The sequence below is a fragment of the Trichosurus vulpecula genome, chromosome 2, assembly GCF_011100635.1.
Source record: "Trichosurus vulpecula isolate mTriVul1 chromosome 2, mTriVul1.pri, whole genome shotgun sequence".
Lineage (NCBI taxonomy): Eukaryota > Metazoa > Chordata > Mammalia > Diprotodontia > Phalangeridae > Trichosurus > Trichosurus vulpecula.
Window position 1 is genome coordinate 60,477,388 of NC_050574.1, and position 71,430 is coordinate 60,548,817.

General features: G+C 44.5%; 2 protein-coding genes across 3 annotated transcripts in view; one reads left to right on the forward strand and one right to left on the reverse strand.

Annotated features, from left to right (window-relative positions):
- The window catches only part of TRIM63 (tripartite motif containing 63), a 15,770-nt gene extending 2,396 nt beyond the window's left edge, over positions 1-13,374 (reverse strand). The window contains exons 1-8 of the mRNA XM_036742510.1: positions 13,072-13,374; positions 11,594-11,760; positions 8,654-8,822; positions 7,467-7,562; positions 5,191-5,424; positions 4,389-4,411; positions 3,185-3,309; positions 391-472 (exon numbers count right to left, since the gene is read on the reverse strand). Of these exons, the coding sequence (XP_036598405.1) occupies positions 391-472; positions 3,185-3,309; positions 4,389-4,411; positions 5,191-5,424; positions 7,467-7,562; positions 8,654-8,822; positions 11,594-11,760; positions 13,072-13,230 (1,055 nt within the window). The 5' untranslated portion in view covers positions 13,231-13,374. The remainder of the gene's footprint in view (positions 1-390; positions 473-3,184; positions 3,310-4,388; positions 4,412-5,190; positions 5,425-7,466; positions 7,563-8,653; positions 8,823-11,593; positions 11,761-13,071) is intronic.
- Positions 13,375-49,168: 35,794 nt separating this feature from the next.
- PDIK1L (PDLIM1 interacting kinase 1 like) lies at positions 49,169-59,975 on the forward strand. 2 transcript variants are annotated; one of them, XM_036747379.1, is made up of 3 exons: positions 49,169-49,328; positions 53,162-53,463; positions 58,069-59,975. In XM_036747379.1, the coding sequence occupies exons 2-3, from the start codon at positions 53,179-53,181 to the stop codon at positions 58,807-58,809; spliced, it is 1,026 nt and encodes a 341-aa protein (XP_036603274.1). In that variant the 5' UTR covers positions 49,169-49,328; positions 53,162-53,178; the 3' UTR covers positions 58,810-59,975. The 2 variants fall into 2 exon arrangements, with proteins under 2 accessions (XP_036603274.1, XP_036603275.1); XM_036747380.1 differs by lacking the exon at positions 49,169-49,328 and adding an exon at positions 50,075-50,141.
- The last annotated feature ends 11,455 nt before the right edge of the window (positions 59,976-71,430 follow it).

Consider the following 71,430-nt stretch of genomic DNA (forward strand, 5'->3'; position numbering starts at 1 on the left):
ATGAGAAATTGGCCAGGGTGGTTTTTAACTTTCCTTGAGCTGAAATCCTGTTTTTCTTTCAGAGCACTGGGTTGCTTTCAGGGTTCCTCCCAATCTGGGTTTCTGGGTTTTGCATGTCTTTCTTTCTTTCTTTCCTTCTTTCCTTCTTTCTCTCTTTCTTTTTTCCTTCCTTCCTTTTTTTTTCTTTCTTCCTTCCTTCCATCCTTTCTTTCTTGGATTAAGTGACTTGCCCAGGGTCACACAGCTAATAAGTATCTAAGGCCAGATTTGGACTCCAGTCCGTCTGACTCCAGGGCTGGTGCTGTATCCACTGTGCCACCAAGCTGTCCCTTATGCTTTGCATTTCAATGCAGTCTCCACGGATCTAAAAAATGGGATAGACTTCCTCACCTCCCACCTTCCCCTGCAGAGGGAGCGTCTTCCTCTTCCTCATCCTCATCCCCCTCTGCCTCGATGAACTCTTCTTCCTCATCTGTAGATGAAAAGCAAATAACAGCTTTAGAATGAGCTGGGGTTCCTTGCTCCATCCATCCATCCTCACCTCCTGATATACCAAGCCAGGGGCATTCCACCCTTGTTCATCCATCCAAGGCCTCCTTTCTGGAGGAGAGGCCAGAGGCCTGGAGAGGGTGAGAGACTTGCTGAGTAAGGCCCAAGGGGAACAGTAAGTGTTAGCACACCTGGAGAATGAATGAGTCTTCCCTTTTCCTCCTTCCGCCCTTCCCTTTTTTCTCTCCTTCCCCTAACCCCAACCTGAACTGACACAAAGACATTCCTTTGTTTCAGAGCCACCCACTGTCTATATCACCTGATCTTGCTGTGGGCTTGAGGAGGGACTTTGGGTAAGACACGGTTTGTCTGCATCTCTCTGAAACCACAGGAGAGATAACGGTGGTCTGGCAAGAACGGGGAGAATGCTCTCTGGGCTCAGAGGTCAAGGTCCTCCCTGGAAACTCCACTCTGTGTTTCTTCTCAGTCCTGGAAGCCAAGCCTTTGAGCCCTCTTCCTGCCTGGCACGCCTTGTCCTGCTCACCCTGTTCCTCCAACCTTCTGTACTCTATCTTCTCAGTAACTCCTTTGAAGCTGGGTGGGGGACTTTTGTACCAGCTTCTCAGCTCTCCCAGACTCAGAGCCTGGGTGGGTCAGCTTAGAAGTAACTAGGAAATCCCTTACCCTCTCTAGGCCTCCATTTTCTCGTCTGTGAAATGAGAAGGGTTTGAACTAGATGCCTGTTAAGGTCGGTTTCCACTCTGGTTTCCTATGATCTCATAATTTGTTCCATGTTTCTTTCCTTTGAAAGGGGTTTGTCTCCTGGGGATCTGAAGACAGGGAATAAATCCCCCAATCTCCATAATCATCTTCCTTCACTCTTAACTGGACCCTGTTTACTAACCAGATTGGAAAACTTTCCATCCTGGAGGGCCTGAATTCAGTTACACTGATTCAATGAAACAAACACTCAGAATCTACTGTAGGGGGATATTTTGCCCATGTAAAAAATATATATCAATAAAATTTTTAAAATATATTTTTTAAATGAAAGAATCTACTGAGTCATAGGATGTGGCTCAGTCTTGGCTCTCTTGCTTGTTACCTGTGTGAGCTTGGGCAATCCACTTAATATTTTAAGACCATCTTTTCCTCATTTGTGAAAGGATGAATGAAAAAACATTTAATAGGGGCTTACCATGTGCCAAGTCCAGTGCACCATAAAATGAAGAGCTTGGATTTGATAAGATAATGTCTGAGGTCCCTTCCAACACTAAATCTGAGTTACCCACGATCCTACTAAAAGGGACTTTGGGGAATACAAGGTGAATAAGGCGCAAGACCTCCCTGCAGGATTCTTTAATCCAGTAAGGAGAAGGTTAGTGCATTTCCAAATTACAGGATAAAGACTTTTCCCTAAGGGGCTCAACACAGGATTGGAAGGTGAATTATGGCAATTAAGGTCTTTGGAATGTCTTCAAGTTACAGATTACCTACCCTTGCTGATGGAAAGGAATCACAGAAAGAGCTAAAAGGAACCTTTGAAAATAGACTTGTTGGAGCTGGGAGGCACTTCAGAACGAAGAATACCAGAGCTGGGAGGGCCCTTAGGACACAGAATGTCAGAGCTGAGAAGGGCTTTAGAATACAAAATGTCAGAACTGGGAGGGCCCTTAGAACACAGGATGTCAGAACTGGGAAGAGTTTTAGAATACAGAATGTCAACTTGGAAGGGCTCTTAGAATACAGAATGTCAGAACATGGAAGGGCCTTAGAACTTAGAATGCCAGAGCTAGGAGTGGCTTCAGGACATAAAAGGTAAAACAGAATTTTAGAGCTGGAGAATATAGATACAGTATACCACCTAGCAGAGACCTTAGAATATAGAATGGACATAGAGAGAGTAGAGAAAGGCAGTGTGATCTAGTGAACAGAGCCCTAGATTCTGTGTCAGGTGATGCTAATTTCAATTTCAGCTCTAAGACTTGTACTCTGTAGCCACAGAAGGGTCATTTAACCTTGCTAAACATCAGACAAATTCGGATATTTCAAAATCCAAAACCTTCTTTCTTGTCCCAGCTAACAGAATCGCTTTGTTCTTCCTGTCAAAATCATCTTCCACTTCATCTAGATATAAATATTCATAATGCTTTTAAAAAGACACTTTCATAAACCTCAGTTTCCTCCTCTGTAAGATAGGGATAGTCCACGTCATAGGGTCATTGTGAGGAAATATATTTATTTACTTTAAAGCCCTTTAGAAATGTGAGTTATCATTAAGCTGGAATATTAAATCTGAAAGGGACCTTAGGAACCATCTAGTGTTACAGCAGAAGAAAGTGGGAGCCAGTGAGGGGGAGTGACTTGCCTGGGGTCACACAGCTAGTTAGTGGATGAACCTGGACTAGAACTGACGTCTTCTGTCTCCCAGCCCAGAGCTTTTTTTCTGGTCTGCCTTGGACAGGGTCAGGATGTCCATCGGTCAGCTAATCTGTATTGGGGTTGAACTAGATTGCTTCTGAAGCCCCTTCCATTTTGAAGGTTTCCTGATTTTCTAAATGTAGGCATGTCCCTGTAGTGAGAAGTCTCTCCCTCTTCTCCTATAGCCTCTCCTCTGCCATCAGCCTAGCTCTGCCTATTGGTACAGCGGATTTCCCATAGTAGGGTAGAGAAGTCCTTCCCAATGAAGTCTTACCTGACGCAAAGTCAATTGCCCTCAAGGCGTCAGCTATGGGTTCCAGGTCCAAGGTGAAATAATCCATGTTCTCAAAGCCTTGTTCTGTCTTGCCCAGATGGCAGCCCTTGGATGCTTCCACAATGCTGGAGAAGAGAAGACAGTATGGGTTGAGATCTCATCTCCTGCCATTCCAGAGCCCAAGGAAAGGTTCTCCATTTGAACCTCTCTTAAATTTGAGAGTAGCTTCTCCCCCAGCTCCTCACTGTTCCCTCTATATTTAGCATACTCCACCTCCAGATAAGGGTACTGTTCCATTCCCCAGGGGATCTGGCCTAGGGCCACATACAGCAGGAGAGTTAGGCAGTCATGAAAATAGCCAAGTGCCGAAAATCAGGATCCCTGGGTTCTGGTGTTGACTCTGCTATTTACTTGCTGTGTGACTTTAAGTGACATTACCTTTCTGGGCCCCAGTTTTCTTAACTGAGAAATGAAAGAGTTGGACTTAGTATTCTTGAGGGTCTCTTCAACTTTTGACATTCTAAATCCTAATATTGTAAGCTCTTTGAGCTAAATATATAGCACTTTAGTACTTAACATATTGTCTCACTTGTTCCACATGACAACCCTTGAGGTTGGAGCTATTATGATCCCCATTTTACAGCTAAAAAAACTGAGGTTGAAGGAAAACTAAAATCAGGATTGGGGAACTACCACATGTGGCCTTGAGGCCACAGGTTCCCTAGCCCTGGCTGTGAAATGCTTGCCCAGGGTTAAATGCTAGTAAGAATCTGAGGCAGAATTCCAAGCCCAGAGCTCTCTCCAGTGCCTGGCATATACGTACTAGGAGCTTAATAATGGCTTGTTGAATGATTGATCAATTCCCCTCTCTTCCTTAATATTCTAAGTTCTAAGGTGCACTGAATCTCTGATACTTTATTTTCTATAAGCTTTTTTTCTGCAAGTTTTCCTTCTAAGCTCTGGCATTCTATTACAGAAGATACCTTCCCTTCCATTGCACAGAGATTATAATGGAGACAAACCAGGGAGTTGGAGATTGGGGGAAAGGAAGCAAAATATTCCAGGGCCTTGGTGTTACAGAACCTCCCAGCAGACAGAATTCATCAGGAAAGGTCAGGCTGGAGGGAATGGGAATTCCCTTTAGGCTGGTTGGAGGATTGGAGCATCAAAATCTTGAATTCTACACCCTTCAGGGAAGACTTACGCTTTGATCAGTGGCTTGGCGTTCTGTGGGAAGAAAGAGAGAAGACAGAGGGTTAAGTCTGGGTAGAGGTTCAGACACTGAGATGTAGCACTCAGATGCTGTAAAGATGGGTACCCATGAACCAAAGACTTCCTAGCAAACTTGGTTTCCCTGAGCCAGCTGTGGCACCAGAGAAGAAGAATGTCTCCAATCTCTTGGTGTTTTCCCTTTGCCTGTGGTCAATAATCATTTCCCTGGCACCCTCCCCAAGCCCTGTTACAAAGTCCCAAACCTGGCCAAATCCTGGAGGAATGGGTTGGGAACTCCTGATGTTTGACCAGCCCCCACCTCCATGGTTCCTGGCAGACCCACTAGAGTCCCATCCCACAGGTGATCTATCCTTTCTGCTATCCACAATGCTTCATCTTCTCCCAAGGGCAAAAGGAAGCAGCTTGCAGCAGAGACCCCTAGAGAGAGACTCCAGAGACTGGGGTCTGCATACTGATTCTTATCCTTATCCTTATGCAAGTTATTTTATTTCTCTTACAATCTCTTCATCAGTAAAGGATGAATGGGACAAGATGATCTCTAAGGGTTGTCCTAATTCTAACATTCTCTGATCTAAGTCTCTTCCCACCCCTGTCATTCTAAGCTCCCTTCAATTTCTAACATTCTATGTTCTTAGGTACCTTCCAGCTCTGGAATTCTATGGTCTAACATCCCTTCTAGCTCTACCATTCTAGACGCTAAGATTCTGTACTGCTCTGACATCCTATCGATCATTTGATGGCTGACTGAGGATACTGAGAAGCCAGCTGCTCACCATCAAGAAGGTGGCTCCTCCTGGCTCATCCATGGACTGGATGGCTGTTTCCACCAGTTTGGTGGCCTTTTCAAGCTGCTCCCTATACTGCTGTATCAGGGCCTCAATGAAGTTGGTCTTTTCCTCTTGCTCCCGAGTGATTCGCTGTAGCAGCTCACTCTTCTTCTCATCCAAGATGGCATACAGGACATCAAATTTTTGGCTCAGTTCCTCCTTTACTTGGTGACTATTCTCCTGGAGAAACAGAGAGAGGGTCACCTCCTCTGGGAGATTAGTCCCTTATTCTGGAATTTCTTGCTGGATTCTTCTTTATGTTGCTTCTTAGCTCATATTTCTGTGGTCTTTTGACTCGATTTATAGCCATAAAGAACCTACCCTGCCCCAAGGGACTTTTTGAGGAAAGTGTTCTGGAAACTATAAAATGCATAGAAATATAAGCTGTAATTATATGGCTATTAATTATTATTAGCTGATTATCACCTAACTCAGGGCTCTTGCTATCCAGGGTGGACACTCTAGGTCAGAGTTTTACTAACTCCCTCTTGTTTCAACAATCCGGCTGTCAGCTGTTGTAGGGGTGAAAGACCAATACAAGCCCAACAACAAGAACGCTGCCAGCACAGGTTATTTTGATCTGCTTTAGTAAGGAAAGCAACGTTAAGGGGTTGACAAGCTTACTTTAATTCAGCATACAAATACCATTCACTTAGTTCAGGGGGAAAAGCCAGTACCCTGAACTTCAGAGCAAAATACAAACAAATTACAAACATCGACAGACAGACTAAATACAATTCATAGTTACCAACATCTAGGTTCAGCCAAGGAGCTCATAACAAGGGCTGGCCCAGAGTCACACCAGCCACCATGGCTGTGGGCAAGAGCTCCAAAGAAAAGAAAGCCAACCCCTGGTTTCATATCTTTTTCAGGGTCAAGGGTGAGTCACACATGTGACTCACCCACCTGACCTAGAATTGTCACAAAGAGGCGACTTGAACCCATGTGGTCTAAAAGCCTCTGATGTCCCAAACATGTCACTCAAACTCATGTGTAAACTAGGCCCTCCCCTGAGGCAAGGAGGCACCAAGGACACCCAAATCTAATCAAGGAAACAAAGGCCAAACTCTTCAAGGGCACTTGGTGGAACTGAGTGTTAAGAGCCCATTTTGTTTACCAACACACCTCTCTATTCTGGATTCCTACCCTGATGGGATTCAGAAAAACAAGTGCTTGGAGTGGTTTTGTTTTTAATACCATTTTGCTAACAGTTTTCCTAATTTTGTTTCTTTTTTTTTTTTTTTGGAGGGGGGAAGGCAGGGCAATTGGGGTTAAGTGACTTGCCCAAGGTCACACAGCTAGTAAGTGTGTCAAGTGTCTGAGGCTGGATTTGAACTCAGGCCCTCCTGACTCCAGGGCCAGTGCTCTACTCACTGCGCCACCTAGCTGCCCCAGTTTCCCCAATTTTGAACCATCCTTCTATCCATGGTATAAATCCAACCTGATTCCACAGGTCATCTATCCTTTCTACTATCCACAATACTTCCCTTTCTTGAATAATTTAAAAAATATATTGCTGTGGTCTTTTTGCTAAGATTCATTAAACTTTTTAAAAAAAATTAACATTCATCCACGATACTGCTCTATAGTTCTCATTCTTTGCTTTCTTCTTCCCTGGTTTAATATTAGTACTATCTTGAATCTCATAAAAGGAATTTGACAGTAGTTTTTAATTTTGAGAATAATTTGTGTAGTCGAGGTATTAGTTTTTCTTTAATCATTTGATAAATTCTTTCTGGGCCAATGTTTTATTTTGTTTTCCCTTTGGTAGTTTTTTTTTATAGCAGTCCAATTTCATTCAGAAAAACCAGTGCTGGAATTGATTGATTATATAAGCAGTAGACAGAAAGAAAGGAATCACAGAATCATAGAATATTAGACTGGAAAGAGCAATACATTTAGAGGCAAGAGGACCTGGGTTCCAATTCCAAATTTGTAAATTGCTACCTGTGTGATCTTGGACAAATCCCTCAACCCCTCTGGGTTACAGTTCTCACATCTGGAAGATGAGGACTCTTTTCCAACTGGAGGTCCCAAGTTTTCTTTCACTCCCACTCATGTCCACATCTATAACACCTGCCCAACCAGTCCTGGGCACTGGGCCTCTAACCATGACATCTGGAGGAGCCATTAGCAGCCTTTTGGAGTTGGAGAGGGGGAGGGTTGGGTTATGGTGGGTGGCTCCAATTTCCCCAGGCTGGGCCCTTTCTCCCATTCCTCACCTTGGTAACTCTACAAGAGTCTTCCAGCTGGGTGATGATTGTCTGTACTCTGTCGTTCCCAGCTACCAGCATGGAGATGCAGTTGCTCAGCTCTGTCTGGAGAAGGAGGGAGGAAGAGAGACCAAAATAGATTTAACCTGTACTCTGCCATGAGACAAAGGGAAGCAGAGACACCCTTGTTCCAGATCGCCAATCATTTCCAGCCTCTCTAATTCTAGGGACCAGTGGGAGGCTTTAGCCTGGAAAAGGAATCACAGAATCATTGAATATTCAAGTTGTTGCTGTTAAGCTCTTAGAGTATAAGATGTTTTTATTTTTGTATTTTGTTTTTACATCACTTTTATTCCCAGATATATCCCTCTCCCCTTGACAAGGAGTAACAAAGAATAAAAAAGAAAAAAATAGTAATATGGAATATTAAAGCAGAAATGAACCTTAGAACACAGAATCTTAGAGCTAGAAGGACCTCAATGACTAATCAGTTCACACTCTCCATTTTTACAGATGAGGAAACTGAGGCCCAGAGAGGTCTCCTCCAACTCTGAAATCCCATGAGTACTTCTTCATGGCTAGTTGGTAGCAGAGCCAGGGTTAGAATCAGGAAGGATAGAAAAGAAGAGAAAAAGAATGATAAGTAAAGATGTGAGAGGCCAAGAGAGGGTGTGTGAGAGGAAAAGGGAGATATGGCTGGTGGACAGTGGATAGAGGCTCCCTCCTCAACCTCTCTCCATGTGCCCAGCTTGCCCCAGAGATAAGAAAATGGAATTTTCTGAAGTCCTGGGGAGTGGAGGAGAAGTTTGGAGGGGAATCTGTAGTCATAGAGATGGGGATGGGTGGCTTAGAAGGGAAAACAGCCCCTCTATCCCTACTATAGGAATAGCCCTGTGACCTGAGATGGCCTATGGGGAGAGTGGTAAGGCAGGAGGCTCTATCCCTTGGGGTCTGGCTTTTCCCTAGGGCCACACCCTGTAACTCTCAAGTGACAGTAAATATAACAAGTGACCTCAGGCCTCCCTCCTCCAATTTGAGGGGGGTGGGGAGATTGCTTCTCCCAGTACCTTGTCCCTCCAAGGCTATTCCTGAAAGGTCCAGCTCAGCACATCCCCTGAGCCCCAATCAGCAACATGAAGCATAAGCTAGAAAGCCAGCCTCTCCTGGGGTCACGGCCAAGGCTCCTTCCTCCTTACCTTCTGGCCCTGGAAGACATTCTGCAGTGGGGCCACCTCGCAGGCCTTGTGGACCCCAAACACCTTGCACATGGAGCACGTGGGCACCTCACAGGTCAGGCAGTAAATGTTGATCTTCTCATCCTCGTGTTCCTTACACATGGGGTGATTGCCCTTCTGTAGGGGCCGGCTGAAGGGGAGAGCCCAGCCCAGGTCACCCGAGTACTCCCTCTGCCCTGCCCCTCCCCAAAAAGGCTCAAAGTCTCACCCATCCCACCCTGCTCTGGCCCTGGGGGCCTCAGGGCAGCTCATGGAGAGCCCAGAGGTCCCCCCTCCCCTCCCCCAGCTCTGTCCCAAGAACAAACAACTGCCTGGTTTCCATGTGGCTGGTAACAAGAACTCTGATCCCAAATAAGCCAGTGTCCACTCCTGTTCCCAGGGACAAGGGCAGCTTCCCCAGCTTAGGTTCTTCATTAGATATAGAGGGATCCAAATATTCATATTGTCCTAGATTCAGAGCTGGAAGAGGTCATCAAGACCAACCTCCTTATTTTATGGATGATGAGAATAAGACCCAGAGAGGTTAAGTGATTTATCCAGGGTCACACAGCTAAGGTTGAGAGCTAGCAAAGGAATGGTGTTCTGAATGAGCAGAGGAAGTGGAAAGGGTCCTCCCAGCAAAGACTTCTTTCCCAGGCCAGGCCTTCCCCTGCCCCACTTCTTAATCCTTAATTCCCTCCTGTTTTGTGTCCATTAATTCATACCTCTCCTCTTGTTCAAAACCTCCTCCTCCTCCAGGAGCCCTCTTTGACTGCTACAGCTGGCTTTCATAAGATGACTGCATGTAGAGCTGGTGAGAACCTTAGAGATCATCTATGGGAGTGACTAAATTGTATGTATGGATCCCTGCCAGCTGCGTGTTGACTTAGAAATCTATACCTGTTTAGCTATTTTTTAAAATTAATTAATTAATTTCATTAATCATTTCATGATTACATTTTAGTCTGGTTCAGGCCACATACTGGAGTGTTGTAGGCTGCATGCGGCCATCGGAACAGATGTTTGGCCCCTCCACCCCCTTCGGCTGATTTTTGATCATTGGAGTATGACATTATTATTACTAATAATTAACAAGAAGGGGTATGGAGTAGGAAGAGAGAGCCAGGAGACATGGCTTCTCATCCTGGTTAGGCCACTGGCTTGTGGTACAGCTTGGGATCAGTCTCTGGGTCTTAATTCCCAGTTCTGATTGTATGTGTGTGTATGTGTATGTGTGTATGTTCCAATGACAGTAACGGATATTTGCATGGCATTTTAAGGTTTGCAGAGCTCTTTACAAACATCATCTCATTTGAGCCTCACAACAGCTCTGTAAGGGAGAGACCAGAGGTTCTGTCCTCATTTTAGGGATGAGGAAACAGGCCTGGAGAGGTCACCCAGCTAGTAAAGGGCAGGTTTTGAAGCTAGGTCTTCCTGATTTCAAGTCCAACACTCTGTGGCCCCTTCTAGCTCTGACATTCTGGGTTCCAAAGGCACTCTCAGTTCTGACAGTCTCTGTTCTAAAGGTTCTCCCAGCTCTGACAGTCTCTGTTCTAAAGGTTCTCCCAGCTCTAACATTCTGGGTTCTAAGGTCCCTCCCAACTCTGACATTCTCTGTTCTGAGGCCCCATTTAGCTCTCATAATCTAAAAAATTTGGGTAGTTTTTTTCTTTCTCAAAGTGCTTTCCCATCCTCTATCTCCTTTTATCCTGACAAGAAGCCTCTTTATCTCTACTTTACAGACAGAAAACAGAGGCCCTGCTGGGAAGCGCCATGCCTCAGCACCTACAGGGTGGTGGAGCTGAACCAGAGTCCTTGTGCAGCCCTGGGGCTCTGGCACAGAGCACCTCCAAGCAGGCCCTTGGCAGGATGCTGGTGTCCGAAGGAGGACTCTGGAAAGCCAGCCACCACAGCTGCTTCCCTAAGAGCTGCTGGGCCCCAGCACTGGAGCCATCGTCACATAATTCTGCCTTAGGGTCAATGAGCTGCCGCTTAGTAGCTGTGTGACCTCCAGCAGAACATTTCCCTTCTCTGAATCTCAGTTTCTCCATCTACAAAATGGGCCTGATAATACTTATAGTGCTTCCCTCCCAGGGCTGTTCTGAAGATCAAAAAAAGCTAACATATTTAAAACACTAAATTAATGATAAAGCCATAAATTAATGCTGCTTATGATTCTTTCCCTAGCTCAACATTCTGGCTGTTCTCACTCTTTTCCATGGAGGAAGAAGGTTCCCAAAATTGATTCTATCATTTGGTAAAGTTCCAGCTTTTTAATTTCTTCCCCCTATGCAGTGGATGGCACACTAGACCTGGAGTCACTTAAGTCTGAGTTCAAATCCAGCCTCAGACACATACTAGCTGTGTGATCCTGACCAAGTCACTTAACCTCTGTCTGCCTCAGTTTCCCCATCTGTAAAGTGGAGACAATAATAGCACCTACTTCCCAGGGGTGTCACCAGGATAAAAACGAGATAATATTTGTAAAGTGTTTTGAAGTAAACTGTAAGTACTCTATAGAGACTAGTTATTATGATAGCCCCAGAAGGTGGCCAGATGGCCAGTCCAACTCTTGCCTCTGACGTCTAATGCCTAGGGCCTGGATATAGGGGAATCTGTCTCTGCTCCCTGGGCTTCTGGCAAGGGAGGTCTCATCTAGACCAGCCCCATCAGGACCTTGGAGCTGTGGGCAGTGGGCTCTGGGAAGCCGACTTAGCTGGATGCAGAATCTGGATGCGGGTTTGTGGGAGGGATGGGAGCTAGTATCCAAACCTTCTAACTAGGAACTTGGCCAAAGAGAATAGGGACCTTTCCTCTTCATCTCCAGGGACTCCTTTGAGACTAAGAAAAGGAAACTCCCCCCAAACTCCCCCCCCCACCATCCCCACTCAGCAGCCCAGAGGACATGAGGGAGGAACTGACCTTGAACACTCTTGTTTGTAGATGTCAATGATATTCTCCACCAGCAGGTTCCTCTGAAGCCCGTACACCCCATGCCTGTCCATGACCACCTCGTGACGGCAGGACGGGCATCGGAAACGGCCTCCTGAAATGGAGCCACCCCGGTTGGACCAGTAGGGGTTTGCAGCCTGTGGATGCCGAGGATAGAGGAGAAGTCTGGGGATTCACCATGTCAGAGAAGCACCCTTCACCTGCTACCCCCCACCCCACCCCCACCCCTCCCCAACCAAACATCACTCTACTTCTTAGCCTCCTCCTTCCATGGAATCAATCAATAGAAACTTACACTCCTACTTCTGACACTTAGTACCTATATGACTTTGGGCCTCAGTTTCCTCATTTGCAAATTTTTAAGGCCAGGTTTGAACTTAATGAGGTCCCTCCCATCTCTAGGTATAGAAATCTATGATCCTAAGAGTTCTAATGAGGAAGGACCCATTTCATAGATGGTGCAACTGTAGCTCAAAGCAATGAGAGTCAGGATGACCTGGGTTTGAATCCTACCCAAGAAACTTCCTAACTGTATGGCTCTAGGCAAGTGGATTCATCTTTCTCAGGCTTAGATTCCCCTCTCCTAATGTTTGGAAGCTCAAATAAGATAGCATATTTAAGTATTTGCATTTAATAATTGTCAGCTCGTTAATATTATTTTCTTCTAACTTGGAGACTTCTCTCCCAGACTAGATCATCCACCCCCAAGACCCTATCTCTCTCTTGAGAAATGTCCCCTCCCCACTTCAGGAACAGCTGTGAACCCTTAGCTGGGGAAGACACTGCCTTCCTGATCACCTGTCCCCTGTCCCGGCCCCTCCCTCTTCCCCCCTGCCACCCCAGGGCTCTGGGCCCACTGCCACCCTGGAGCTGGCTGCAGCTGGAAGGGTCTGGTTTCTCTCTCCTCTCTCCCCACCCCCCTCTTTTATTACTAAAATCAGTTGCCTCTTGGGACAAATTGGTCAACAATCTTGTCAAAAGAGGGGGGAGGATGAGAGGATTAGGGGGAACACTAGTGGAAAAAAAACTTGCGTCATGGAGAAGGACAGGGGCAGCCAACTGTCTCCCTACCCCCTCCCAGGCCCCACAGGAGGCTTTTGGGGAAGGGCCCACAGTGGGGAAGGTGGTAGGAGCAGTGGGAGATCATAGGATTTGGAGACAGAAGGAACCATAGAGATAATTTAGTCCAGTTCCCTTGGATTCCAGAAGGGGAAACTGAGGCCCAGAGAAGTTGTCCAGCACATACAAGCAGAGCTGAGATTCTAACCTTGGGTCCTTTGACTCCAATCTGGTGCCCCATGCTGCCTCCTAGAGAAGTACTGTGATGACCCAGAGCCTAGCACATGAGACTGGGCCAGTTTAGGCCCCAGAAGTCTCAGGAAGCTTTATATGAAGATGGGGGCAGGGTGTTCTTAGGGCCTCCAGGGCCGGCATCTCCAAGCACTGACCTGAAAGATATCGTTGGCACACTTTCGGCATAGGTTGTGCTGGCACGGCAGGATGACCACAGGCTTGGTGAACATCTCCAAACAGATGGGGCAAATCAACTGCTTCTCCAAGTTTTCCATAGGGTTCGCATCATGGATCAGACCTGACTTATAATCCATATTGCTGGAGTAGCAGCTTCTGGCTTCCCAAGCACACACTGAGCAGGCTCCCGAAGATGAAGATCCAAAGACCCTCGCCTTCCTTGCCTTGCCTAATGACGAGCTCCTTTCCTCTCAGCTCTTCTCAAACTCTGGGAGTCTGTCTTTGTTCACAGTTCCTTGGCTATTTATAGCCAGCCTTGGGTCACATGAGTTTGTAGGAGAGGGGACTGACCAGGCATGCCGATGCCCAAATTGGCCAAGGGGCTGGGGGGGCAGGGAGGAGGGTGGGGAGTGGATTTCGGGAGAGTTGAGTTTCCTCCCTGCAAAGCAACGGCCTTATCACATGCCAGAGTGAGCAATCGCTGTTCTCAGGGGATGGGGGCCGTAAACAAGGACAGGCTGTCCGGGTACCATTCAGCAGCAGGATTTCACTTGGAAGTCAGATGCCCTGCTCACCTGGACCACAAACAGGTTGTGTGACCCACCTCCTTGGCAGCTGGGCTTAGTGGGTTAATTCCACCCAAGCCTTCAAGAACATGAGTTTGTGGACTAGTCATGGCATTCTGGGTAAAGTGTTAAGAGTCAAGGAGAGCTGGATTCAGATTTTACCTCGAATACTTCCTATCCAGGTGACCCAGGGCAAATCACTTAACTGCTCTGTGTCACAGTTTCTTTATCTGTAAAATGAGAGGAAGATCAGAGGTTCTAAACCTTGTGTGTGTGTGTGTGTGTGTGTGTGTGTGTGTGTGTCCTGGACCCCTCCGGCAACTGGTAGAGCCTATGGTACCTGTCTTTTAAATGCATAAAATAAAATACATAAGATTACAAAGGAAACCAATTATAGTGAAATAAAGATGTACTTCTGAAAAAAAAAAAACCCATCCAAATTCATGAGTAGGAGCTGGCATTTATCTTTATTTCAGTCTTTGAGGGTCCAAGTTAAGAACCCTTGGCCCAGATGGACTCCGCAGTTGCTTCTGGTTCTGTGTTTGGATCGTATGACATCAATCAGCCCATATTCATGGAATACTATGAATTTCACAGTTGGGAGAGACCAGAGTGTCTCATCAAACATGTAGCTGAGCAGAAATCCCCTCTGTATCACACGCAACACTCATGTCATCTGGAACCCTGCCAGCACAGGTTAGGGAGATTAGGACCAACTGAGGCAGCCCCTTCCAGGGCATGTTGATTCATCCCTTAACTTCCTTACACCAAAGACCTAGGCAAGTAGAAGTACAGTATGGTGTAAGGAACCTGGGGCGAGAGACCTGGGGTGAGGCACCAACACACCTGGGACCTTAGGCATGTCATTTCCCTCTCTAAGCCTCAGTTTCCTTGTCTGTAAAATGAAGAATGAATCTGATATTAAGACTGGAAAAGACTAGAGCCTATTCAATGTCAGAACTCAAAGGGATCTTAGAATATAGCATGTCAGAACAGGAGGGGGCCTTAGAACATGGAATGTCAGAGGTGGGATGGCCCTTAGAACATGGAATGTCAGAGGTGGGACGGCCCTTAGAACACGGAATGTCAGAGATGGGAGGGCCTTTCTGATGATCCGATCTGTTCTCTTCATTTGATAGATAACCTGAAGCCTGAGAAATGACATAAGTTGACCAAGGCAAATCAATGGCAGAGCTGTGACTAGAACCCGAGGATCTGGTAACGTGGTGAAACAGAACAAGTGTTAGGCTTGGAGTCAGCAGATCTAGGTTCAAATCCTGACACTGACCAGCAGTGTGATATGGCTAAGCCACTTAGCCTGTCTCTGCCTCAGTTTCCTCATTTGCAAAATGGGAAGAATATTGCCAGTGTTACCACACAGGGTGGTTCTGAAGTTAGGAGCCTTACTTCACTCTAAAATTAGGTATTATCATGACCCTGACTCCTAATCCAGGACTCTTCCTCAAGGTTCCACACCTTGCACTTAGCAGAGTTGAGATCAAGCCCACACTATTGTGTCTTTTGGGCTCCACCAAACTGCAGTGTTTGTACCAGTTTGAATGTTTTCTCAGTCAAGACACATTTTGGGCCTTATTCATGTGTGTGTGTCTGGCTCATCTCCCTAAAGATCCCCTCTCCCACCTTACCCCACTGTACCCTCCCCACAAGAAGGAGGGTCACTGTCTCTCCCACACTTTGGGGGTATTAGTCACCTGTTTCTGTGTCATGCTCTTTGGAAAGTCCATCCTGATCAGAGGATCAAATGTATGGGTCACTGGATCCATTTTCTGGCATTCCTGTGGCCAGGGCAGCTGGTAGCAGGCAGGGACCATGTGGCCTGGACGTGACCCCCGTGTGCTGGGTCAGAAGCCCACTGGGGGATAGGAGCAGGCCTCCTGCCTGGTTCTCACTATGGCTGGTAGGGATCACTTCCCTAGGGATCATATAATTTGCATTTTTTTGGACTAGATGTGTGATTTTATTGTTTAAGGAGCTCCCGTGACAGAACTGCTTCTATTCCTACTGATTTACAACAGTCTTGAGAGTTTCCTGGGGAACAGAGACGTTAAGTGACTTACTCAGTCCAAGTCCATGGCCGAAGTAGGATTCACACCAAGGACTTCTGGACTGCAAGACCAGGTCTGGATCTACTATGCCATAAGAAAACAGCATAGGGGCTAGACCTGTGATTTTATTGGTATAGGAAACTCCCAGGGGAGGAAACTCCTTCTACCAATGCAAGTTGACATCTTCTCTACAACTTATAGCCCTAGAGAGTTGCCTAGAGCACAGAGAAGGTAAGAGACTTGTCCACAGTGGGTCAGAGGTGGAACTTGAATCCAGGTCTTCCAGGCTTCAAGGCCATCTCTCTCTCTATTTGCCCACATTGTCTCCCAAGGAATTTAATGTTCTATAGAGGACTACAAAATATGTACAGAGAAGTACATATATATGAAAGATGTGATATATGGCATGAATTATATATTGTGTATATATTTATTTTGTTTCTGTAGAATGTAAGCTCCTTGAGGACAGGTACTATTTTATTTTTGTTTTTGTGTCCCAAGTGCCTAGCACAGTGCCAGGACTCCATGGCTCCTGGAATGGTGATGGGATTCATAGCAATTCTTCTGTCCTTCCAGTCTTAGGATTTAAAAATTGAGAGCTCAGAAACACATCAGAGGTCATGGAATCTAGTGCCTACTTGGCAGCTGTGAGTGAAGAGGGTTTGGGGTGAGGGGTGCTCGACACCCCAAAGTACCGACACATCGGGTCCTGCCGAAAGAATTCGACTCAAGCTTTCTCTACCAAGGGAAAAGACAAAGTTTATTAAGAGTTAGCCAAATAGGCTTGCCCCAAGAGATCCCACCCCTTGTGATGCCTGTAAGGAAAGCGGGCCAGATCAATCTGAGCTAGATTGGATCTGACCACCTTCATGGAAGGAAGATGGAGATTATATACACAAAGATTGTGGGAGGGACTGAGGGGTGGTCTGGGGTGACCAGAGGAGGGGTCTAGGGAAGGACTTGAGGAGGAGTCTAAGAAGGAGCTTGAAGGGACTGGGATGAGGTCAGACTCCAGGGTGGGAAATAGCTGAAGGCTACAAGGAAATGACAGACAATAAGAGGCTAGGGTACAGATATTTTGATCAGGATTAAGGATGGGAAACAGGATTAAGGGTGGGAAACAGCTGGACTATAGAGGACTGGGCAAGGTAGGCATTTGGGCCTAATGGTTGTAGCCTCAGGCCAAGGCCAGATCAAGTGGGAAGATTCAAGGAGAGTTCAAGGGTTCAAGGGGTTCCCAGAGACTGTGCCCTCATCATGAGTATTCTGAAAAGTGAGGAATATCTGTCTACCCCTGAAGGATGAGAGAAACAGAGAGAGAGACACACACACACAAAGACACACAGAGAGAGACAGAGACAGATGGAGAGACAGACACACACAAAGCCACAGAGACAGATAGATAGAGCTGGGGTGATTGATGCAGAGTGATATAGTCAGTAAGCATCCGAGGCAAGATGGGAACCGGATGTCTTTCTGATTCCAGGTCCAGCACTCTGGCCACTGTACCACCTAGCTGCCTCCTAAGACTCCTTCCTAGCTCTTTCATTCTGGTCTAAGCCTCCTTCCAGCTCTGACCTTCCATGCTCTAAATTCCCCTTTAGCTCTGACCTTACATATCCTAAGTTCCCTTTTAGCTCTAAGATTCTATGGTCTAAGCCTCCTTCCAGCGCTGACTTTTCATGTTCTAAATTCCCCTTTAGCTCTGAGATTCCATATTTTAAGCCCCTTTCCAGGGCTGACATTCTGTGTGGTAAGCCACCTTCCATCCTTCATAGTCTCTGACATTCCATATTCTAAGCTCACTTTTTGCTCTCATACTCTAGATTCTAAGGGCCCCTTCCATCAATGACAGTATGTTATTTTATATTATTTTGCTCTTTCTATTGTACTAGTTTTTACTGAAAGTCTCCACTGTAGAAAGTATGTGGGACATAGGATTATGACAGGCTAACCTGGAGAGAGGCTGGAAGGAAGACGCCATGGGGAATACCACGGCCCAGGGGACAGGTTCTGACCCAGGTTTGCTTTCCTCTTCCTCCCCAGTGGGGCTCTGGAAGGCAGCCCAGCTGCTCTGTCTGGCTCCCTGCCCCTTTAGCCCGAGCTTGGGGGTTTGCCATCCCTCCCCATTGGGATGAAGGAGTGAAAACAAGGGGACGGAAAGAAAACAGACTATATTTAACCTGTCAGCCAGCAATAGAAGAGTGGAGGCCAAGGCAGCCTGAGATGCCTCGCTTGACCTGTACGCATCTCTGGCCTACACGTCCCTGGCTGCTGTGCCACAATGTACTGGCTCATGGGGCATTGGATGTTGCTTCTCCCTTTTGGAGTCTGGAGAGCCTCCAGCCTCCCTCTGACTAGGAAAGCTTATCTAGAGAAAGCAGCACGGAAAGTGTTCTAGCTTTGGACACAGCATCTGGGTTCAGATCTTGCCTCTGATGCTATTTGTATGGCCTCAGGCAGATCACTTCACCATCCTGGGTCTCAGTTTCCTCAGGTGTAAAGGAGAGTTGGACTAGATGCTATGTCCCTTCTAGCTCTAAGTCTGTAATCCTTGTTAGGTTGGAGAGGGAGGAGCCCAGGATATACCTGTGCCTAGTACCTGGCCAGTGCTAGGACCTCCAGCCATGAGCAGGAGAGGAAATTCAAGATTGTCCAATGATCACCTTCCAAGCCTTCCATATAGATCTGAGCTATTGCAGAGAAGGGTGGTACAGTGGATAGAGCGCCAGGTCTGGAGGCAGGAAGACTTCCTGATCTCACGTCTGGCCTCAGACGCTTACAAGCTGTGTGACCCTGGGCAAGTCACTTCACCCTGTTTGCCTCAGTTTCCTCATCTGTAAAATGAACTGGAGAAGGAAATGGCAAACACTCCAGTATCTTTGTTAGGCAAACGCCAAGTGGGGGTTTCATGACTGAATGACAACAATAACTGCAGAGAAAGAAGCAAGGCAGAGTTAAACAGAACAGGGACTGGAGGGGACAGGTTCAGAGACAGAGACAGAGTGGATTGGGGTGGAGGGAGGAGATGAACAGAGGGAGGAAGACAGGGCTGGAGAACAACTCTCCACAGTGAAATAGAAATAGAAAGAGTGCTAGATTTGGAGTCAGAAAGACCCGAGTTCAAATCCAAACTCCCAACACTTACTAGCTGTGTGACCCAGGGCAAGTCACTTGACCTGTTTACCTCTGTTTCCTCATCTGTAAGATGGAGATCATAATAGCACCTACTTCCCAGGGTTATTGGGAAGATTAAATATTATAAAGTGTTTTCCCAACCTTTCAAAAACACCAGAGGGGAGAAGAGTAGGCATCTGGGTATAGTTGTGGCAGTGTTGGTTTTGAAATTAGGAAGACTTAGGCTCAAACTCTGTGATTCTGGCAAATCAAATGAGTTGACATTTGTAAAGCGCTTAGCACACTGTCTGGAAACTAGTAGATGCTTAATGAACATTTGTTCTATTCCCCCTCCCCAATTCACCTAACCCCTCCACATCTCAGTTTGCTCATCTATAAAATGGGGGTAATCCTGGCTTGTAATACCTACCTCACTGGGTGAGTTGAGGAAAAAACATATGTAAAGCCCTTTGAAAAATTTAAGAAAAATATACATATATCAACGTCATTAGAGAGAGACCCAGAGTGAGAGAGATACAGTGAGAGAACATGGGCAGAGCTGTCTCCTACTTACTGAAGACAGCTGAACTTGAGCCCCCTTCCCTCTTGTGATGATCATTCCTGGAGGAGGTCTGGAACATTGGAAGGGTCAGGCACCAGCCTAGCAGATGGTGAGGACAGGGGAATGAGAGCTGCCTGGCTGACATATGATTCGAGAGCTGCTGGAAATACAGTAGGAGGGGGAGGGGGAAGGCAAGAATAGCACAGGAGCCGAATTTGTTCCCAAGGGACAAGTGAGAGGAGAGTCCCCTTGCACTCAGCGTCTAGTCCTAGATGCTCCTGGGAACCAAAGGGAAGGGAGAAGTCAGTGACTGGAGGAGCTCTGTATGGTATGGTGGAATGTGGGCTGGATTTGAGTTTGGACCTCAGTTCAAATCCCTGCTCTTCCACTTACTAGCTGTGTGATCTTGGGAAAGTTGGATACCTTCTCTTAGCCTCAGTTTCCTCATCTGTAAGGTGTGAGCATTGACCTCTAAGGCCCCTTCTAGCTCTGGGTCTATGATCTTAGACTGGGAGCCCCTCCTCTGGGGGCAGAGGAAGTTCTTCCCCTCAGGGAACCTCATCTGATGGGGCCAGACATAGCCCCAGCCTCCGGTGACATCATGTAGGGCTCCACAATACAGGCTCACAGCTGGCTGGCCCACAGTCAGATGTTGGGAAAATTCTACCTAAGTAGAGATAAATGCAGATCATTATGGTGTCTGCCAAGTCCCCAAAGCCTGAGGGACCCTGTGGTAGAGCAATCAGGGAAGACTTCCTGGAAGAGGGAAACTGAACTGAAGTGGATTTGACATCAAGGTGCCTTAAGGTAGAACAGAGAGGGGCCGACATAAGAACCTGGAAGGAGAGAGGCAGTTTGGCATAGTGGAAAGATCATGGGCTCCAGGAATAAAATCCAAATCTTGCCTCTGATGCTTAAGTACTACCAGGGTGACCTTGGGCAAGTCACTACTTCCCTGAGTCTCAGTTTCCTCATCTGTAAAAGGAGGTCTAAGCAGCCTCTGAGGTCCCTTCCGGCTGCAGATACATGATTCTATATCCTAAAGTTAGTCTCTGGAGCTCATGGCCAAACCAGGGGTGTTAATAAAAGCAGCTACTGCCCAGTAACTGAAGCTGCCTTGGGATCTGGACCCATAACAAGGAGAGCAGCTGCTTAGTCCTGCCTCAAGGGCCCAGCCCTCCTGTAAGCTCAACACCAAGAGGTGCCACCTCAGCCTGGGAATTGGGGGCTGGACATGTCCAAAATAGCATTGTAGAAAGTTAAGAGTTGGAAGAGGTCTTAGAACACAGAATACCAGAGTTAGAAGGAAGCTTAAAGGGATATGGAATGTTAGAGCTGAAAGGGGGCCTTAGAATACACACACACACACACACACACACACACACACACACACACACGTATGTATACATCAGCACCCCCAAGACCTCAGTTCACACAGATAGGGTCCAATTTTGGATGCTTATTCTGAAAGGTCAACAAATCCCTTACAAATATTCATGGTAACAAATGCATTCTGAGTAGAGGTTTCATTTCACTCCACAGAAAATAACAGAAGGCACAAATGATTTACAGGAGAGAAAAGCACTCATAGTAACCTATAAGCTACCAACACAATTCTCCCCTCTGAAGGGAGCTAAAACTTAGGGTTGCAAGCAGGGCAACACTCTGATATTCTGGTGAAATCCCTCTCTCCCACAGGGTCTCACACAGTCCCCTTCTGAGACTCATACTGCCACCATAGTTTGAACTCCCTCCCAGAAAGCAAACCAAATTGGATCTTCTGGACAGGTCATCCCTTTCTTATCAAACCTGTACTATTCAAATAACTGACAGTAGAGCAAAGTGTGGGCTGCTGAGTGGCACAGTGGACAGAGTGCCAGGCTTGGAGTCAGGAAGACTCATCTTCCTGAGTTCAAATCTGGCTTCAGACATTTACTAGCTGTGTGACCCTAGGCAAGTCACTTCATCCTGTTTGTCTCAGTTTCCTCATCTGTAAAATGAGCTGCAGAAGGAAATGGCAAAGCACTCGAGTATCTTTGCCAAGAAAATCCCATAAAGAATTGTGCATAACCGAAAGTGACTGAATAGAACAAAGAACAAAGGCTTTCCCTTCCCCATATCATAACTTTATTGTCCTGATCCTCCCAATTATTAGCAATTTCACCCTCTTGAAATTATTTTGTGTTTACTTATGCACATGTTGAAATCCCGTCCAGTAGAATGGAAGCTCCTCGAGGGCAGAGATAATTGTGTTTTTGCCTTTGAGTCCCCATTGCCTAGCACAATGCCCTGCACATAGTAATCACTTAATAAATTTTTGTTGAGTTAAAGATGTTAGAAATAGAGGGAGGCTTAAGAGCCATCTAGTACAACTCCCTTTATCTTATAATAGAGGAAACCAGGGCCCAGAGAAGGGAAGAGACTGTGTCCAAGGTCACAAAGCTACTAAGTCACAGATAGGTCTGGAACTCAGGCCTTTTGACTCCTAAGTCCAATGTTCCTTTATCCACACTGAATTTTCATGGAGAACAAGATCTCCCTCTCCTTAGTCCAGTCTGAAGTCTCTTTTCTTTTAATTAGGGAAGCACCATAGTACAGTGGAAAAATACAGGACCAGGGTTTGAGTCCCTGCGTTTCTGTCTCCACTTGGGATCAGTGACACCCAAGTGGGTTGGCCTCTGGGGTCTTCATAGCTAACAGTGGAGTGTGAAAAATATCAGGAGGCACACCTGAGTAATAGGCAGAATCTCAGGTTCTAGTCCTTGATCCAGATGTGGCACAGCTGGCCAGATCACTGCTCGTTGGAAAGTGGAAGGGAAGAGTGGAAAGTGGAGAATGGGAAGAGTAGCTCAGAAGTGGAAATTCCAGCCTCATTTGAGCCCAACACTGAAGCTGAGAATACAAAGGACACCAAAGGAACAGCTGGGATAGGTAGTGAAAGCTGCCTCAGTGTGGGGGGAGGGGAGAGAAGGGGTCACTGGGCAGCCCGCCAGCCTGCTGGAGTTCTCTGAAGATGTCCCAACAACTTGCTTATGTGCCTGGGAGCAGTTGCATGATAAACTGTTTGTCACTCCCTTGAGCCAGCAGCAAACCTGGTAAATACTGGCAGAGTGGGTGAGAGGAGAGGATGGTGGCCTATAAATAGCCCCCTGACTCAGGATCAGCATCCCGTTGAAAGATTCACACGTGTTTATGGGGCTGCTGCTTGAGGAGGGGGTGGGGGAAGGAGAGAGGAGGAGGGAAAGTGGTCCAACATGAGGCAGATTAGTGTGGCTCTGCCCCCTCTGGGCCCTGCATCCCCATCCCCACGCCCACTCACCCAATTCCTTAGCTGTGAGTAGTAGCATCCCAGGTCTGATCTTATATGTGACCCTGCTTTTTCTGCATCCCAGGACTTCCCAACATGCTCTGTCCACTCTACTGAGACAGTATTGTTCCTTCATGCCTTTGCAATGCTGTGCTCCCCCTACCCCCAGTAGAACACCCTACTTTCTTCTACCCTTCCAGAGCCTACCTGTCTTTCAAGCCATAGATCAGATCCTCTCCCTTCTTCCAGGAAGCCTTCCCCGATGACTACAGCAACAACAACTACTACTACTACCATTCAGATGCAAGAGAGCCGTGGAAAGGGGTCTACTGCACTAGGAATCAAGAAGACCTGGATTCGAATCCTGCCCCAGACCCAGAGTCTCAGGTCCCTCCTTCATGACATGGGAATGATAATATTCTCCCTGACACAAGTCAATTCAGTAAGCATTTATTAGTCACCTACTGTGGGGTAGGCACTGTGCTAAGCCCTGGGGTAACAAAAGCCAAAATAAAATGACCCCTGTCCTCAAGGCTCAAGTACTAGCAAGATTATGGGCTATCTCAGAAGGTGGTTGTGGGGCAGCTTGGTTGCAGAGGAGATAGGGACAGGCCCTGGACTCAGGAGGACCTGAGTTCAAATCCAGCCTCAGATGTTTGACACCAGCTGTGTGACCCTGGGCAAGTCACTTAACCCTGATGGGGGTGGGGGAAGGGGAAGGGAAAAACAAAGTGGTTGTAAGGAAAGTTCTTTTCAAATCTGTGAGCTGATTTGAGTACTGTTCTAGACCATGGGGGATCTCATGAAGAGTTGTGGGACTCCCCAGTTCTAGTCCCAGCTACATCAGATTGTAACTCCCATCCTTAAAGTGTTATTATTATTACTGGGTCCCACCTCCTCCAAGAAGTCTTCCCTGATAACCGAAGTTGATGCTGAGCTCTCCCCTTTCTGGCGGCTCACAGCCCCGAGTGTCTATATGCCAAAAGCCTCCCTAGAGTCTATTGTAATAAGAAGCTCCCAGGACTTTGAGCTGGAAGGAATGAATTCATTACTTTCTAATATACTGTCTTACAGTTATAATACCAATGACCTCAGGCCCCCAACACACCTCTGGGGCCCCCAATACTTCACAGGTTAGAGGTGCTTTTTTGACCCCTATATCTCGAGCCCTCATCCAATGTGTTCTCATGCAGACCAAACTATTTTGACCCATGAAATCATCAGTAAAAGCTATTTAATGAAAACGGAGTAGTGAGGTAAATCAAGGACATTGAATCAAACATTTCACTCACCATGTACCTCCTAGAGAGTGCTACCCTCAGCCCCCCCATTAACCACTCTGCCTCCACCACACAGTTGGTGCAATGTATAGTGAGTCATTCGTGGAAGGGTGCTGGCATGGGAACCAAGAGCATTATAGAGGGCATTGGTGCTTCCCCTTGCCATGGGACTGAGAAGTGTGGTAGAGAGTGTCATGGCTTCTCCATGGCCCAGGAACTGGACCAGAGTTCTGAACACAGAAATCACTTTTTCTCCTCTCCCTGGCTAACCATTCACCTTTTGTAATAGTATGTCATAACCTTTGTGAGGCTAACATTCTGGGGGAATGTAAGTAAATTTGTTCAGTGAAGTTTAGTTTCAGTCAGGGAGCTGCACTGAGGACCTAGAGGGCCACATGTGGCCTTGAGGCTGAAGGTTCCCGATCCCTTACCTAGTCCCTCTGTGAAGTAGGGATGGTTGATATCAATATATCTGTTTTTGCAAATCCCGTACTCTCTTGTAGAATTTACTTGTGTCCACATCCACATTTTACAGAGGGGAAACTGAGGCCAAGAGAGATGAAGTGATTTGCCCTAGATCTAGATGATTGTGATAGATCTCCTATTTCTATCTGTTGTGAGTAAACCTCCCAGTGTAATAGGAATGAGGACTGTAATCAATTATGTTGATGCTGGGGGGATCGATATGCACTTTCGGGACCAATGGTCACTTGTTTCATGATTTATAGGTAGTCTTTCTCCTTTTAATGAAGGTAGGCAGTGTGTCACTGTGGAGAGAGCCAGCCTTGGAGTTGGGGAGACTTGACTTCCCAGCCTGTCCCTGATACTCACTGGCTATGTGACCACGGGCAAGGCATTTAACTTGGGGCTTCCAGGCAACTCTCTTTTTGGGATCTTTTTGAGGAGGTGATCTATGGATTCTTTCAATTTCTATTTTACCCTCTGGATCTAGAATATCAGGGCAGTTCCTCTTGATGATTTCTTGAAAGATGATATCTAGGCTCTTTTTTTGATCATGGCTTTCAGGTAGTCCAATAATTTTTAAATTATCTCTCCTGGATCTATTTTCCAGGTCAGTGGTTTTTCCAAGGAGATATTTCACATTGTCTTCCACTTTTTCATTCCTTTGGTTCTGTTTTATAATATCTTGATTTCTCACAAAGTCACTAGCTTCCACTTGCTCCAGTCTAATTTTTAAGGTAGTATTTTCTTCAGTGGTCTTTTGGACCTCCTTTTCCATTTGGGTAATTCTGCCTTTCAAGACACTCTTCTCCTCATTGGCTTTTTGGAGCTCTTTTAAAGTGTTGTTTTCTTCAATATTTTTTTCAGTATTTTTTGGGGTCTCCTTTAGCAAGTCATTGACTTGTTTTTCATGGTTTTCTTGCATCATTCTCATTTCTCTTCTCAATTTTTCCTCTACTTCTCTAACTTGCTTTTCCAACTCCTTTTTGAGCTCTTCCATGGCCTGAGACCAGTTGATGTTTTTCTTGGAGGCTTTTGGTGTAGGCTCTTTGACTTTGTTGACTTCTTCAGGCTGTATGTTTTGGTCTTCTTTGTCACCAAAGAAAGATTCCAAAGTCTGAGACTGAATCTGGGTGCGCTTTTGCTGCCTGGCCACGTTCCCAGCCAACTTACTTGACCCTTGAGTTTTTCAGCAGGGTATGACTGCTTGTAGAGCAAAGAGTACTTTGTTCCAAGCTTGAGGGGATGCGCTGTTGATTTCAGAGCTATTTCTATACAGCCAGCTCTGCCACACCAGCACTCCTCCTTCCTCAAGAACCGCCAACCTGGACCTGACGTAAATCTTAAGCAGGCTCTGCACTCCTGCTCTGACTGGTCACCTAATTCCTCCCACTAGGTGGGCCTGGGGCCGGAAGTAACTGCAGCTGTAGTTCTGTAGCTGCACCACCCCTGCTGCCCCTGGGGTGGTGGCCAAACCGAGAACTCTGTCCCCCACAGCTTTTCCCACTAACCTTCTCTGTTGTCTTTGGTGTTTGTGGGTTGAGAAGTCTGGTAACTGCCACAGCTCACTGACTCAGGGCACTAGGGCCCGCTCAGCCCGGCTCTCGGTCTGGTTGGTCCTGCCGCTGCCCACACTGAGCTCCGCTCCCCTCCTCTCCGTGAGTGATAGACCTCATCCAGCGACCATCCAGGCTGTCCTGGGCTGGATCTCTGCTTCCCTCTGCTGTTTTGTGGGTTCTGCAGTTCTAGAATTTGTTCAGAGCCATTTTTTAGAGGTTTTTGGAGGGACCTGGCAGGGACCTCACGCAAGTCCCTGCTTTCCAGCTGCCATCTTGGCTCCACCCCCTCCAGGCAACTGTCAAAGACCCTAAGTCATATAGGAAATTCCACCTCATACCCACCAGATTGGCAAAGTTGAAGATAAAAGAAAATGACAAATGTTGGAGGGGCTGTGGGATAAAAGGCACACTGATGTACTGTTGGTAGAGCTATGAATTGGTCGAGCCATTCTGGACAGCAGCTTGGAATGATGCCCCCCAAATTACTAACCTAGGCATACCTTTTGACCTAGCTATACCAAAGAGATAAAAGAGGTGACAGGGAGGGGGAAGAAGAACCTGTATATTCAAAAATATTTCTAGCAGGGGGCAGAGCCAAGATGGCAGCTGGAAAGCAGGGACTTGCTTAAGCTCATCCCCAAATCACTCCAAAAAGCTGTAAAAAAATGGCTCTGAACAAATTCTAGGGCAGCAGAACCCACGAAATAGCAGAGGGAAGCAGGGCTCCAGCCTAGGAGGGCCTGGATAGTCACTGGGAAGGGTCTATTGCACCATGCTGGGAGCGGAACGCAGCCCAGTGTGGGCAGCACCAGGACCAACCAGAGCAGGCCTGAGGGCCATGAATCATTGAGCTGGGGTGAGATTCATGAAGACCTGTGTTCAAGACCTCCCTCTGACATACATTGGCTATGTGGGGGTGGGGCAAGTCACTTAACCTTTAAGTGGCCCAGGCAGCTCTCTGACTACAGAAAACAAAGTTAATCTCTCTTGGTAGGGAAAGTTCCTTCCAAGAGCTTCCCTACCCTGATGAAATCACAGGTAGGCTAAAAAAAAAAGTACCTTGACATGTTGTAGATTCAATAAATACTTTGTGAGTTGGATCAACTTAAACTTTATGATACAATGTTTCCATTGATCTGAGCTGGAAGTGAAGAGAACTAAATTTGGGTCCCAGGCCTGTTATGAACTCATTTTATGAGCCTGGGCCAATCACTTCTCCTTGGGACTCAATTTCCTCCCCCTATAGTTTGGATTAGATGGCCTTCGGGGTCCCCTGTCTCTAAAATTTTGTGAACTCATGAGCACACCCATGCTCTTGAGAAGGTCAAAGGGGACCAGGTATTAGATTCTTAATGGAGCTCAACCAAGGTGGGCAGCTGAGGTGCTCGAAGGCAGAGCTTGTTAAACTTTTTCCACTCACAGTCCCTTTTCAAATTTAGGTAGCATTTGTTGGCATTGCATGGCATGAGGGCTTTGCATTCAGAACCAAGGCTGCAGTAAAGTTGGGCGATGCAGCAAGGGCAAGCACCGCCAGAAGCACCTCGAATTCATTATGTGTTTGATTCTGAATTAATTTTTGGTCCTTGCGCATTCAGAAACCTTTTACTATTGTCAAATTTTTCAGTCGAGACCCACAGTTTAAGAATTGCTGCTAGGTGTCTAGGAGTGGAATTAACTAGACTGTGCCTTCTGGGAGGAATTTAACACAGTACCCAGGCCCAGGGCTTCAAGGACATCTGGCCTGGGGAAGGGGCCAAGGCTACAGACCTCCTGCGGCTGGGAAATGATACATATACCCTTCTTGGCTGGAGAGAGAGAGAGAGAGAGAGAGAGAGAGAGAGAGAGAGAAACTTGGGTCTTGAACCCACAGCCACTTCTTTCCCAGGATCCCTTGTGATTTTACACAGAGGATCTCACCCTGCATTGCTCTCCTTTCGGAAATGTTCAATCCAAGGCAAGGAGTCTGTCTACTCAGGAAAAATGCAGCCACTAGGTATTAATAACTACCCTCTGAGGCCACTGTTGATAAGAAAGGAATTCTATCCTAACAGCCAGGAGTCTTGGAAGTGTCATTATAGTCCCAAATCTCCAGTCCCCAATGGAAGGCCCCTAGCAGCACTGGAGGGGAAGAGGGCAGGGGCAAAGTCTTGAGGGAAAATTCCCAGTTGGGAACAAACAAAGGAACCCAGAAGCCCTGTACTGGCCGGCTAGATGAGTGATCTGCCCGAGTTTTTTTGAGCTTCCAAGAACAGTGTTAAGTCCAGTGGGTGGGGGTTTCCAGGAAGTGGTGAACCCAGTTGCTGTTCGAGTGAGGCTCTAGCTTGCTTGCTGGCTCACTGGGGCCTCGTGATGGCCCCTGGGGGTGCAGGGCCAGAGGCCAACATTGTTGGGGGGTTCTGTCTCTGTCTTTGGCTCTCCCATGGTTCCTAGGGCTGAGGGAATCAAGTGACAGTAACATCTGCTGCTGCCTGGGAAAAACACAGCTGCTGTTTAGAGAAGGACCTAGCTGCCACTGCTCCCTTCTCCAACTTCATGGTGCCCTGCCCCCATCTCCTCATAAAAGTGACATAAATTTAGAATTAGAAGGAATCTTAAAACATAGAATGTCAGAGCTAGAAAAGACTTTAGAACCCAGAAAGCAAGGCTGGCAGGGGCCTTAGAACTCAGAATGTTAGATCTGGAAGGGAACTTAAAGACCATTCACTCTAGATTTTCATTTCGAAGATAAGGAAACTAAATTAGATAAGGTGAGGGACTTGTCTAAGACCATAGCAACAGATCTGCTAGTGTAGTGTCCGAATATTGTACCCTATTATCTGGACCAGCTGACCTCCAAGGTCCATCTTTCAGTACTTTCAGGCTACATGTTCCCCACCTCTGGTCTAGGAATTTAGTGACTCCATATGAGTGAACAGTGTGCTACGGCATCTGGAAAAGCTAATTTGATTTTTGGCTGCATTGAGAGAGGCACAGTGTCCAGGGCAAAGGAAGCGATGGTCCCACTGTACTTTGCCCCAGTCAGAACACATCAGGAGTGCTATGTTCAGTTCTGGCCAAGTCTTTTAGGAAAAGACATTTATTCATAAGCTGGAGAACATCTCATTAGGATAGAAGCTCCTTGAGGGCAGGGACTATTTGTTTTGATTTTGTCTTTCAATGCCTATTGCCTAGCACTTAATTGATGTTTAATACATGTTTGTTGACTGGTTGAGCTTCCAGAAGAGAACAACCAGGATGGTCAAAGGCCTAAAGATCATGCCTCACGAGGATCACTTGTAGGAAACAGGAATGCTTAACTTAGAAAGGAGAAGACAGGGAAATGTGACTGGTTGTCTTCAAGTATTTGTAGGATTGGCATGTGAAAGGATTAGTCTTGCTCTGTTTAGCCCCAGAGGGTAGCCCTAGGAGCAATGGATGGGAGTTACAGGTTGGCAGATTTAAGCTTGGTATGAAAAAAAAACCAAGCCACCTTTCATAACAGTTAGAGCTGCCCCAGAATGCAACAGGATGCCTTAGGAGGGAGGGAATCACTGGTGATTGTCCCATGGAGGCTGTATGTTCACTGGGCTGGGATGTTATGGAAAGGATTCCTGTTCAGATGCAGGTTAGATCAAGTGGCTTCTGAGAACCCTACTAACCCTGAGATTCTGTGAATCTGGCTTCTGGCTCCTAGGTCAGGGCTCTTTCTACTGCACAACTCATTCTTTTAGAAGGAAATAACAGTGGTCTGAGTGTCTGGACACCCTGTCCCATGTCCTGGAACTAGGACAAAATAAAAGCAAGAAGATGGGCACCTTTCCCATTCTGCCTCTGCTTCTGCCTGGTCTTTTGCACAACAGCTTATTGCATTCCCTGGCTTTAGCTCTCATGAATACAGTAAACATCTTGCTGTGACCTCCATCAAAGCCCTATTCTTAGGGTCTTGCCTTGATCAATGGCATATTGTGGTAAGGATTTCTCATGCCACTCTTTTCTTGCTGTTCTAGTATTTGAAGCATAATACTGTGTGATTCTGGATTCCTCAGTATATTATCTGTCTCCTATTGGTGTGTGATCTCTTTTTTCTAGTGGGTGTTAAGTGTGCAGTGGATGGAGTCTTGGAGTCAAGAAGGCCTGAGTTCAAATCCTGCCTTATACCTCATGCCTTGATCCTAGGCAAGTCACTTAACTTCTGTTTGCCTCAGTTTCCTCATTTGTAAAATGGGGTTAATAATAACATTTCTTAAAGGGTTGTTGTGAGAATATAATGGTGACATGGGACTGAAGCTCAGGAGACAGATTAGTTGAATTCATAGATTTGGGGGTCATCTCCATAAAGATGAGATTGGACCTATGAGAGGTAATGAGATCATCAAGAGAGAGAAAAGAGGGCCCAGGAAAGCACTTTGGGGATACCCACATGAATGGAGCTTGTTGTTTGCCCTTCATTCTGGAAGAGCAGCAGGACATGAGTGATGATCCAGCAAAAAAAGATTGAGAAGAACAGGTCAGACAGGTGGGAGAACACCTAGAAGGAAAAGTGTCAGAGAAGCTAAGGGAGGAGGAAGTATGGGGGCTGGGGGAGGCCACAGTGTCAGAAGCTGCAGAGAAGTCAAGGCTGAGTACTGACAGAAGGCCAACAGACTTGACCATCAAGAGATTGCTTGGCAACCTCGAAGGGAGCCATTTCAGTCAAGTGGTGGGACTTAGAAGCCAAATTGCAAGGGATTCAGAAGTGAGTGGGAGGAGAGAAAGTGGAGGCAATGAATAGAGGTTGCTTTTTTCCTGGAGTCTGGCTGTGGCATAAATGAGAGCTATAGGTCAGTAGCTTGAGGTGAAGGCAGGGCCAACAGAAAGGTTTTTTTTTTTTAAGTTTGGGGGAGATTGGGCAGACTGTAGGCAGGGGAGCTAGTAGCTGTGGAGAGATTGGCTTATTGCTACAAAGGATCAGAGAGTTAGAACTGGGCTTAGAATAGTTCTAAAGACCATTTAGTCCAGTCTCCTTAATTTTTACATATGGGGAAACTGAGGCCCACAGTTTAAGTTATTGGTCCAAGGTCGCTTAATGGCAGGGGTGGGATTTGAACCCAGCTCCTCCAGTTCCAAAGCTAGTAAATTTCCTGTTCTACCAGGTTAAAGATGTGTGTATGAGAGAGACAGGGGCAGATAGGTGGTGCCATAGTGATTAGCGTGCTGAGCCTACAGTCAGAAAGACTCATCTTTCTAAGTTCAAGCTTGGTCTTAGACTCTTACTAGCTGTATGCCCCTGGGCAAGTCACTTAACCCACTTTACCTCTGTTTCCTCTTCTGTAAAATGAGCTGGAGAAGGACATGGCAAATCATTCCAATATCTTTTCCAAGGAGAACCCAAACGGGGTCATGAAGAGTTGGACAGAACTGAAAAAAATGACTGAGTGAGACAGAAAGGAGACAAAGACAAAGACAAAGAAACAGAGAGATAGAGAATGTGGGCGCGCTTCTCGAGGACATAGGAGAAAATAATGATCAAGGCTTTAAGGCATTTACTCTAGAGAGGCAGTAGGGTGTAATAAATAGATTTGGCATTGGTCTTGGAGTCAGGAGAAACCTGGGTCCAAATTCTGCCTCAGACATTTACTAGCTGTGTAACCCAGTGCAAATCATTTAACCTCTCTGGGCCTCAGTTTCCTCCCCTGTTAAATGAGAGGTAGGATTTGATAGCCCGTGACCAGTTCTAAACCTATAATCATGTAAGTATTCCTATTAATGGGCAATGTGTCCATCATCGAAGAACCGGCTGAGCTTAGTGTGTAGAGATTCCTCCATCACCAGAAGATTGTTCATTCACAGTCATTCATGAAGACCACTTGCTAAGGCTCCGAGGGGTGGAGATCAGCATCAGGAGTGCTCACAGTGAATGAAGAACAGATTCTGGGAGTATCTGAAGCAGAATGAGGTGGAAAGAGCCCTGGATTGTTGAGACCTGGGTTTGACTTCCAGCTGTGTGACCTTGGGCAAGTCTCTTGTCCTCTTTGGGTTTAAGAGTCAGCTTCCTCTCCTCTCCCATTGCCCACTCCCACTTTTCACTTCTTATTGGAAAAATCAAACCAAGATTGACTTCTGGAAAGGGGGTGACAGATGACTTCCTCATATCTCCCTCCATTTATAATCTCCATGGATATCAACAGGAGTTCTTAACCTGGAGTTTGTGAATACAGTTGGGTTTTTTCCCTAATATTTTGATGACTATTTCAGTATAATCTGTTTTATTTGTAATCCTATATATTTAATTTTATTCATTTAAAAAACATTCTGAGAAGATATCCACAGGCTTCATTAGACTGACTGAGAAAGGGGGTCCAGGACATAAGGTTAAGAACCCCTGACCTGGATCAAAGCTGCCTTCCTAAGCCACCACTGCCAAATATTCATTGTGTTCTCCTAGTAGAACGTAAGCTCCGTGAGGACAGAGGCTGTCTCACTCTTATGAGGGTCTAAACCCCAATACAATGCCTAGTGGAGAGTAGGTGCTCATTGAATGCTCACCTGTTGATTGACTGAAATGAAAGATATTCAAATATGAAACCTACGCTGCTCTCTGTTCAGAGCCTCACACCACATCCAGACTTTCTTCAGACCCCTCCCCTCAGATTCCCAGTTTCTTCCAGGATTGGAGGAGTTATGGGAGAGATTGCTTAGCCAGCCTGGAGGTGCAGCAGTTTAGATGGGAAAGGCCAGTGTGTTAAGCTAGACAAAGCTGGCTTCTCTGGCTGGGCAGCCTATCTGGTATCTGCCCGCCTGCATGGACATGGCTTGCCTCCTATGATTTCTGCCCTTGTGATACAGTGGGGCTTGTACCCTAAATAGCTTCCTGAGGGTTTGCCATTTTACATGACTCAACATGGAAAGGGGCATGAGGGCAGGAGGAAGGAGCCCAGCTTCAGTTTCCAGCATCCATAGAGGACCTTGCTGCTTGGTCTTGGGGGGGTGGGGCAGGGAAAAGGAGTGGGGTAGGCTCATTGGGGAAGTCCAAGAGCCCTCATTTGAGGGTACCCTGGGACAGTTTTGTCTCTTTGACCCAAAGCGGCTCCTGGAACAAAGGGTAGCGCCTCGTAGGGCCACACAAGGGTGTCCCCAAAGCAGCTGCTAAATCTATTCTCAGCCCTTGCTGGGGAGACACCTGAAAAGCCATCATCCCCAACATAATGACCAAGATTACCCCGGCACACAAGAACAGTTCCAGGCCATCAGCAGACTTGTTCCTCTCAAAATCATTAATAAATCAACCGTCAGTTGGTTGGGTCCTGAATAAACATCATTGTCCTCTTAGTAGACGGGGAAGGAAAAAGAAGGACCAAAGTCCAGGGCCCGAAATCTGAGGAGTTCTCTTCTCTAGGATTGGGTATTTTAGCTAGGCACCAGGGGTCAGTGGGGATGAAAATGCTTTGTAAACCTTAATATGGATCAATAACAATAAGAACTCAATAAACATTAAGTCCCTACTGTGTGCCAGGTACTGTCCTAAGGGCTGGGGGTACAAAAAGAGGCAAAAGACTTCCCCGCCCTCGAGGTGCTCACAAGCTAATGGGGGAGTCAAGAAGCAAACAAAAAATTTACAAACAGGCTAAAGAGGAAATAATTAACAGAGGGAAGGTACTAGAATTATGAAGGGGCTAGGGAAAGCTATCAGTTAAAGAAGGGATTTTAGTTGAGACTTAAAGGAAGCCAGGGAGATCAATGGAGCAGAAGAGGGAGAGCATTCCAGGCAGAGAGAAAGCCTGGAGTCAAGAGATGGAGTGTCTTGTCAGTCATTCAAATGATCAATCTACAATCATTTATAAAGTACCTACTATGTGCCAGGCACTCTCTTAATTTATACAGGGTGTCCCCAAGTCTTAATGCAGTTTTGTGCTTTAATTGCTCAGTTATTATATTTTAGCTTATATATATACTTATGTATAAGTATATATACATACATGTATATATATGCACAGATATATACATATATGTATATATATGTATATGTGTGTGTATATACACAGGTATATACATGCATACAGATACACACACATATTTAGCTTTACTAGCTCCAAACTGCACTAAAACTTTTGGGACAGTCTGTATTACATATCCATAATACATGCTGTAATATACAATGAACGTTTTATATCACAGTCTCTATCTGTACATCTCAATAGAGGCATGGTGGTACAGGGGAGAGAGTAGGTCTCAGAGCCAGAAGATCTGGGCTTAAGTCCTACTTCTGACATGCATTGGTTGTGGGACTCTGGGTGAGTCATTTAAACTCTTAGTGCTTTAGGCAACTTTCTCACCTGTGTGTTCCTTCTATCCATCCCTTTCCTATATACATCTATTTATATATGCACCTACACAAGACACACATGTACACACATACAAACATTCGCACACAAGCCACATGGTAGTTAAAGGACCATCCTTGGAGTCAGGAGGACCTAGGATCTAGTCCTGTCTCTACACATGCAACTAGACATGGCCACTGTGTGACACACTGCACTTAAGAGTCAGGAAGCCCTAAATTCAAATGCTGATTCAAAACCACTTCCGAGCTATGTTACCCTGGGCAAGTCACTTAACCTCTGTCTGTCTTAATTTCCTTATATATGAAGTGGGGCATCTAGGTGGCAGTGGGCCTGGAGTCAGGAAGATGAGTTCAAATCTGGCTTCAGACACATTAGCTGTGTGACCCTGGGCAAGTCACATAATCCTGTTAGCCTCTGTTTCCTCATCTGTAAAATGAGCTGGAGAAAGAAATGGCAAACCACTACAGTATCTCTGCCAAGAAAAGCCCAGTGGGGTCTTGAAGAGTTAGACACAACTGAACAACAACAATGATGAGACACTACTTGTGAAATATTTTGCAAACCTTAAAGCACTACATAAATGCTAGTTGTTGCTGTTATAATATGGGTTGCATGACCCTGGCCAAGTCACTTAACTCAGTACATCAGGTAACTCTCTAAGACTATATATTACAGCTAAATTTGCCAATCCAGATCAATGGAGAGAGTTTGCACACCCAGAGTTTCCCAAGCTGATGAAATCACAGGTCCAGACCCTCTACCCCAAATCTCTCTCTCATAATATAAAATATATTCAATAGTACATATACACACATGTATGTACATATATGTATGTATGCTTGTGCATATATGTATACATATGCATATATATATCTTACAGAATCTGTAGATTAACTACAAGTTTCACCCACATTTAAACAGGAGGAAGAGAGTATGCTAGATTGCCTTTGGGAAATTGAAAAGCTAATGGATTTGATGCTGGGTTGGAGTCAGGAAGACATGAATTCAAATCCAGATAATTATTAGCTATGTGACCCTAGGCAAATCACTTAACCTCTGTCAGCCTCAGTTTCCTCAACTGTAAAATAAGGTTAAGAGCAGTACCTATCTTGTCGGGAGGGTTATTTTGAGGATCAAATGAAATACAGTTTGTAAAAGAACACTTAGCACAATACCTAGGACATAGCATGAACTATAAAATGCTTAATCCCCTTCCCCTTTAGTGAGCCCAAACTTCTCCCTGAAACAAAGATCCCTCCTTTTTGTTTGTTTGTTTTGGAGGGGGGCTGGCAAGGCAGTTGGGGTTAAGTGACTTGCCCAAGGTCACACAGCTAGTATGTATGTCAAGTGTCTGAGGCTGGATTTGAACTCAGGTCCTCCTGACTCCAGGGCCAGTGCTCCACTCACTGCACCACCTAGCTGCCCCAAGATCCATCTTTTTAATGCCAACATTCTACCTGTGGACTTGTATGCCTTTGAGTCGTGGAACCCAACAGTGTCCAAAGCATTAAATGTAAGTATTGTTTTGAGAGCAATGGAAGGGTATGAGCAGGAGGCAACATAAAGATGGAAGAAGGAGGATGTCATTAAAGATATGTACAATTGAAAAAGAAAATGGGCTAGTCCTGGGTTGAGTGTGGGATAATCAAAAGAGGAGCTGTGTGCCTCACTGGTCTCCACATGTCAAGATGAATTGGTCAAGATTCAGCACTCTGGTTAGATCCACTGTGGTGGACCTCTAGGATGACACAGACAAGAGTCTCACAGGATGGAGAGCTGTAGATGGGTTGTGACTGGCACCATTGGAGGAAACATCCACATTGATGAGATCACAGGTTCATTAGAGTATTTTCAGTATTCATAATGTAACCTGTGGTCGTGAGTCCCTCAAGACCCTGGGCTCACATGGACCAAGTTTGATCCTGGAGGGTGACCCTAAGGGGTCAGTTTTTCTTTGTTTGGATTGTCCTTATCTGGAGTAGTCCAAGAAAATCTCTAAATATCCATATGATTTTGTTTATGTTTTCCCAAATAACAGGGGCCCCTCAATGTATACTATGGGTGTCTGTAACAACAATTTGTCTAGCAGCAACTGTTGAGGTGTAAGACCCAATAAGTCCAGCAACAAGAGCTTCCAGCACAAGTTCTTTGTTCTGCTTTGCTAAGGAAAGCAATGTTAAGGGGTTAACAATCTACATACAAATATCATTCACTTAGTTCGGTGGGAAAAGCCAGCAACCTGAGCTTCAGAGCAAACACAAACATACACAATGTAAACAGACCAAATCACAATCCATAGTTACCAGGAAAGCATCAACATCTAGGTTTACAAGCCGGGGGGCTCTTAAAATGGCTGTCCAGAGTCCCACGCCACTCTTCCAGTGACTGAGAGCCCCAAGGGAGAACGCCAGCCTCTGGGTTTATATATCTTGTTCAGGGCCAAAGGGCGTCACAATGTTCAACTTAAACCCATGTGACCCAAAAGCGTCACAAACCTGGGACTCAAACCCACATGAACTAAAAGCCTCTGGCATTACAAACATGTCACTCAAACCCATGCAAACCAGGCTTTCCCTGGAGGCAAGGAGGGCTAATCAAAGAAACAAAGGCCAGACTCATCATGGGCACTTGATTAAATAAGTGCTCCAAAAGAGAAAACGGTAAAAAAAAAAAAGTCCCACCTTAATTAATATTACAGTATCTGGTGTGGGGTAGCTTTTATTTGGCCTCTACAGTAAATGCATAAGATATAAAGGACTCACAGGGATCGATGGATAGAGGGAAGGATAGGGAAGGGAACACATATTTACTCAGTAGCTGCTATGTGCCAAGCACTGTGTTGAGTGCTTTACAAATATTATATGATAGATATATAAATATGAGTCACGGAACCCAACGGTGTCCAAAGTATTAAATATAAGTATTATTTAGAGAAATATACAAGTATCCCATTAGAGTCTCTCCATGAATTATCATAAATACACTTTGGGAGGCTGTTGGACAAATCGCCTTTCCATGGACCACCACTGTCAGAGTAATTCAAAGCAATGGCCTGGTTAGCAAGTACAGATTTCTGCCTTTCTTCCCATGGCATTGCTTTAGTCCTTCAGTTACAAGTGATATTGCATTGTACCCTGTTGAGGAAATCTCCCTCTAGAAGGAGCTGCCTATCTTCTTGAACTTGGGAACTCTTCAATTTTGAATTTCTTGAGAGGTAGCCCCCGAAGCCAGGAAAATCCATGGTGAGGCACCTTGCAAGCACATATCTATATATCCCTTCCATGTGCTTCTGCAGAAACTTGATCAATGCCCCGGCTTTACTGGTAGGGAATTATCCATTCTCAGGAGCAAAGGAAACAAAAAAGTAGAAGGTTCCAGCAGAGTGAGGACTAGGAACCTCAGGCCCATAGTATCTGGTCAAGAACAGATATGTGTTTCTCCTGCATCCATTAACTGTAGTGGTAAAGCTAGGATTGTAGAGAACCAGTGTGGATACAAGGTACTCATCTCCTGACAGAGAGGTGATAGATTCAAGGTTCAGAATGGGACATACTTTTTTGGTCATGGACAATTTAAAAAAAAAAAGAGAGTGGTAAGCAAATTGTTCACAAGGACAGATTTCTTCTCTCCCCTCCATCAGCGGTCCCCCATGCAGGTATCTTCTGCTGAACTCTAGTCTGGAACTTCAAGAGAAAGAGGGAGAAGAAGCCTACCAGTTGCCTTTTATAGACCACAAATGGGGGACTGGAGGAGAAAAGGGTCATGTTTCTGACCAGAAGCCATCCCTGCTTAGTCTCAGTTTCCAATCACTTTTGAGGCAGCCCCAGACACTGGGGCAAAGTTCTCTGTGTCCTCTCAGCAAAGTATGGGATATATCCACCTCCATGAGAAGAGCTATTTGGTTGCCTCCAGACAAAGAACCATGCCTTCTTATCTCATCAAGCTCATTGGGGCTCAGCCTCCCTAGCAACAATATGATTCAACAAAGACTTTACAGACATAATCGCACACAAATCTCACAACAACCCTGTGAAGTTGGTACTATGGGTATTCTTATCCCCATTTTATACATGAGGAGACTAAGGCTCAGATCAGCTAAATGATTTGTCCATGGTCACGCAGCCACCAGATATCAGAGACAGGACATAAGTCATCATTACATCAATTTATCAAGGTTCTGTGAAAATCCCTGGAATTTGTGAGTCTGGGAATTCCTCTCATTTATGAAGACTGGAACCTTTCTCTTCCTTACAAGATAAGTCTTAGAGAGTTAGTGTCCTGAAGCTCAGAGAAGTTAAGCAACTTGCTGATGGTCACACAGCAAGTACCAGAGGTGGAATTTGAACCCAGGTTTCCTTAAGTCTAAATTCAGTACCCTATTTACTATTACATTGTCCCACCCTACCTTTTTTGAAACCCAGGTCTTTTGACTTTGAATCTAAATTTGATCTTTTTTCTTATGAACTAGGAAAAATTAGGGAAAAAAAAACCACTTGAATTCGGGACAGCCCTGCACCCTTTCACAGCTGTTCTATTCATTGATATGGGGAACCTGAGGTCCATAACAATAGTGACTGATGACATATTAGAAAGAGCATTGGATTTTGACTCAGAAGACAAGTGATGGAATCCTGGCCCTGCTACTTTATAGAATCACAGAACTGGAGAATGGGAAGGAACGGCATCTAGTCCAACTCATACAAGAAGGAAATTTTCATCCTTCCAAAGTGGTCATTTGGCTTCTGCTTTAAGATATCTAAGTGTGGTTGCTCCCCACCCTCCCCATCCCCAGCTGTTCTTGGGCAAGTCATTTAGCCTCCCAATGCCTCCATTTCTTTATCTGTAAAATGAGTGGGTAGGACTGGATGAGCTCTAAAGTCTCGTCTAGGAATCATGGAAAGAATCATGGACATCTTTGAAAGTTATATGTTGGATTTATTATGTACTTAAAAAGAAAAGTAAGCCCTAGAAAATAGATTCACAGTTGCATGTATAATCCCCTCCTGTTCTACGATGTATACAGAATTGCTCATTTCAGTTGGTGTTTGTTAGGTTCAGAATTAACCATTTTAAAAATACATGCTTCCTGTTCATTCCTGTATATAGCTTGCTTTGCATATACTTGTTTGCATATTGTCTCCTCATTAGATTGTAAGCTCTTAGAAGGCAGAAATGGTCTTTCGCCTCTTTTTTATATCCTCTTTTTTATATGCATAGTGACCAGTACATGGTGGGGGGCAACAAATATTTATCAATTAAAAATAAAATAAAATACAATTCCTTCTAGCTCTAAATCCTAGGATCCTGGGTTGACTGTTCATTCATTCCAAAGCCAGGAAAGCCGTCTTTAAGGCAGCTCCTGTATTAATGACATATGCCACTAGAGGTCAGTGTTGCTTCATGCTAGTGCCTACCATAGCATTCTGATGGACAGGCTAATGGCCTGCTAACCAAAGGCTGAGCCCCCTGCTGGACACCACCAGAGTGCATTTATTTAGCTGTTCATACTTTCTGGCTAAGAGGGGCTACAGGTTTCCTTAACTCCTGCTCAATTCCATGTAATTCAACAGATAGTTTAAAAAAAAAAAGCAACTACCATGGACAGCACTGGACCAGGCATTGGGGACTTGTCACTCAGATGTCCTTAAGGAGCTTACCATTTAACAAGTGGGGATAAAGCAGATCCAGAAATAACTCTAATAGGATGATAATATATAAAGTAACAATGCCCAGGAGAGGCCCAGACAAAGCCAGGAGAAATTCAAGGAGGGAAACATCACTTTCACCATAGGATTGTAGATTTATAGCTACAATGTAGTTTTAGAAGTTTTCTAGTGCAATCCTGCCCCACTCCATTTTAAAGGCCCAGTGAGGTCAGATGACTTGCCCAGAATCACAGAGATTGTAAATGGCAAAGGTGGGACTCAAACTCAGGTCCTATAATTCCAAATTCAGCACACTTTGCACCTTTTGAATACAAATATCATTCAGTCTCATGTATTAAAGCTGGCTGTACTTCCTGTGTCTCCATTCTAGACTTAGCACTATGGTGGAAAAGACCATGTCTTGCGGTAATAATAGATCAGATTTCTTTCTCATGGTTTCCCCTTTTGTTCTGATTCTTCCTTCACAACATGACTCATGTGGAAATATGTCTAAAAAATAGATTGGATTTCTGTAGTGTTTAAAGTTTACAAAGCACTTTCCTCACAACCAGCCTACGAAGTAGATGCTATAATTATACCTATTTGACAAATGAGAAAATCAAGGCACAGAAGGCTGATGGTACTTGTTTAAATTGTTCAGTCATTTCAGTCATGTCTGACTCTTCATGATCCCATTTGGGGTTTTCTCGGTAGAGAGGAGTGGTTTGCCATTTCTTTCTCCAGCTCATTCTACAGATGAAGAAACTGAGGCAAACAGGGTGAAGTGACTTGCTCAGGGTCACCCAGCTAGTAAGTGTCTGAGGCCAGATTTGAACTTAGGAAGAGGTATCTTTCTGACTCCAGGCTAGGCACTCTATCCACTATGCCACCCAGTTGCCCTACAAACATGTGTAGCCAATCAAAATAAACGTCCACATTGGCCATGTCCTAAAAAAAATCTCATTTTGCACTGAGTCTTTCCTTTCTTTATCACGAGGTGGGTAGCATGTAGTCCTCTGGAATTATGATTGGGTCATTAACACTGATCAGAGGCCCTAATACTTTCAAAGTTGTTTGTCTCTAACATATTGTTGTCACTGTGTAAATAATTCTCCTAGTTCTGTTCACTTCACTTTGCATCAGTTCATACAAGTCTTCCCAGATTTTTTGAAATCCTATCCTTCATCATTTCTTAGAATATAATAGTATTCTATCACATTCCTATACCATAACTTGTTCAGTCATTCTCCAGTTTATGGACACTCCCTCAGATTCCTATTCTTTGCCACCTCAAAAGGAGCTATAAATATTTTGGTACATCCTTAGAGTTATTTTGCTTAGGGTTAATCCCTGCCTTAATCTGCCTCCCTCTAATTCCCTCTCCCCCTTCTTCCCTTTCCCTGTTGAGTGAAATGTATTTTTGGACCCAGTTCATGCTCTCTCTCTCTCTCTCTCTCTCGATCAGTTCAGGTGAGAATAAGATTGACATGTCAGCTATCCCTCCTTGTTTCAGATGGCTACTTGCACACCTGATTGTGTGAGATGATATACCCTAACTTTCCTTGCTCTCCCCAATCCCCCAATATATTCTTCTTCTTCTTTATATTCTTCTTTTAAGATCATCAAGACATAATGGAACATCTCTCAGGTCTTGTCTACTTAGACTCCCTCTTTGACCACAGATGATAATAGGGTTCAGAGGTTACACACATATCATCTCCCCCTATTTAAATGCATAGTGTATCCTTGTTCAGTCCTTTGTCATTATTCATTCATGTTTATCATTTTGGAAGCCCTAGTCCCAACTCTACTGTCAAGTCAAGTCAACAAGCATTTATTAAGCACCAGCTATGTGCCAGGCACTATGCTAAGCACTGGGGATACAAAGAAAGGAAAAAGACAGTTCTCAAGGAGCTCACATTCTAATGGAGGAGACAACATGCAAACGACTACATTACATACAAGAAATATGCAGGATAAATTGGAGATCATCTCTGAGGGAAGGTGCTAGCATTAAGAGAGATCAGGAGGTATGTGAGAATATCAGTGGGCTGCCTTAGTATCCTTCCCTTGTTGTTCCTAACTGCCATTCCATTGAGTATCATTTCCATTTAAACAACATGGTCTTCTCGTTAGGGCTTTCCCATAAATACTCCAAATAAAAGGGCCCATTGCTTTCAACACTGACTGCCTCATCTAATTCTTTTATGAAACCCTGTTAGTCCCAGGAAACTGATCCATCAAAGCCTGCAGTTTTTATTACGTCAAATATTCGGATATTCAAATGGATTTATGTTCTTAAGTGGTTGTCCCTTCCAATGATGCAAAAGACAACCCATCCCAGTTTGTCCCAGAGTGTCCACCCAACATATTAGAGTTCTTGCCCACTTTCTCTTTACATCACAAGGATAGCAATGGAGCACTCTAATGGTTCACTTGTCACCCCTCACTCTAGCCATGTGACTAGCCCATCAGATTTTCCTCTTGTGCATTTCCCTGATGATATCTCTTACTCCTGTGCTTTTTGGAAGTTCCTTGTCAGTTATATTTTGCAGGCTGTTCACACTCAGCATTGCACCTCTCCAATGCGCTCTGTGTGACTGATACTCATTTTCAAGACCTTGAAGACTATTGTCTTCATGTCTTAGAGATATACCACAGATAGAATATTGGTATTAAAAAGACAGGTCTTTGCTTTTGTGGATGCTTGGGGTCATTAATGGAGCTTTGCAGTTTCCTGAGGGCAGCAAAGACCATTCTTCTCTTCTTTAATTCTGAGTTCAACCCTTTGTCTGTTCTGGAAATACATCAAGCCTTAAGGTACCAAGGCTGAGCCAACAAGGCCTGGAGTCTGGGGCCTCTCCCTGCTCTCAAACCAAGTATATGATTTTGGGAGCGTGGCCTCCGATGGGAAGAGGTTCCTTTTTCTCACATTCGTTGTCTCTTAAATCTTCCTCCTTCCTCCCAACATCCTGGGATGATTTAATTATAGTAATTTAGATTGTGGTTTACAAGTGTAAGATTTTCCCAAAAGGGAAAAAAATACTCACCTAATATGAATGAGATATGAGACACGCAATATATTCCTACCTACACACAAGGTTAAACATTTTAAAAAAACCCACCTCATAAGCATACATTAACAGAATAGGATTCAATAACCTAATTTATAAAACCATTGGCACAATATGTTCAGAAAATCACACTTGTTTTATCAGACCATAAAGCAGTCTGTGAGATGGCTGAATAGACATTTGACATTTTACCTCAGGTTCACTTCAAACAGAATCTTCTCTGAACTTTGCTCAGCTAATTCCACAGTCAATTGCTTCTGCACCTGTCACAAACCACCGCCTGGGCTCCAAGCCAGCTCCAATCCAAATCCAAGGACCTTTCACACTGGCCAGGAGGCTGAGGAACGTGGACACATCCATCTTCAGGTACTCATTCACCTAAGATCAGGAAAGAACAAACAGAAAAGGAGTGAAGGCCCCAGGCAAGCTTACCTAGTTAAGTTTATACTCCATGTAGGATCTGGAGGCTGGGTTGTTATCATAAAAGGGTAGAAAAGGATATGGTCTTTTCCATCTTGAACCAGAGTCACATGTCCACCTGGGAGAGCTGAGGCTTAGAGGACCCCAGACAGAAGCTAACTCCTCTTTTTTTTCTTTAGTTTTAATATTTTTTTAACTTTACATTTAGATTACTTTGAGAAGTCTCTTGTAACAAAATAAAACACGTCTATAAAACTAATAATACAAAGTATTTCAGATCTTATCCGAAAAAGCATGTAACATTTTACATTGGTAACTGTAATAGCAATTTATTGCCTTACTGATACAGTAGCACACACCCCCACACACACTCCTCTCCATTTTTAAATTTTATTTACTCATTTTAAACATTCATTTGAAAAACTTTTTGAATTCCAAATTCTCCCTTCCTCCCACCCTTCCTCTACCCATTAAGAAGGCAAACATTATGATATTGATTATACATGTTAAGTCATGCAAAACATATTTCCATATTAGCCATTTTGTTTGTTTTTAAAAAGGCAAGAAAAATAAAGCGAAAAAATACACTTCAATCTACACTCAGATTTCATCATTTCTCTCTCTCTGGAGGTGGGGAGCCTTTTTCATCATGGGTTCTTTGGGATTGTTTTGGATCATTGTCTCGATCAGAGTAGCAAAGTCTTTCACAGCTGATTGTCAGATCATCATTACAATGTTGCTGTTACTTCATACAATGTTCTCCTGGTTCTGCACACTTGACTTTGAACCAGTTCCCACATTTTTCTAAAACCATACTGCTTATCATTTCTTATAGCATAATAGTATTCCCTCATAATCATATACCACAACTTGTTCAGACATTTCCCAATTGATGGGTATCCCCTCAATTTCTAATTCATTGCTACCACAGAAAGAGCTGTTATGAATTTTTTTGTACATATAGGTCCTTTTCCCTTTTCTTTGAGGGATACAGACCTAGCAGCAAGCAGTATTGCTGGGTCAAAAAGAATGTAGAGTTTTATAGCCCTTTGGGCATAGTTTGAAATTTTTCTCCAGAATGGTTGGATCATTTTACAGCTCCAACGGTGTTTTAGTGTCCCAATTTTTCCATACCCCCTCCAATATTTATCATTTTCCTTTTGTCATATTACCTAATTTGATAGATGTGAGGTGGTGCCTCAGAGTTGTTTTAATTTGAATATCTCAAATCAGTAGTGACTTATTTTTTCATATGATTATTGATAGCTTTGATTTCTTCTTCTGAAAAATGCCTATACATACATACCTATATTTTAATATAGTGAAAATTGTTCTGCATACCATTTGGTATTTTTCTTTTCTTCTGTGCATTTTAGGAAAATGCTTTAATCATAAGTTTAGAGGAAGGGAATATATCCCTATCCATTAAATCTCCAGCTAGGTGGTATAATGGATAGAGCACGGGGCCTGGAGTCAAGACCTGAGTTCAAAACCAGACTCAGATGCTTAGTAGCTGAGCAGTTAAACGACAAACTTTTTCCAAAACCACAGGCCAGATGGCAAGAAGACCTCTGTGGAGGGCTTGCATTGGCAGGTGGAGCACAGCCCGGTCTGGAGCTGGTTAGATACAGGGGCTAGGCAAGTCTGCATTCATTCGGGAAGATTCAGCCCCAAAGTGGGTGGGCATCCCAAAGCAGAGTGTAACTTCTTCAGGGACTATGGGCATAGATTCTATAGGGAGCTGGTCCATGTGGGGAGAAGTAGGGCAGCAGTGGTGCTAGGGCAGATGTCATGAAAAGAAGAAGGAGGGAACCAGTGAGGGTGAGATATATCAGAAAGTGCTGATCAGGAAGAAGGAAGGAAAGAGGACAAGAGATCATAGACTACCCAGAGACTTCATCCTTTTACAGAGTGAATACTTTTTTTAAAGAATTTCTAAAAACTGGTAATGGCAACTACTGAATAACCACCAAAAATTTAAAAGTGAAACTCATTCTACTTTGATAGGAAAAAACTCACTATTGATGTCGAAGTCATCCTAAAGCAGTTGTCAGACTACTGACTTGTTAGAACAAAGATCAGAATGAGTAACCAGTTGGACTAATAATGAGAAAAGGGTACAGCACGAAATTGAAACAACTCAATCCTGAAGTATTTAAACTCGTGATTGATCGCTTGGGGAAAATGGGTAATGGATAGCGGGAATGACAGGTGATAATAATTTCATACAGAGATTTAATAGCTGTAAATCAAATGGCATAAAGAGAACAAGGGAGCTTTAAAAACACCTTAATTAGGAAATCCTTGACTTTCTTGTCAAACAGAGAGATGGTGACCAAAGGCAACACTGATTAAAATATAAATTCCTTTCTAAAACCTTACAGAGGAGATGAATGACTACTGGGAAATGTTTAACAACTGGCTAGGAGGTGGGGGTGGGGCTGTACCCCCAGGCTGCCACTTTTAAGCCTAAAATAGGCTAGTAAGGTTTTCTCCATTTTCTTAAATGTAGACAATCAACAAAACAATAAATCAAGCCTGGATTTTTTTTTAGCAGTTTACTAATTTCAGAAGTGTAAATGCTCATGACAAAAATTAAACTGTTGGCTCTCCAGTTTAAACTGGCACCAGTACATCTTTGGATTGTTTATGAGCAATATCACCCCATGAATCAGAAACAGTAGAAGGTAAAATTAGTTTAAAGAAAGCTCAGCAATTGATCCAACTATAATCGGTCATCTCGGGGACATTTGAAGCTGGAAGACAACATTCAGGAGAAAGTGGAAAAGATTTGCAAATATTTTCACTGTTCAGTTGTTTCATTCATTTCAGATTCTGTGACCCCATTCAGTCGTATCTGACTCTTCATGACTCCATTTGGGGTTTTCTTGGCAAAGATATTAGAGTGGTTTGCTATTTCTTTCTCCAGCTTATTTTACAGATAAGGAAACTGAGGTAAACAGGGTGAAATGACTTGCCCAGGGTCACACAGCTAATAACTGTCTTAGGCCAGACTTGAACTCAGGAAGATGAGTCTTCTTGATTTCAGGTCCAGTGTTCCATCCACTGCACCTAGATGCCCTAGTTTTCATATATAACAACCATCAAAGAGCTGATAGCACTCTGAGGATGGCTCAAGAGTATTTCTTGACTGGTTATCTGACTTCATCCATGAATAAAAAGAAACTCTGGTTCTCAGGACAATGACTTTTTATATTTAATTTTTATTTTTTCCTCAATTACACATAAACAAACATTTTTAACATTTTTTAAAATTTGAGTTCCAAATTCTTTCCTTCCCTCCGTTCCCTGAGAAGACAAGCAATTTGATATACATTATACATGTGTAGTCATGCAAAACATTTCCATATTAGCCACCTTGCCAAAGAAAATGAAAACCAAAAAAAAAAAAAAAAAGCAACCCAGCCAAGAATAATAAAGAAAGTAAAAAAAGTATGCTTCAATCTACAGTCAGACTTCATCAGTTCTTTTCCTGGAGGTGGAGAGCATTTTTCACCATAAGTCTTTCAAAATAGGACAGTAACCTGCACAGAAAGGGATCTTGAGGGCTAAATGTTGCTTAGAGCAATTTAATCTTATCTCCCTTGGGCAAGTGTCAATCAGTCAACATTTATTAAAAGCTTACAAGATGCCAAGCATTGTGCTAAACTCTGGAGTTTACATATAAAAAGCAAAACAATTCTTGGGGGAAGACAAAATATGAGCCAGGGTATTTATGGAAGATAAAGAGAAGACACATGCTAAATATACAAAGGCAAATAGGAATGACCCCCGTATCCTTTGACCGAATACCGTTGGGGTCTGGTTTATTATTTTTGGTCTCTAGAGGGCTGAATGATTGCTTTCTTACACTTTGCTCTACTTACTCTTTGATCCAGTGACACAGCCTCCTTGCAGTCCCTCCTAGGAAATGTCCATCTCCTCTCCATACTTTCCCTGGTTTTCTCCCCTGCCTGATTTTCTCCCTCCTCATCTCCACATCCTTTCTTCCCTGGCTTCCTTCAAGTCTCAGCTAAAATCCTATCTTCTTTAGAAGCCTTTTTTGGTCCCCCTTAACCTAGGCAGGGCCTTCCCTCTGAAATCACCTCCAACTTTACCCTGTCTAAATTTTGTTTTTCCCGCTAACATAGCTAGCCTTTCTATAGCAATTTAAGGTTTGCAAAGCATTTCACAATTATGTCTTTGTTTGCATGTCATCTGCCCCTTAGACTAGAAATGCTTGAGAGCACAGACTAATTTCAGTCTTTGTTTTTAGAGCTTAGCACAGTGCCTAGCACACAATAAGAGCTTAATAAATGCTTGTCGACTCGACTCTGTGGCAGTCTGTGTTAGTTCCAGGGTAATGAATGACTTACTGTGGTTGGTCCTTGACTAATGGATTGACTATTGGCTCCTATGCAACTGAAGCCTTTATTTACTAGTAAACAGAGTGGCTGTTGGGTCTGACTATAGATTTCTGACGGATAGTCTGCTGGCCCTTGACTTAGGAGTGTTGGAAGGACTGTCAAGTCTCAGCTAAAATCCCATCTTCTCAGAGAAACCTTTCCTGACCCCTCCTCATGCTGATGCCTCCCTCAATGACCATCCACAATGAGGCTGTCTGTGTCATGTTAGCAACAGAGATGTTCGCATGTTGTCCCTCAGTTAGATGGTGAGCTCCTAGGGAGCAGATTCCTACCGCCTGGCACAAGTGCCGGTAGGAGTCGGGGATGGAGCACGGTGCCTGGCACGTAGTAGGTGCTTAGTCTCCCAGCTGAGTGACTGATGCACGCTCCAGACCCATGCCTACACTCCCCGGACTCGCCCACGAGACTAGGCGCTGGGGCGAGGGGAGCCCCAGCCCGGCCTGCCCAGACGCCCCGCGGGCAATGCCGAGGGTCCCTCCGAGCCCCCTCAGCCCGAAGAACAATGAGGTCCTGCTTCTTTAAGGGAGATACCAACGCGCCGCTGGGGGAGGGGTGGGGGGGCAGGGGAACGGATTTTCCCAGACGGAACGCACCCTGCTCCTAGCCCCGGGCCTCCCGCTGCAGCCTCGCGCAGCGAGCGCGAGTGAGCGTGGCCCAGTGACCAACCGCGTTCTCCTCCCGGCGGGGCGGATGCTGGTTCTTCCCGGCCGGGGCCGCGCCTTCCCCCGAGGCCCCCTCCTCCCGAGCCCCGCAGGCGCCCGCATCCCTTCGAAGAGGAAAATGAAAAAGGCATTGGACGGGGGCGAACCCAGCAAAAAAGCCGGCCATACGGTAGGTGCCCGGGCGGGGACGGGCGAGAAGGCGCGGCCCTTGGCTCTGCGCGAGGCCGGAGCCCAACCCGGACGAGGCCGGGTTCGGCCGTCCTCCCGGGGCGCTCCGCTGGGCTCCGGATGCCGGCGGAAAACAGCCTCTGGGCAGAGAAGGCGATAAGGCCCCGCGGGTGTCCTCCCTCTCCTCCCCTCCGGCCCAGGCCCAGCCACCCCTGTGGGGAAGGGCGCGAGTGGTGCGTTCCTCAGCGCGTGCACAGCGTCGGTCTCCGGGTTGCGAGGCCCAGCTGGAAGCCGGAGCCTCGCGCCGGCGGAGTGCGGCTGCAGCGAGGGCTCTTTGACTTCGAGAGGAAGCAGGAAGGCGGGGACAGGGCGCCGGGCGCGCGCCTGCCCAATAAGAGAAGCCGCTGGGAAAGCGCTTGCCCAATGAGGGGAGGCGCTCGTGCGGCCGAAGCGGGAGGTTGGGGGGGAGGAGAGGTTGGGTCCTCGAGCTGGGAAAGGGGGTGTGTCCGCACGCGGGGGCGCGCGCCGGCCTCGGACTGGCTGCGGCGGCGGCGCGAGGAGCCTGATAATGGCGGCCTGCAGAGCCCGGGAGAAGGAGAGGCGGCGGCGGCGACCCTGAGGTAAAGAAGCCGTCCGGACCGGGGAGGGAGTCCTTGCCCTCCGCCTCCCGGGCCCGCCCACCTGGGCGGACCGTGGGCGCCCTGGGGCCTGGGTCGCGGCCCGGCACCCCTCAGGCGGCCCGTTGCCGGGGTCCCGGCCCGCCTGAGGGGAGCGAGGGCCCCGGCTCTTCCCCGACTCCCGCCTGACCTGACAGCCGGGCCGCCTCGGGCCGGGGAGCGCCGTGCAGCTCCTCACCTCTCCCCGACCGAAGCACCCCTAGGTCCGAGACGCCCGTGTGACCTTGGGCCTCAGTTTCCTTCGCTGTTAAAGAAGGGGGGGCGGTGGTCGCACCCGGGAGTCGGTCGGGCCCCTCCCCATCTCCTAACCCAGCTCTGTGTTCCGAGGGTCCTCGCTGCACTGACATTCTCGGATCGGAGGCCCCGGCTGGCTCCGGCATTCAGTGCCCCGCGGTCTCTCCCCCAGTCGCGACATCTCACGCTCTTGACCCCCGCCCCACTCCCGCGGATACCCCGGGACCCCTGAGTTTCCCCTCCTGTCACTGGAGTTGCATGGGGGGGGGGGCGGGCGGGGAGGGAAGGACCGCGAGCGCTAGCCAATGAGCGGGGCCCGGAGTCGGCGGAGTACGGAAGCGGTGTCCGGAGCCGGGCAGGTGCCTGCCTGCCTGTCTGTCCGCCTGCCCGCCTGCCCTGCCGGGCGCTGGGCAGTGGCCACCGTGCGAAGCCCCGCGAGTCCGGGCCGTGGCGTGGCGACGTCCGGCACCCGGACCCCGGGGCAGCCGGAGTCTGGGAGAGAGTCCCGGGACTGGCGCCGAGGTGCGTGTGTATGCCTCTTCTCGCCCCCCTCCCCGGGTGGTCGTGAAGATCCTGGAGATGCAAGGTGTAAAGCTGTTTATCTTCTGTCAAGGGCCACTTAATGTCCCCCCCCCCGTACCCCCCCCCTCTCCCACCAATGTTAGCCGGGGTCCAGACTCTCCCTCGGTTGGGGATCTCCAATCTACCTTGTTTGCGTGTTGTCTTCCCCCAATAGACTGTGAGCTCCTAGAGGGCAGGTGCTGTCTTTTGCCTTTCTTTGTCTCCCCAATGCTTGTTAGCACATAGTAGGTGCTTAATAAATGCTTGTCTGACTTATCATCAGATAAAGAAATTTCAGAGTTAATTAACACGGATGGTTTAGGTTGTGGTTGATAGCACATAGTAGGAGTTTAATAAATGTTTTGACAACTAACTGAATGCATTTTATAGCCACTGCATTTTCTATTTTACTTCATTGAGTGAGGATTAATAATAAACATTTACATAGTACATTATAGTTAATTTGTTAGCACATAGCAGGTGCTTAACAAATGCTTGTCTTGAATTGACTCGATTGTGATCGGGTAAAGGAATTTCAGAGTTAATCACTATTTTAGGTTGTGGTCATAGCACATAGTAGGTGCTCAATAAATGTTTTGAGGACTGACTGAAAACATTTTATAACCACTGTTTTTTCTATTTTACTTCATTAAATTAGGAGTAATAAACATTTACATAGTACTTTGCAGTTAACTGTGTTTTTTAGCACTGATGAAGAGATGCTATATAATAAAGTGTTTGGGCATTCTATAACTACTTATTGCAAAAATGTTAACACTCTGCTTTTTGTTAAATACAAACAGCTACCTTTTGTAGAAATAAGGTGGTTGTGTGCTCACTGATAACAACATGGTGTAGTGGAAATAGCCCTAGAAGACCTAGAATTCAAATTCTGGTGGCTTCATTTGTACTATCCTGTCATCCTGAAGAAGTTACTTTGATCTTTTGGAATCTCAGTTTCCTCATCTTTAAAATGAGGGGTTGGACTAAGGTCCTTTACGACCCTAAATCCTGTGATCCTGGTTAATCATGTAAACGTGATTAGATTCTTTCAACTCTAGATCTGTCAGGAAGAAGAAACTGAAGAACAGAGGGGGGAAAGGACTTGCCAGGTGGTTTTTGGCCCAGCAGGAATTGCAACCCAGCCCTTCTGAAGCCAAAGCCAGGGTTCTTTTCTTGACTCTGGGTAATAGGTTAGCATTTGACATGGCTATACCAACAAACAAAGGGTTTGGGATTGCTTACTGACTTTTTAACATCTTCAAAGGAATAGAGAAGCAAGACCCTGGTGGATTTCTGGGTAATCCAGGAAGAGGAGTAGAAACTGTGTAGTATGAGAAGAAAATCCCCTATCAGGTTACTTTTGGACTAAACTAGAAAGGAAAAATAGGAATTTGAAGGGCTTGTGGAAGATCAGATTGGTATGGGAGGAGTTAAAATTCTGGGACCTGAGCTCTCTTCTCAATAATCTCCAACTTCTTCCTTGATCTTTTCTACATTCATGTTGTCTGCTACCTACTTTCCAGACCATGTCCAGGGACTGTTGCTCTCATTAGGATTATTGTTGCATCATAGAGTTAGAAAGGGGACCTTAGAGGGCATTAATGTTCAAATCCCTCATTTTACAGTGAGGAAACTGAGGCACAGAGCAATTAAGTGATTTGCACAGCTCATAAATGTGTAAGATAGGATAAATGACCAGGTCCAGCGCCCTTTCTCCTATGATGTACTTCATCATGCGAAGTATCTACAGGCTGAGTAGAGAAAGTACAAATCCATATTACTTGTCTGCTCAGCATCTGTCCCTAAAGTTTGTTGGAAACTTCTGCAATTAATTTTTTTTAAGTAGTGTTTTCCTTATTTCATGACACAGGAATCTCAGTGGAGAGTTCCTGCTTTTGCCTTCAAATGATTGGTCAAGTAGAATTCCAAAGACTTACTACAGGCTTTCTTATTTCAAATTGGTGCTATGTTGCCAAAAATGCCCTAAAATAAACATTTATCTTTGAACTGAAAAAGATGGGGAGACATTGTTTTCCATGATTCCCCAGCTTTCACTTTAAAGGGGAATAGCTCTCACTCCTCTCTTAAAACCAGATTTTCATTTTTTGAGGGTAGGAATCACACCAAAAATATCAGAAAAACTGGAAATCGGATTGACTTCTCCACAGCTACTATCTTTGTTCCTGAACAATGAAAACAATCGAGTTTCAATGCCATGAATAGTTGGTTTCACTTTCAGACCCTGAAGCAAAAGTTAATTGTTTGTGCCTCTAACACTTCAGGGTTTGGAGGAGGGAGGGAAGCTGGAGAGTAAATTACAGCTTCCTTGAGTAATAGATGGTAACTAGAAAGAGCATTGGACCAGAGTCCCAGCTTCATCAGTTTTTATTATGTAGCCTTGGACAAGTCATTTCATATCTCTGACCCCAAGTTTCTGTATCAGTAACATGAGGATAATGATAACAAGGTTGTTATGAGGAGCAAATGGAAATTATTCAAAGGGCTTTTCATTATAAAAATACAAGCTATTATTAATTCTTTCGTAGTCTTGAGGAATGGCTATTTCTTTTGGCAATCGGTAATTAAGCTTAATGCAACACAGTACTCTTACTGTTAGTCTCATTTCGCTGTTATGAATCAGGACATTCAGATTTATAGAAAGAGCAATGAATTTGGAATCTGGAACCTTGCGTTTGAGTACACCAACACTAGTTCTGTGGCCTTGGACAAACCACTTACCACTCTGGGCCTCAGTTTCTCCATCTATAAAATGGTGATAAAAGTACCTCAGAGAGGTTTGGTGAGGATAAAATATGTAGGTGATATATAAAGTGCTTTATAAATGTTTAAAATGCTATATAAATGCCCACTAGCCTTAAAGGAGTTATTGATGTTGTATGCTATAATTAGATAATGAAAAGAAAAGCTGACCTGAAAATATTGCTGAGTTCATGAGAGCCCTCTATGAATTTTTCCAGAAACCTTGACATTGAAGATGGTGAGTAGCCAGCCAAAGTACGATCTAATACGGGAGGTTGGCCGAGGCAGTTATGGTGTGGTGTACGAAGCAGTCATCAGAAAGACTTCTGCTCGGGTTGCTGTGAAGAAGATTCGATGCCATGCCCCTGAGAATGTTGAGTTAGCTCTTCGTGAATTCTGGGCCCTTAGTAGTATCAAGAGCCAGCATCCCAATGTGATTCACTTAGAGGAGTGCATTTTACAGAAAGATGGCATGGTGCAGAAAATGTCTCATGGCTCCAACTCATCTCTTTATTTACAGGTAGGTATGATGACTTCCACTCAAACTATACTCCAAGGCCATGTCCTGGCCTGGAGCTGAGATTGGAACAGAACTGAGCTGTGCTCTCAGAGACTCTGCCATCAAGCCCTGAAGACTTTGAGGATGAGCTCCTCCATAGTCTCTGGGGTCTTTTGTCCAAGGACAGCCCTGCTAAGAGCAGAGAGGCTCATCACTCAGGGACTGGTGTGATGAATCTCATCTCATAAAGACAGCACTGAAGCAGATAAGCATCAGTGGAGGGGATACACAAATACTGAAAGTATTAAAGTATACATATAGTTGAAAAGGGGAATAAGAATGAGGGGAATAAAAGACTGAGAGGAATTTCTCCATTTAAATACAGGTGTCTTTTTGGTTTGGAATAGGCAAGGAGGAGGGATATGCCAAGAATTCATTAGCTGTTTAAAAACACTGTTCTATTTAAACCTGTGATGCAGACACCTAAGAATAACTTAGCCACCTGCTGTCCCATAGTACTTGCCAACCTGTACCAGATGAAGAGCTAACTGAGTGCTTAGCAGGTCCACCCTTTGGGAGGTGGCATTGGTGAGCTGGGAGCAGCCGAAAAGGGAAAGGCCCCAGGAAGCAGGAGCCCCAGCTCTAGGAAATTGGACACTCTTGATTTGTGTCACTAATTTAAACATGAACCTTATCATTTCAGAGAGTTAATGGAATCCTAAGTTTAATGAATTCTGTACAGCCTTAAGCCAGAATTTTCTCTTTAATAGTGGGAAGGGTCACATGAACACACAATCAAAGAGCAGAAAAAGATTCATAAGCTGATATATGTCAGAGGTCAAAACCTCCTTGCAGCTTGTCGCTTGCCAAAAAGCAATGAGAATTAATGGAGGCTCTGAGAGTTAAGACTCAGAGTTAAGAATGCTCTCCCGAGGCTAAGGGCCCTGGGGGGAGAAAGTGGTATCTTTAGTAAACTGAGTACTTAGGATTTTGTCAGTAAATGCAGAATTTGCTGCCAGTGTGCCAGTGGTTCATCGAGAGCCTTCAAAGTTAGAGCAAAATAGAAAAACAAACACATTCACCTGTGTAAATAGAAACTTGCAGGTCTTATTGTATGATTATCAGATGGGAGAATATTAATCCAGAGAAGTAAATTTCCCCTTTAACTAAATACTTAGGGGTCAGAAATTTTTTCTTAGAAGATAATCAATAAAGAAAAACACTGCTTAAATCTCCTACCTCCAAGTCTTTTCACAGGCAGCCCCCATGTTTGGAATTCACTCCCACCTTCTAGAATTCCTAGTTTCTCAGGCACTTCCTAGCTGTGTCATTTAGCCTGCATCTGCCTCGGTTTGCTCAACTATAAATTGGGCATAATAATGGCAGTTACCTCCCAGGGTTATTGTGAGCACCAAATGAGATATTTTTAAAGTGCTTAGCGCGGTGCCTGGCACATTGTAGGCATTTTATAAGTACTTATTCCCTTCCTTTCCTCCCTTCTTTTAAAGCACAGCCCAGGTGCCACCTCCTATGAGCAGCCTTTCCTGATTCTCTTCACTGCCCTCAAACCTTGCCACCCCTCACATTAGCGCTCAGGAGAGAGTTTGTATGGACTTATTTGTGTACATGGTATATACCCCTAGAGGGCAGGACGCTTGTTTTTGTCTGTCTTTATCTCGTACCAAAGCACTTTGCACAGGTTAGGTATTTATTGAATTGAATTGGTCACTATTCTGGAATTGTACTGATTACATAGGCTGGTTGTTGTACTTGTCAGGCACAAAGTATTGGAAGCACACTTGTCAGCTTCCCCTGTGTGGGTAGAGACAGATTGAACCCTTCAGTACGTTGTAAAGATCAATATGTTCACTTTTGTCTGGACTGTAAAAGGAAAACAGTTTAAACACAAGACCGGGTCCAAATCTAGCTGCATTATAGTAGAAACTATACGAGATTTAGAGGAGACCTGGCTTCAGATCCTAACTCAGCCACATACTCAGTGAGCAAGCCACTGCACCTCTGAGCTCTAGGAACAGGCGGCTTCACAGTGATCTCTTCTAACCAAGGGAGTTTACCTTTGGGCAGTGAGGTCCCAGAGTTAGAATGTGAAATCATAAGAGAGGTTGGACCTTGAGTTTTAGTCTTGGCAAAGCCATGGGTGATGACAATATAGCTGGGAAGGGGAAGTGAATCAGCATTTATATAGTGCCTGCTATGTGCCAGGCGCAGTGCTGAGCCATTTACAAATCATATCTCATTGCGTGAACTCTACTTTTCCTCCTATTGCTTTTCTCTTTCTCTCTGTGGTATTTGCAGGAAAACATATGCAAGGCTATCTATGAAGACTACCTTTTGTAGAGGAAATTTTTACACAGGTAGATAGAGATTTGACTAGATGCCTTGTAAGGTCCTTTCCACTCTTAAGATTTTGTGATTTTACACTGCACTTCATCTACAGAATCCTATTTCAGGGGTGGTAACTGATTTTCAACAGGAGCAAAGGAGATTAAAATGCTCCATCTCTCAGCTCTGGGCAGTTTTTGCTGGCTGTCTCCCATGCATAGAATGCTCTCTCTCCCCTGCTCTAACTACTGACCTCCTTAAAAGTTCTAACTAAAAGCCTATCTTTTACAAGAAGCCTTCTCCCACCCCCTCTTAATTCTAGTACCTTACCTTTCTTAATTATTTCCTATTTATCTTGTATATTGTTTAGTCATGTCCTACTCTTTATGACCCCATATGGGGTTTTCTTGGGAAAGATACTGGAGTGGTTTGCCATTTCCTTCTCTAGCTCATTTTACAGATGAGGAAACTGAGGCAAACAAGGTTAAATGACTTGCCCAGAGTTACACAGCTAGTAAATGTCTGAGTTTATATTTAAACTCAAGTCTTCCTGACTCCAGGTCACTGTGCCACCTGGCTGCACTGTATATAGCTATAAATGTATATATGTGTGTGTATGTATATACTTATACACACACACACATATGTTGTCTCCTTTGTTATATTGTAAGCTTCTTGAGGATAAAGATTGTTATTTGTCTCTTCTTCACCACCGCCCCCCCCCCAACCCCAGCATTTAGTATGGTGCCTAACACATAGTAGGCACTTAACAAGTATTGATTCATTGACTGAGACCATATTTGTTTAAAAAAAAAAGTGACAGTACATTTATAGGTGAAATGGTCAGTTCACTCAACTGCACTCCTTTTCTCCTTTTCCTTTCCTAATCTATCTATCTATCTATCTATCTATCTATCTATCTATCTATATATATATATATTTGTGAAGAACAACATAGAACATTTTTGTTTAGATGTGTTCTGGCAGCAGAATTCCGGAGCAGTCATAGAGTACGGTGGAGTGCTTTCATAAAGTGCCCTGTTCCCCCTCACCTCAGGTAATTAGAGGTCCAGTCTGTTTAGGTGGCACAGTAGATAGAGAAAGCACTGGACTAGGGTTTAAGTGTTTAAATCCTGCCTTATTGGGTGTGTGACCTGGGCAAGTAATTCAACCCTGTCTGACTCAGTTTCCTTGACAGTAAAATAGGGACGATAATAACACCCACCTTCCAGGGCTCTTGTGAGGAGGATTAGATGAGCTAACAGATGGAAACCTTGGCGCTCTTATGGTCATAGAATGGTGGAGCTATAAGGTTCTTACAGGTCATCTAGTCCAACTTTCTGTTTTATAGATGGGGAAACAAAGGCCATGGGAAGCTAAGATAAATTTTTTTTTGTTTTTTGGATCAAGATGCTGGATATTATATGAAAATAACTAATTCATCTTATGTCTAAGAAAAAATTTACAGGCTTAAATAATTTTATTTGAATTTCTAATACATTTGATTTTTTAAAAATATATTTAAAAACTATTCGGTGAGCCTTTAGGCAAAATGACAGAATGTCTACATTTTATCATTGGAACATGATAGTAATAAAATATCAGAACTAGAATGAAACCAAAGAGACCATAGAGGATAGTCTTCTGGTTATCTAGATGAGGAGAGGACCAGTAACATGCTTAAGACTCCCCAGCTAAGACCACACAGCTAGTAAGTGGCAGAACCAGAATACAAACCTAAATCTTCTAATTCTTGGGTCTAGTGTTCTTTCCTTTATACCACACTGCTGTCAGGCTTCATTTGCTTTATCAGTGAATTCATGAACACTTTATTGCTGTAACAGGTAACTTTAGGGGAAAGCACTTTCAGAACTTGCATAGTGTATGGGGAATAGAGTGTTTGATTATATAGTATTTTCTGAGCTGGTCTTCTGCCCTAACTTGTAGTATACTACCAAGTGTAATTTCTGAAATTCAAATTTTCTAGAAAGCTGTTTGCTGGGTAAGTGGGGTTCAGCACCAGTAAAGGGCAGAAACGTGCCAGCCAGTTACCTTTACCGCTTGGCTTAGAGTGATTTGGTCTATGCTCATTAAGGAAAAAGATGTACTGTGTTGGAACATGGTCATTTGAAATTACGCATATGTGAAAAAACTAAACTCATCAGAATTCACTAGACTTCTTTGTAAATGAAAATTTTAAAATTTATTATTAACTCTGTTCCTGTGATAGAACTGTTTATCCTGAGCAAAAGATGACTGAAATATTTTTCCCCCTTATTATAGCTCGTAGAGACTTCACTGAAAGGAGAAATTGCTTTTGATCCCAGAAGCGCCTATTATCTGTGGTTCGTGATGGATTTCTGTGATGGAGGAGACATGAATGAGTACCTGTTATCCCGGAAACCTAACCGGAAAACCAACACGAGCTTCATGCTCCAGCTCAGCAGTGCTCTGGCTTTCTTGCACAAGAATCAGATTATCCACCGTGACCTCAAGCCCGATAATATCCTGATTTCTCAAAGCCGATTGGATACAAGTGACTTGGAACCCACACTGAAAGTGGCCGATTTTGGTTTGAGTAAAGTTTGTTCTGCTTCTGGGCAGAACCCTGAAGAACCAGTCAGTGTAAATAAATGCTTCCTTTCCACTGCATGCGGAACAGATTTCTACATGGCTCCTGAGGTTTGGGAAGGACATTACACGGCCAAAGCAGACATCTTTGCTCTTGGGATTATCATCTGGGCAATGCTGGAAAGGATCACCTTCATAGACACAGAGACCAAAAAGGAGCTCTTGGGGAGTTATGTAAAACAAGGAACTGAGATTGTGCCAGTGGGAGAGGCCCTTTTGGAAAATCCCAAGATGGAACTGCTCATCCCTGTGAAGAAGAAGTCCATGAATGGTAGAATGAAACAGCTTATTAAAGAAATGTTGGCTGCAAACCCTCAGGATCGTCCTGACGCATTTGAGCTAGAACTTAGATTAGTCCAAATTGCTTTTAAAGATAGTGGCTGGGATACGTGACACATGGATATCTGGGAAACCCCTTGGATGACATGCTGCTTCTGTCTGAACAGGGATGCAACATTTTGTGGCAGAAAAAAAAGGAATACATAAGGCTAAACCCCTACCTAAAGGGTTTAGATTTTACTGTGTTTTTTCTTTTTAAAGATTTCTTAAGTCTGAGTCAGCCATTTTGTTAGTATGTTTTAAATGTGTATTACCAATGTGTGTGTAAATTTTTAAAATTACCATTGGTAGAAATTTGACAGGAAAATTCTGTAAGAGCGTAAGAGCCAAGGAAAGATGAGAGTCCAGCTTTTCTGAGAATATGTTGCAAGTATTTTAGACATTCCTTGTCAGTATTAGGAACTTCCATAGAAACAGTGGTTTACATGCTGGTCATGCAAACTGTGAGGCTTTGTAAAGTAAACATATATGTATATATTTATGTATATGTAAGTATGTGAATGTGTGCATTTTGCATTCCATATGAAGAAAATGCCACTTCTGTTTAAATTATTTGATGTGGGTTGGGTGTTTGGGATTTGCTGGTGAATTCAGTGGTGGAAAAATAAATGAGACACTTCCCCCCAACTTTCTCCCTCTGTCCCTCCCTCTGATGAAATTGTGCGAAGTTTTTATTTTTATATTATGAGACTTTTTTTTTTTAAAAAAAGCACCATTTTGGAGGGTCTAAGACTGTCTTAACTTGGACATAAAAGAACATCCAAGCTATAAATAACATTCAAAGCTGTTGAGATATGTTTAAGCTGAATTCTCATAGTCCAGTCCCTGTAGCTGAAGGAGTTAATTACAGCATCATGCTGTCGTGTGGTAGCAGGCTGGCAAGGTCATTAATCATTCAATCCTACACTCTTTTAGGTAACCAGGCACTCAATTATCCAATTAGGCCACAGCATCAGGACATGTCTGTACCTGTTGCATCTACATTCTGGTATAAACTTGAATACAGGATTGTTGTAGTTCTGGAAACTTGGCATTAATGCAGTTTCAGTACTTGATTCAGTGACTTCTGGGGTCTGGAGAAGTTGTCTAAGTTTTGAAATGCTAAGGTGGAAGCCCAAACAAGCTCTATAGTCTGGTTTGCCTGCCCTGATACGGTCTCTTGTTGAATCACTGGAGTCCCTTCCATTTTGGCACTGATGCTGTTTTCTGTTGTTTAATTTGAGATCGTGATAGCAGCGATATGGTTGTCTTAAATGTTGATCACCTTTTTTCTAATGTGGGAGATAATGTGTATACAATTTAGCAAGCAGATAAAATGTTGTGGCATCAGCTGCATCCTTCGAGTGAGGAAACTGACCTCTTTGGTACAGTCATTTTGCTGTGCCTGAAGCAACAGCTCTCAGGATTCTTTGAGGAGTTGGTTTGATTTTATAACCCTGGATTGTTGTCTCCGATCTGTTTTCCTGTAAGGTCAGTCAGTCAACATCTAATGAAGGAGAGCTTCCTGAAACAGAACTTTAGTCCTCTAGGTTAGCCTTCTGGGACATTATGACTGAGTTGATCTTGAAGGAGCATTTAGATCCTTGGGTAAAAAGTCAGTCATGTTAGAGTAATGAAAATCATTGATGTTTTGGTCTCTTCTCAGTTGTCTAGCTTCCAAAAGTTTAAACGTTACCATGCTTTTTTCCCCATTGATAGTCCAAAGTATAAAAGTAGTGGGCTCCAAGCTGGAGATTAAAAAATAAAAACTTAAGTGACTTGGCTTTGAAAATGGTTGAAGCTGAATAGTTTCATTGAAATAAAACTACTAGGTTCTTTGAAACTGATAAATGCAAGATTTTAAACATACTTTTAGAAAAAAAAAAGCTTTGGAAGTTGAAGATAGAAATACACTGTATCCATCACAACAGTGTGATTCTTCCACAATGCTAATCACACGTTAAAATAGCACAGAGAAAACTCTACCCTTCTGATACGGATTTAGTCCCTAGAAGGGGAAGAGCCGAGCGATATTGTCTCACCAAAGAATAACCAGGTCCTTTAGCATAGAGTCCGAGGTGATCAGGGCTTCATTTTTATTCACTCATGTTCTTTGTGCTAGTGTCCACTTTTTCCTAAAGATGTGATTTTTGGTTCTGCCTGACTAAAAGTTATTAATGATTATCACTTTTGGAAGACTTTGGTAAAATGGAACTTCTTTTCAAGATATCATTTCTGGGATTTCTTCAAGATCTTGTCTTAGTTTCAAAACATTTCTTTCCAGTATGTAGGCAGAATGATGATCAAGTCTAGGTCTTCTTCACTTAAAAAGCACTGTGCCCAGCATTATGATTAAGCTGATTATCTTAGTGCTGCCATGACATTTAGTCACAGGCCTTTTTGCTCAAGAATAAGGGAAAAAACAAAAATCCCAAACCAAGTACTTCAAAATTCCTGCAAGTATATCCAAGAAAAGAACAAAAAAGAACAGGTAGGAATTTTAGCTGTATAATTGGACTCCAAGGTAAATGCATTTTATGAGGAGTTACTGCAATTTTTAAAGACCAAATGTTTCAAATAAGTTTCTTAACTGCAGTGGTACAGATGTTAACTTAAATCAATTAAATTATGGAGTCTTACAGTTAGCTTTGCACTTGTTATCATGTAGAGAGACTGGGCCACTGTAGATTCTTGGTGCTAAGGGACACTTTGTCATTATGATGAAGTGGGTGTTAACAGGCAGAGAGTAGCACACTGAATAGTTCTGGTGGCCTGTTCTTTGTGTTTATTGTAAGATGTTATATCAATAAAACTATTGTAGCAGCTACAAAATAATTCACCAGCATGACACATGGTCAAAAAACAAGTCATCAGCACTTCAAAAATGAAACAAACTTTTGAAATTTTCTTTTAATATTGTCAAATATATTTTATGAAAAATTTATAAAAGGGGTGGGAAATGATTGTAATTTATTGTTCATGACAGTTTTTTAAATAAAGTCTGAATTTCAACAAAAACTTGTGAAAATGCTGGCTTGCCTTTTCCTGTCTAAAGGTGCTTTGATTACCTCTGAGGACTGTGGTTACAGTGAGCATTTCTATTGAATCTGCAGTGTACCAAGCATTTTATAGACATCTCATTAGATCCTCACTACAACTTTGGGGGGATAGTGATGCAAGTGTTACTATCCCAATTCTATAGGTGAGGAAATTAAGTGAGTGACAGAAAGGTGAATCTAATGGAACTTAGCTACTAAGCGATAGGGCTGGAAACTGATTGAGGGTATTCTGAGAAACAAATTATCCAGAGAATATGTTGAAAAGCTTCACTATTCACTTACATAGTGCCATTCTCCTGAGAACAATAGGGTGAAGTGTTTAGTCTTGCTATGCTGCCTATATATTGTCAAGGGAAATTGTGTTTGTCTGACATGAAAGAATTTCCCCCTTCTCTTCCTTGGCTTTTAGGCTGAATGCTTTCCAGATACGGAGAATCGAAAATATATTTTCTCCTCTAAACTGAAATGATGACTTCCTATGTGTGAGATTCAATAAACCATGTGGCTCATTTTTCTTTTTTCATTTATAGGACATAGTAGTATATCCTTTCCACAAGGAAATATAGTACATAGAGATAATTGGTGAGCTGATGGAACCACCTAGGGGGACTACATGCCTGATCTTGTAATTAGAGCAGGAAAGCAGACATGGGGGATGGTAGCATCTCTTTCTGACTGCCACCTTCTGGTGTGGCCTTTGTGGGACTTCGATTTCTCATGCTTAGGTGAGGAATGAGACAATAAAAAATCTAAGACTAACTGGTGATTGTTGTAGTTCGGTGACTTTTCAAGACCCTTTTTTGGAGGTATTTTCTTGTAAAGACACTGGAGTGGTTTGCTATTTCCTTCTCCAGCTCATTTTACAAATGAGGAACTGAGGTAAACAGGGTTTGACTTGCCCGGGATCATACAGCTAGTAAGTATCTGAGGCTAGATCTGAACTCAGGTCTTCCTGACTCCAGACCCCAAACTGTATTCACTGCATCATCTAGCTGCCCCAAGATTAACTGGAAGAAAGGGGAAGATAGTGGGGATGGTAGCCAAAACCCAGAAGGTATGCAAAATAGAGATGAGATTTGTTCTGGGCCCATGATGGTAGAACAGGGACAGGATGTGTCAAAGCTGGAAAGAGACAAGTGGAGGTTTGATGTAAGGAAATAACAATTAAAACTGACCCAAGGTCGAGTGAAGCAGATTGACCACCCTTTCTGCACATCTGCAAGCAAAAGCTGGAGGGGCCCTCGTCCTGTGTGGTGGGTGGTGTTCACCTCCGGCCTGGACCATGTGGCGAGGTTCCTTTTAACTGACATTCTGTGAATCTGTGAAAGGTGTGAAGTCGAAAGGAGCATCACACAGTGGGAAGAGGCCTATGTTTGAATCAGTCCTGATTCTGCTACTTACTTGGCTATTTGATCTCAAACAAGTAACAGTATCTCTTAACCTCAGTTTCCACATCTGTAAGATGGAGGAGGAGAGAGGCGTGATAACATGTAGCAGCTACCTTCCAGGGCTCTCATCAGTCAAACACTTATTAAGCACCTACTATGTTGCCAAGCCCAGTGCTAAATGCCAGGGATTCAAAGAAAAGTAAAAAGCAGTCCCTACCCTTGAGAAGCTAACAATCGTGTCCAAACAAGTTACATATAGGATAAATAGGAAATAAGGAACTGAATTAAGGGGCATCAGGAGGAGCTCACTGTAAAAGGTAGAATTTTAGCCAAGACTTGAATGAGACCAGGAAGGTAGAGATGAAGTAGGGTTTTCCAGGCATAAGGGACAGCCAGTGAAAATGTCCAGAGCTGAGAGATGGATTGTCTTTTTAATGGAACAGCTAGGGGGCCAGTGTCACTGGGTCAAAGAGTAGCTGATGGATGTGTGAGAAGTGTAAGTAGGTTCAGGTGTGTAAGAAGACTGGAAAGGCTGGGTCAGGGCAAGGATTTTGAATGCCTAAGAAAGGATTTTATGTTTGATCCTAGAGGTGATAGGGAGCTTTGAAGTTTATTGAATTGGGGCAGGGGGAGAAAGAGGAGGAGTGACACACCAGACCTGGACTTCAGGAAGAACATTTTGACAGTTTAGTGGATATTAGGCTGGAGTTGGGAGAGACCTGAGGCAGCCAGACTCACCAGTAGGTTATTGCAATACTCCAGGCTTGAGGAGATGAAGGCATGCGCCAGGGTGGGGACAGTATCAGAGGCCAGGCTAGCTTACTAGCTTTTTGGTCTTGAGCCTCTCCGAACCTCAGTTTCCACAATTGTAAGATGAAGGGGTGGGGGGAATGTAGCAGCTATTTTCTAGGGTTATTGTGAAAAAAGTTCTTTCAAAATCCCTAAGTACTATACAAATATGTTGTTACATATCCAGCACCTTCATTTTAAAGAGGAGGGAAAAACACCTAGATTTGTTAAGTGACTTGTCCAAGGTCATACAGCATTAATGTCAGAGCTGGAAACAGATTTTCTTTTGTACTCTGCTAGCCTGCCAGTTGAGAAGACAGGACTCATTGAAAAAGACCCTGATGTTGGGAAAGATTGAAGGCAAAAGGAAAAAAGGGATGGCAGAGGATGAGATGGATGGTATCATGGAAGAATGGAACATGAGCTTGGATGGTTTCAAAAGACTGTTGTTTGTCTTTCGTTCTCGAAGAGGACCGTGATATCGGAAAGGTGATACCATGACATGCAAGTGAATTGGCTTGAAGTGAGAGAGGGCTGTGCAAAGTCACCAGCCTCACTCTCTCATCAGGAGCCATCTGGATCCAGTGGTGAGACATAGATCAGGACGACTGGAGGTGGCCTGTTTTGAGAGATAGTGGAGAGTAGAAGGCCTTGGTGTCCTTGGGGTCACAAAGAGTCACACACAGCTGAACAACCACTAGCCTGCCAATACGTATAAGAGTTTATATCCAAATTAGTACATACCTAATGAATATAAACTATACACAACAATGAACATTTATATCCTTTTCAAGGAGTTCTATGTAAGAGATGTTGGTTTCTTAATGAGATTTCTTAATTGTAAAATGTTTGGAAAAGCATCATGGGGAAGGTGGAAGGACCCCTGGATTTTAGTCCCCTTTCAGCTCTGACATTCCAGGTTCTTCAATATCCTAAAGTCACTTCCACCCCAACCAGCTATGATTCTTCAATGGAACTCTTTGGCCCTGGCTCCGAGTTTAGCCTTGGACTTCAGGGGAGTGCCAGGGAGTTTGCTTAATCTCTGCCTCTGTTTGGCACGGTATCTAACCAGAGGACTTGCATAAACCTTTATCTTTCTCGGGGTGGTAAGGAACTTGGGTTGTTTGGGGCTGGTCTTTAAATTTGAATATAGCTTTTTTGGACTCAGCCAATCAGAGGTGTTCTCTAAAATGCAGTGTAATGATAGACAGTTGGCTTGTGGTTAGGAAGCAGACTCTTGTTTGGGAGAACCTGCGCTGGTGGCGGCCACGCCCCTGGTAGGCGGGGCAGCTGGAGAGGAAGGCTGAAGTGCATCTTTTAAAGTCACCCCTTTTCCCCTTAGCAATGGTTTTTCATTGGCTCCAGGAGGCTTCTGCTCAGGTATCAGAGTGTTTGACCTCTGTACTGCTCTCTTTTCCTGTTTTGAGTGGTTAGTGAACTCCCCGGTTGGCAGAAATTATGCAAAGCAGAGTTGTTGACAAAAGCGTCCAGCTTTAAAGCTTCATTTGTAACATTTTCCAGTTTTGCTAATAGAATGTTTTCTCAGAATAGAATGCTGGGCCTGCAGAGGTTGGAAGGGGCTAAGAGGTCATCTGCTTAACCTCCCCAGGCAGAAAAGGAAACAGGCCCTGGAAGGTGAGGCAGCTCACCCAAAGGCACATAGCTAACCAGTGGCCTGTGGTGGGTGGAATCAAGTCACCTGACTCCTCCAGATTCTGTAGGCTGATAAGCAGGGTGTAGACAGAGGGGGCCAGGAAGCCCCTCATTATACAGGATATTAAATATACAGATATTCCAAAGGCACTGAACAGAGGGGCTGGGGATGGAGTCATATCAATAGGACAAGTTGGGGTCAGAATGTTCCAAGAACTCCTCCTCTGCCAGGCAGCTCTCCGGATGTAGGGTCAGGTGTCAACTGATCAGGTCCTGTGGGCTTTCAACTACTTTCCAGCCAGATCAGAAACTCATTTGGGGCCTAATCCAGCAGTTTAAGCAGACAGGATTTTTAGATGAAGCAAGGCCTGCCTGGTGGTTATTTTGTCTCCTTGCAAATGCCCCAGTCTCCAACCCTGGGGCAGCCCCACCAACACAGCATCTTCAGCAATGACACTGAATCCTTTCTTATCTACCTTGGAGAAAAGAGCAGATTGACCTCTGTGGGCTGTCCAGAACATTATGTTCCTTTGGCAGAAGGGGAGCAGTTAAAGGCTTACTTAGAAGGAGCTCCAACTCACCTGGCTTACTTCTCTGAATGTGCCAGATTCCTTCCCCACTTTTGCCCCTGCCAAAGAAAAGACTTAATAGAATCATAGAACATTGGCTATTAGAGTTGGGAGGGTCCTTAGAACAAAGAATGTCAGAGCTGGGAGGGCCCTTAAAACACAGGATGTCAGAACTGGGAGGGCCTTTAGAACACAGAATGTCAGAGCTGGGAGGTCCCTTAGAACACTAAATATCAGGGCTGAGAGGGGCCTCAGAACACAGGATGTCAGAGCTGGGAGGGCCCTTAGAGCACAGAATGTCAGAGCTGAGAGGGGCCTTAGAACACAGAATGTCAGGGCTGGGAAGGCCCTTAGAACACTAAATATCGGGGCTGAGAGGGGCCTCAGAACCCAGGATGTCAGGGCTGGGAGGGCCCTTAGGACACAGAATGTCAGAGCTGGGAGAACTCTTGGAGATCTTTGAGAGCCCAGACTTCTTTTAACTTTCTTTGTATCCTGAGCACTTAGTACAGTGCCGGGCGTATAGGAGGTGCTTAATAAATGATTTTTGACAGATCACTTAATCCAGCTCCTTAATGTTATAGATGAGGAAGCTGAGATCTCCAAGAAGCAAAGTGCCTTCTTGGTGGTCAGACAATCCAACCAGTAGCACCAATATCCTCTTCAACACACCCGGCTTCACTCTGAAAGCTCCCTCTTCCCCGAGGTGGCAGCCTGCTCCACTTCTGGACAGCTCTGATCTTTAGGAAGTCTTCAGGAAACCTGCCTCTTCACCTTCCATCCTCTCCGTCCAGGTCTACCTCTGGGGCCAAACATAACAAACCTAATCCCTCTTTTTCCTGACATCCCTTCAAGTACTTGAAATCAAATCACCAAGCATGTATAAGGCACCCATGATATGCCAGACACCCTACTAAGTGCCAAGAGGCTATCACCTTCCATCTAAATCTTTTCTTCTCAAGGTTTGATATCCCAACGAGAGTTGTATAGTAGAGGAGAAAGGGCTTGAATTCTGGAGTCAGAGGAGTTGGGTTCAAATCTTGCCTCTGGTGCAGGCTATCTGGGTGACTTTGGACAAATCCTTTGACTCTCCTCAGCCTCAGGGGCTTGAGCTGCATGGCCTCTGAGGTCCTTTCTGCCTCTGATCTATGACCCTCCTATGGCATGGTTTCAAGTCTCCTCCTGGTGAACCTCTTCTGGAGGCCCTCCCTCCAGTTTGTCCGTGTCTCTCTTAAAAATGTACTCAGGAGAAACTGCAAGGGACTTACTAAAGTTGAACTGTTTTGTTTACATTCCTACATGGAAAGATGATGTGCATGATTCATGAGACCTCAGTATTAGGGTAGCTGAAGGGAATATGCATATATATATGTGTGTGTGTATGTATGTATATATGTATGTGTATATATATATATATATATATATAGAGAGAGAGAGAGAGAGAGAGAGAGAGAGAGAGCGGGCACAGGGTGAGTTGAAGATGAAAGGAAGATATCTAAAAGAAATAAAATCAAATTAAGGGATGAGAGAGGAATATATTGAGAGAGGGAGATAGGGAGAGATAGAATGGGGTAAATTATCTCGCATAAAAGTGGCAAGAAAAAGCAGTTCTGTAGGAAGAGAAGAGAAGGCAAGTGAGGGGGAATGAGTGAATCTTGCTCTCATCAAATTTGACCTGAGGAGGGAATACCATACATACTCATTTGGGTATCTTACCCCACAGGAAAAAAGGAGGAAGAAGATAAAAAAAGGGGGGGGGATGATAGAAGGGAGGGCAGATGGGGGTGGAGGTAATCAAAAACAAACACTTTCGAAAGGGGACAGGGCCAAGGGAGAAAATTCAATAAAGGGGGATAGGTTAGGAAGGAGCAAAATATAGTGAGTCTTTCACAACATGAGTATTGTGGAAGGGTTATACATAATGATATGCATGTGGCCTATGTTGAATTGCTTGACTTCTTAGGGAGGGTGGGTGGGAAGGGAAGAGGGGAGAGAATTTGGAACTCAAAAGTTTTAAAAACAGATGTTCAAAAACAAAAAGAAAAGTTTTTGCATGCAACTAGAAAATAAGAAACACAGGCAATGGGGCGTAGAAATTTATCTAGCCTTACAAGAATGGAAGGGAAAGGGGGATGGGAGGGGAGCAGGGTGACAGAAGGGAGGGCTGACTGGGGAACAGGGCAACCAGAATATACGCCATCTTGGAGTTGGGGGGAGGGTAGAAATGGGGAGAAAATTTGTAATTCAAACTTGTGAAAATCAATGCTGAAAACTAAAACAAAACAAAACAAAAAAAATGTACTCAGGACCAAACATAATATTCTAATAATAGTCAACAAGCACTTACTATGTGTCCGGCAACTGGGGTTACAAATATGAACAAGCAGAAAGAAAAAAAAACCAGTCCCTGCCCTCTGGGAATCTTAAAATGGAAGGTCTGGGAGGAATCAGCCAATGAGAGGGCAAAGCCCCAGGGTGGAAGATAATGTGTGTGGTCTAGATAGAGATAGGGCGAAGGGCCAGGGGTGAGGAGGTAGAGAAAGTCCTGTGGAGATGAGTCAGCAGGGCACCCTGGAGAGGCTCTAGATGTGGTCCAGGCAGGACAGAGGGCAGCAAACAGGACAACAACCTCCCTTGTTGTGGATGCTTCATCTCCATTGATGAATTAATAAAGTAATCACCTCATTGCAATGTTGATTCGTGGTCTGCTTGGAGCCCACTCAGACATCAGGCCTTTTCTTCCACCTGAACTGCTTATACTTTAGATAGGTCTCTTCCTCTTACCCCAACCTTTCTGTCACGCTACATAAAGAGTAACTGGAAGAATCTCAGAGGGAAGGAGGTACTAGGGAAGGCCTCCTGCAGAAGGTAGGCTTTGAGCTGAGTCCTGAAGGAAGCTAGAGAAAGGAAGAAAGTGAAGAAGGAAAGGATTCCCGATGTGAGGAACATGGAGTGCCAAGGACCCTGCACCATCCCCAGTACTTAGCACAGTGCGTGGCACTGATGGGCACCTAAGAAATGCCTCCTGATTGATCAATTGGTCAATTGATTGATTTTAGACCACAGAACGTCAGAGACAGCAGGGACTTTAGGACAAAGAAGGTTAGGGTAGGAAGGGACTAGACATGAGAAGTTTTGAAAACCAGGCAGAAGATTTTGTACCTGATGTGATTAGAAGATGTTGGTTCTTCAGCTGAGGTGGGCCCTAGGAACGCCAATGTTTTGAGGGGAAATCAGTCTGGCCAGTTATGTAGAAGCTATGTCACTAAGGGAGATCTGACAGTGATGACCATGGTACCTCCCAATATGAATCACTCCACTTTATGCTTTTCAAACTGTGTTGTTGTTTGTTTTATTCAACAAGGGCTTATTAAATACCTACTATGTGTGAGGGACTATACTGGCTACGCAGGACTTAAAGAGTAAAAGCAAAACAGTCCCTCTCCACAACAAGAAGGATACAACGTTGCTGAGTAGGACTATCTCGCAACATGTGTACAAAGTTAAGTCAGAGGGAGGGCTTTGTGTTTGGCATTCACATTTCTTTTGATGGGACTAATTGGTCATTCTTTTTTCAGATCAAATGGCAAACTCTGAGTTATGTGAAAGGGTACAGGAGAAACAGGGCTGCTAGGTGGCGCCATAGTGTACAGAGTGCTGGGTCTGGACTCAAAAAGACTCATCTCCCTGAGTTCAAATTTGGCCTCAGACACTTACTAGCAGTGTGACCCTGGGCAAGTCACTTAACCTTATTTGCCTCAGTTTCCTCATGTATAAAATGAGCTGGAGAAGGAAATGGCAAACCACTCCAGTATGTTTGCCAAGAAAACCCCATATGGGGTCATGAAGAATCAGACATAAACAAAAAATTATTGAACAACAGGAGAAGCAGGACAAGGATCCAGGCCACAGAGGGCTTTTCTATTTTATTTCATTGCCGGGTAGCAATAGGGCACCATTTTAACATCAGTATTCTACTGATGGTGTCTCAGGCTGTGAGTCAGGAAACAGGGCAATCTCAGAGGCACCGAAAGTTAGTATTATAGAGAGGACGTGTGGTGGGTGTGAACAGGCTGAACACTTTATTTATGAGATATTATGGAGGAGGACCAGAGCAAAAGATGTCAGCAAGGAAATGAAAAAATGGTGAGAATGAGGGAAAACGTATAGAAAACCAATGTTTTCGAAGCATTGGAACATCCTGTAATATAGTTTAGACCTCAGGACAATCCAGCAAGGGAGGAAGGTATCTTCATTTTTGTCATTGTGGTTGTTCAGTTGTGTCTGACTCTCCATGACCCCTTTTAGAGTTTTCTTGGCAAAGATACTGGAGTGGTTTGCCACTCAGGAAACTGAGGCAAACAGGGTGAAATGACTTGACCAGGGTCACCCAGCTAGTAAGCATTTAAGGCCAGATTTGAACTTAGGAAGTCCAGGCCAGGCACTCTATCCACTGTACCATCAAGCTGCTAACCAATCTGTGGAAACTGAGGTCCCATGTCTAGGTAACAGCCAGAACTAGGACCCAGCTTACTGTCCCCAAACCTGCTTTCTTTTAAACTCCACTTGCCTCCTGCAACCAGTGTGGTCTGAACAGTAGGGAGGGAGCATTCCATCACTCTTTGCTTCCCTTGCCATTTCCCAATTCAGAATGTGGGCGGTAGGTGGCGCTTTCGAATCAGGCTTGGTCGAATCCCTCATCTTAGAGAAGCTCAGAATCACAGGATTGAGAATTGCAACCTTAAAGGTCATCTAGTCCAACCTCCTCCATTTACAAATGAGAAAACCAGGGCCCAAATGCTTCCTTCCCTAAAGAAAACTGAAGCCCAGAGGGGTTGAATGCTTTGCCTAATAATAATAATAGGTCACATTTTAAAGTGCTTGACTGTTTATAAAGTCCTTCTTTGGCGATACTCCTCTGAAGCAGATGATGCAGTTATAATGAAACCCATTTTACAGGTGAGTGAACTGAGGCTTAGGGAGGTAAAATGATCAGCTACAATCAGAATTAGGCTCAGATCCTGGTGGACCTTTTTTAAACTTCTTTTTAAAGGCTATATGTCAATGAAGACAAACAATATTTAAAAATACAGAATAAGGAATAAAATCTTACCCTTGCATTTAACAAAACAGAACCAAGTGAGTTAAGAAACAGTAAACCAAAAATTGCGTTAGTCTGTATTCCCTTCCAGGTCAGTCTTAGACTCCCCTTGTTGAGTGGTTTCAGTCTTGTCCGCC

What these genes read in the sequence shown, in the direction of transcription:
- PDIK1L (XM_036747379.1), top strand. Translation starts at nt 53,179, where the DNA reads ATGGTGAGTAGCCAGCCAAAGTACGATCTAATACGGGAGGTTGGCCGA. An exon ending in ACTCATCTCTTTATTTACAG is followed by an intron (nt 53,464 to 58,068) that starts GTAGGTATGATG and finishes CCCTTATTATAG; the next exon opens with CTCGTAGAGACTTCACTGAA.